General features: G+C 35.7%; 1 protein-coding gene and 1 long non-coding RNA gene across 2 annotated transcripts in view; one reads left to right on the top strand and one right to left on the bottom strand.

Annotated features, from left to right (window-relative positions):
* The first annotated feature begins 23,854 nt into the window (after nt 1–23,854).
* LOC129747178 (uncharacterized) lies at nt 23,855–34,780 on the top strand. The gene is made up of 2 exons (XM_055741226.1): nt 23,855–23,954; nt 34,303–34,780. Exons 1-2 carry the CDS (start codon nt 23,908–23,910, stop codon nt 34,754–34,756), a joined length of 501 nt encoding a protein of 166 aa, XP_055597201.1. The 5' UTR covers nt 23,855–23,907; the 3' UTR covers nt 34,757–34,780.
* Nucleotides 34,781–47,080: 12,300 nt separating this feature from the next.
* Nucleotides 47,081–72,089, bottom strand: part of LOC129747784 (uncharacterized) — a 25,689-nt gene continuing 680 nt past the window's right edge. Inside the window, exons 2-5 of the long non-coding RNA XR_008737579.1 lie at nt 60,024–60,360; nt 59,651–59,864; nt 59,326–59,548; nt 47,081–47,388 (exon numbers count right to left, since the gene is read on the bottom strand). This is a non-coding gene — a long non-coding RNA (uncharacterized LOC129747784). The remainder of the gene's footprint in view (nt 47,389–59,325; nt 59,549–59,650; nt 59,865–60,023; nt 60,361–72,089) is intronic.

Below are 72,089 nucleotides of genomic sequence, written 5' to 3' on the forward strand. Positions count from 1 at the left end.
CATGGATCGATAAAATTTACGGTAAAAAATTAGGTAACCATGAAATCGTGGCACAAATTTCTCAAGTGTAAACAAACATTTTATAATGTTCACTATAAGATTGGCATTGCAAAAATGAAAATAAAGCATAAATCTTCCCGGATATCAAATATTCATACGGTTATAAACGTGACTCAGAGTTTAGTGAATTTCCATCGAATGAATATTTCTGAATTTTGATTTTGGGTTGAGGCTTAGATCTCTTCGAATCCATTTAGTGGCAGCTTAAAACCTTCCAACGAACCCAGATTTATTGAATAACGAAGACCGTGGAAAATACCGCGATTCAAATATAATGTTTTCATTGTCATTTTAAATAATTTTAGCATTGAAAATCTTCTTATATATAAAAATGGAGGCGATTTCTTTGTAACACCATCACGTATGAATGGCAGTCGGATTTGAGTGAAATTTGGTATCCGAGGGTTTTTCGGGTCAGAGATGGTTTGTATAATAGTTTCAAGATCCTCACTTTTTATGGAAAGGGGGTCCCCACACAGAAATTTTTTTTGACTGTTACGTGTCACTGGCGCTGCAACCTTTAAAATAAATCAACCTAAAACTAATAAAACCTGTAATTTTAAACTGTTTTCCTTGAAAGTTAACGAAGATTCATTTATTATTACAGCAAATGTCCTGTGAAAAAGTTGTACACTGAAAATTAAATGTCACGTAATTTGTTTTTCGACCTGTAAAATTACGATAAATGTCCTGCTCCTTTTTGTTACAGGACATTTGCGTAACTTTACAGGAAATAATATTTGCTGTGCATGCAAAATTATCTCTTTTCCACATCTTATATATAATAATGGAGGCGTTTTCTTTGTAACACCATCACGTATGAATGGTTGGTCGGAATTCAGTAAAATTTGGTTTCCGAGGGTTTTTCGGCTCAGAAATGGTTTGAATAATAGTTTCGAGAGTTTGAGTTTGAGTCAATCTCTCGAAGGTGTCGCGTTTGTCGATTGTTCGTTTTGCTCTTCGAAAACTTAACTGGAATCCCGAAGTCAGGACTCCCTATGAACATTGATGCAACATGATTCATCTTGAAACGCTATCCCGAAGAAGGAAGTTTCTGCAGTGTTTATTCACATTCGACTTACTGAGCGGCAACATTGAAAACAACGATCTCCTGGATTGCATAAATTTATATGCTCCTACACGCCCGCTGCAGAATCAAATGCTTCTTTGGATTCCATCTCATCGAACCATGTATGGCTACTACAATCCAATAGACACATGTAACCGTTATTTCAATGAGTGTGCTAGAATTTTTGATTTTGGTATGTCTAAGCAGTCCTTTAAAAAATAGGTTCAGGCATCCCTTAGAACAATAAGTCCGTGCGAAACAATATTTTTTCGAAGACTGATAAATAAAAAAATAAATAAATAAATATAAGCGTAATTTTTTCAAAACTAAATTTCAATGATTTTTTTAACATATTCTCACAAGAGCCCTCAACGGACTTTCTTCTGGAAAGCGGACAGCTTCACACAGATATTATCTTCCCCAAAAGGTTTTCCTTGACTGCTTCGACATTCGAACAGTAAATGCTGTATCTTCCTAGATAAGGTAGCTTCCTTGAACAATACTCACACGATCTCTTAAATCCAGATTGTTCCAATTTTTCATTTCCTAAAAGAGAATTCGTAAGCCTTAAGAATATTGGTTGCGTCACTGTAACTATCTGGAAATAACTTACGGATCTTAACAATCTTAACAAACAAATCTTTAAATCAAACTGTTACGGTCCATTTCAGTCAAATTTTGGCTCTTTTATCAACAGGCCGATTGTCCCATTCGCCGAAACAGAAAAAATGATGTAGCGTTTCTGGATACCTGGATTAAAAAATGTCCAAAATAACAACCGGATTCACAAATTTTTCTTTTGTTGCAACCTTAACACTTACTTTGTTTATTATGAATTTTTAGAGATATTGGTGACCATAGAAACGGAAGGCTACCATGAACGAGAATCTTTTATTCGAATGCAGTGCTTCTCGTGGCGACATTGCCTAGCTTCTTAAGAGCTCTAAATGCTTTGCGTTGAATGAAAACCGAGTGTCCTGTCTATTTGTCTGTGATTAATCCATTAAGCGGGTCATAGACTACACAAATGGTTTGAGCAAATTCGATCATTCCACGACGATTGTTTGATCTATGTTCGCATACAAACGATACAAACGAATTTCGCACGAACACAAACGATGGCTGGCGAAAATAGCAACAGCAACCACAAAAAAAACACCTCCACCATGGCTGGGGCTGAGTAAATGGCCTGAGTTTGGTACAAGCAGCACAATACAAAATATTTCGATCCGGACCGATTTTACTCAAACCATTTGCGCGCTCATTCAAGCAGTACACGATGCGAATCGTGTTCACAGCGACAGAATGTCATTGAATTTCATCGCATTTGTACAAATGTTGTGTAGTCTGTGGCCCGCTTCAAAGCAGTAGGTACTTTTGATTTATAGCTGACTTTTGAATGGAGACTTAAATCACTTTTTAAAGTGGACAGTTGCAGGTTAAACCATATTACGAAATTTTCAATCTGTAATCTAGTTCCGTAAAAAAAAAACGATTTATTTTTATGAAATCCTGCTTTGCAAAATTGGTCAATTTGAATTTTGTTAGACTCCATATTAAAGCGCTGTACATTTTTTTCTCCCTCGCCAAAATCTTCCTCTGTTCAATTTCGGGAATGTATAATTTGGCAAAGCTTTTCCCAGTTTAGAGAGCTACGCGGACACCAAAGCAATTTCCATTTCGGAGCCGGCTGAAAGCGAATGATAAAGTTTCGACCACCGGGAAAACATAAAAACCATGCATCTGACATTTATAAATGGGTTTTTGTGGTGAATCTCAGTCAGGTTTTCTTTTTTCAGTTTTCCCCAAATTCTATTGTTTTCCGACTTAAAATGGGGGAAAGCAGGAATACTATAGGATGCCCGAGCCTTGTTCTAGAAAGTGGGTTGTTTTACGCACTCCGGCTGGAAGAGGAAGTCAACTGCCTAAAAATGATTCGCTCGTTTTTTTTTTTTTTTCAAATATAGCCGATTAAAATTGAAGTAGACAAGACCTACCTATATACCGATAAATATTAAATCAATTCGAAATCAAATTCAATCAATTCATGGTTGGTTTTAATATTTTCAAATTTTTATGACTGTGCCAAAAATGTTGGTTTGCAGCGGTTTTTCGACAACTACAACATCGATTCTAATATTTTTAAATAACATTCTACATCTAAATACCAAAATTTTGAATCCATTCACCTTTAAAATCTGTCTATGCAAGAAAAATTCAATACCGTTTATGTAACTTTTTCATTTTTAAACCTTGTTATTATTGACGAAAAATTTCCACATCAATTTAACGTGTTATCGCTGAGTTAACTGGTACATTTAGCAGGACTCACAGCGAACAAAAAACAGGCTAATTTTAATATTTCCAAATGCATAACAATCGTATTACATTTATTCCACCAGGAGCTTACTTTATCATTAGCGTCATTATCTTTTCGGCAAGCTGTGTGTACATAGAAAAATGGTACATTTGGAAAAGAAAAAGAGAACAGCTAAAGTACAAAATAAAATACCAAAAAGCACTCCCGGAGAGGATCTTTTTTCCAAGAGGGAAAGAATATACTACGTTCCAAAACAGATCTCAGCATGACTCGAGGGTTCTTCCAAGTGAGCAAACACACGAAGGCGGCGGACTGTTAGTTTGACCAAGAAGCAACCAGAGAACCATAATCATATGACGGGCTGGTGGATGCATTTTGAGCAGTTCGTTTTCAAAAAGGTTCTTTTGAAAAGAAAAATCATGCTTTGTGGTAATTTAAAAGAGAACATTTTTCAATTGATTGGTTAAATTTGACAAAAGCAAAGTTTGTCGTACATAGTTCGTTTTCAAAATTCATTCTTCAGTTACCATATTACTCTCGTTAAAAGGCACCTAACCTTTCATTGACCAGTGGAAATAAAATAGTTTTTTATGCAACAAGTTGCATTCATACAGCGAGGCTTGTCTTATTGGATAATTACTCCGGGGGATGGAATATATCGAGTTTTACAATCAGTTGCATACATAATTTTTTGCAATGCCTAAAAATTCCCTTATTTGGTTAGAAAAAAAGGTTTGCTGTTTTTTCTTCCAAATTAAAACAGTGTGTCGGGAAAGTGCACTTTTTGACACTCTTTTTCTTTTCTAAAAACTTTAAATCCGATTTGAAATTTTTGAAAATTCTTAAATTCCTGACTATTGATCTTGAGCCAAAAGAAACTGTTTTGTTCAAAATTGTTTATTTTAAGATATTTTTCCAATATGGACTAGAGTGCCCCAGATGATCCGACTTTTGAAAAAGTTATGCGCTGCAGGCTAAAATTGATCCTAGGCCTAGTATAAGATCTCATGCCAAATTTGGGCCAGATAGGATCACGGGAAGGGGTCGCTCAACGAGCCTGAAGTTTGTATGGGATTTTGAGACATTTTGTTTGGGATAAATATGAAAACCAGTTTTTCATCAATAACGTTAGTTCCTGTCGGCCGATTTCTTTAAAAAACGGTTTTTCTTAATGCCCAAATTATGAAAAATATTTCATCCCAAGACTGCATTTCGATAAGAGTTAAGATAAAAAAAGTTATTAGGCTACGAAAATGGGCTAACTCCCCCCCCCCCTCTCGGGTTTTTGGAAATTTAGAAGGGGGGAGGAGGGGGGAGAGTTGTAACAAAATATAAAATTGATATTTGTTTTAGCCTTATTATGAGACAAAATCCAAAAAATTGTTTACAATAGTATACTGCTTTCTGAATACCTTAATGGGGCATTAATAATGTTGAAAATAATTTTTTTTCCGTTTTCGAAAAAAGAAATTGTTACACGATTTTATAAAAAAAATGATAGAACAAAATTTAAACATCAATGAATGCAAGCTGGTGCGAGATGACCTGGGATTTCAATACTATGATCTATTTAATTATAAAAATATTACGAGTTTCAAGTAAATCAGTCAGTGATTTTTCGTTTTAATACTCATGAAAACCCAAAGAGGGATTGGAAATAATGCAAAGCATTCAATTGGTGAAGGGAGGAGAGGGGGCTTTTTGGGGGTTGAACTTGCGAGAAAATATCTGGAGAGCTTAGGATAGATTAATTCCAGATTTTGTGGTTTCAAATTCGTTTATAATCATAGAAAATCGGTGTCTGTGTATCGGATCCTGTATTTAGTTAGTTGTAAATGAATTTCAGTTTTGAACATCATTGGGAAAATCCTGTTTTGAATCTCGGTTTTGCATTCCAAACTTCTAAAGCGAGCAAATCAAGAATATTACCACCATGTATTTTGCTTGTTAAAATATGAATGATTGAAATTCATCAAAATTTTCTTCTACAACTTGTTTTAAATTGTGCACGGATGAATCAAACATAAGTTTTTTTGCGAAGCATTTGACGTTGTGAACAAAAAGTATGGAAAAAAGTGCAAAGTAAGAATAATATCATTTTCGTTTTTTTTTTTTTACAGAAATAAAGATTTTTTTCTCATAGTTAACTTTGTAAATGTTAATAATAATTCTTTTAAAAACTATTTGAATAGATCCCTGCATTTTGAGAGGTTTTCCAGCATTCCAAAGGTTTTAAAGAGGTTTTTAAGAGATGATCCCCTAGTACCGTAATCCGGGGTAATATAGATCAATTTTTTCAATATTTTTCGATTATTTTCTCTGTTAACGGGAATGTAGCATGTGTCATATTTTTAAAACCAGTACTGGGCTCCTATGAACGTAAAACATGGTTGCAGAAATTTATTAGACTATTTGAAATATGATTTAAAAAATCGATTTCGTCTCTGTTTTGCATCTGATGCTTTGGGGTAACATTGGTCAGTCTCTATTTTCGACGGATTTTACGAGTTTCTTGAACATAAAGGATACAAAACACCTTTCTCATATTTACAAATCTATATATGTATGTATATAAAAATGAATTTCTGTCTGTCTGTCTGTCTTTCTGTCTGTCTGTCTTTCTGTCTGTCTGTCTATTCCCTATAAACTCGAAAACTACTAAACCGATTTGCTTGAAATTTGGCAGGTGGGGGTATTGGAGGCAGGGGAAAGTTTCTATTATGGTTTAAGACCCTTCCCTCTATCATGAAGGGGGGAAAGGGGCCTACAAAACAAAAAAAAACTTTTGCATAACTCGAGTACACATCAAGCAAATGATATCAAATTGGGCATGGGGAGGTATTTGGGAACAAGGAATATTTCTATGAATATTAGGGACCCCTCCCACCGAGGAGTAGGCGTTGGCTGAATCGAAGCGCACGTGTTTTTATTTCGTCCGTCGCGAAAAATTTCCAAATTTTAACTTGAAATCGTGAAAAGTGAAGATAAACGTGGATAAATTTCGATAAAATAGCTTCTATTTTCAACATGGAGTTTACACTGGATGTGCTTACCAGTTACAGTTTACAGCGTATTCAGAAACAGTGGAATTTCAGGCCAAGAATGTGGTGTCCGAAGAATGAAACCCCCTAATTTCGAATTGGTTTTAAGTTTTATTTTGCCTTACCGGTAAAGAATAACATAAAGTTTGAGGAAAAGTTAAAGGGATTTTAGATAAAGATACTTGGGATGAAATATGTGGCAAATCAGCAGTTGGGTAATGTCTGCGTTCGTGTGGAGAAAAGAGTTGTACGGCATTGATAAGCTCTTAAACAAGCTCGATAAACCAGGATTGGGTGAAATTAAATGTTCCCCCGCAGAAGAAGAGATTTTAAGTGTTGTACATTACATCGGATCATTTCGGAAAAATCTATGCAATTAGTTATCACAGCACAGCAATTATCATGGCGGTAAAGTGAATGTTTTCGCTAGTTATAAACAGACAAAATTCATTGTCATAACAACATGAAGTGCAGAATATTAGATCTCAACGCTTGCTCAAATGTGCAAAGCTCATCGGAATGGGTTCCGGTGTGAATTATGAGCAGACCGAAGTGTTAAAAGCATACCATTCTGTCCATGAAATGAAGTGAAAAAGAAAATTTGAATTAAGACAAACTCAAATGACGTCGGATAAAAGCAAAAGCGCAGAAAACTCAGGAAATCAAGGTGGAATATAAACTGGGTTTCAAAGAAAGTGCTTTAGGTCCATATGATAGTGAAATAACATGATTTCCACAATGTGATGTGGTTTTTCCTAATGTTATGTGATCACCGGATAATAGTAAAAATTGAGAAATCGTGGCTTTTGGATGTATGGTTCCAAATCAGCGAAGAATGTTTGCTGTCGACCTATTTGGTGAGATCCAACCTTATTGGAATTTTAATCTTCTGTGTTGTATGATTTTATATAGTTTTGGTATTTAAAGAATATGAATCGTTTGGGGTGAGCCCGTTCTATGACTACTGTATGCACAAGAAGATTGCATTATAATGTTTAAATTTCCGATATTTATAAGGCATACGGAGTACATTTCCAGGATTTTTTCTATTTTTTTTGTGCATATATCATGTAGAATAAATGTGAGGGGGAATATTTTTTATGGAAAAAGAAACTTTTCGAGCTCTAAACAGACCTCGAAAGGTTTCATGATCTACTGATATTTTCCGTTTCTCTTTTTTATTTTCAAGAGTGAGTAAAGGCGCTTTATCCTTGGTCGATGACCAGAAATGATTGTACACTGAAATCCTCAGCTGTTTAGCAATGAAAATAAAACTTAAGATGCTTTCACTTATAACATATATTCTTCAAAATTCTTTTAATCTAAGGCTTAGGATTTCTGTGTAAAAAATAAATCATTTCCAGCCCTTCCAGAATGGTCCTAGTGATCGGATGAGTTTCTTCACAATACGCATGGTTACTTCATCAAGGAGCATTTTTCTTAGCATGCTTCCAACGATATTGCCCATTTGAAACGTATGGTACTGGTGGTCCACGTTTCTTCCTGTTCCTGTGTTCCGGATGTCTCTGCGTTCTCTGCTCCATGGTAGGCCCAACCACTTTGTGTTTTTGATCATTTTAATGTTTTTATGTTAAAATAATTAAAGACATGAACAAAGACAAGAAGAATAATAAGACACTTTTATTATTCTTTGGGACTCAGACATAAGTTCTGGCTATGGAAGTACGATTAGTGATTAGTGATTAGTGAATATTAGGGACCCCTCCCACCTCTCAGTAGGGTGAAAGGAAGGGAGGAGAGGGGCTACCTTAAAATTTTTCATATAGCTCGAAAACCAATCAAGATATTGGAACCAGATTTGGCACGAGAAGGAAATTGGATACGAAAAGCATTTCAATGATTATTTTAGACCCCTCCCTTTTTCCAGTAGAAGAGGAGAGGGAGCCTCTTTCATATTTTTTTTCATAACCCAAAAACTAATAAAGCAAATTGAACCAAATTTGGCAAGGGAGGGTATATGGAAACGAAAAATATTTCTATGATTATTTGAGACCCATCCCTCTTTTCAGTAGGGAGAAAGGAAGAGGGGGGGAGTTTCATACAATTTTTACTGCATAACTCAAGAACTACAACAGCAAAAGGAACTAAACTTTGCATGGAACGATATTAGGGTACGAGAAATGCTTCTATAAATATTTGGTATCTTTCACTTTAACCCTCCAAAGCCGTTCGGGTCAATATGACCCGAAGCGCACATTTCAAACATCTTTATCATCACTCCAATATACTGATGAACTGGTAGTTTTGACAGACCAAGTATGTTCTATGAAAATAATGATCAAATTAACGCCAAAAAACTAAAATTTAAGTTTTTAAAATCGGTTCATTGAGAAATGAAATACAGCTAAGCAAAGCAAAAACTGGATGTCGTTTTTTTAAAGTAAGACTTTTTTCTACTGGAAGATCTGTCATAGCGGTAAAAACTTTCATTGGACCCCAACATATTTATACATTGTCGGATAGATGGATTCTTGACAATTTCAAACATCAATGAAATAATTAAATACAGAAAAGCTGTCAGAAGTTATGAGTATTTTAAAAATAAAATTGATTTTTCGGACTTTTAACTTTCTGAACCAGTTTCTGAAATCCTGGTAATACATATCGACTTTATTTTGAAATGTTGAGTAATAAGAATAAATTACCTACACAATGAATATAATGTCATCAAAATCGGTTAACATTTACAGCCAGGGGAACGAAATCAAATTACAACGCATATTTTCCCGAAACGGATATTTAGCGAACGGCTTTGGAAGGTTAACAAAGAGGTGGATGAAGGTCTCCCTTACAATTTTCAGTTTAACTGGAGAGTTAATCGTGCAAATTGAACCATATTTGGCATGTGAGGGTATTTGGATAAGAGAAATGTTTCTATTATAAATTGAAGCCCCGCCTTCTTTCAGCGGAAAGATATAAAGGGGGAAAGGGGGGCTTCCATACAATTTTTTGCATAACTCGAGAATTAATCGAGCAAATGAAACCAAATTTGGCATCAAAAAGTATTGGAGTACGAAAAATACTTTATCTATGTGAAACAATTCCTTTCTTGCAGTGAGATGGTAGAATTGGAAATATAGGAATGGAAGAGGAGGCTTTCATTAAACTTTTTTTCTACAAAATCCGAGAAGTAGACAAAACTTAACATGGAAAATCATTTTGGTATGATTCTATGATTATTTCACCTACCATTCTCCTTTCAGTGAGCAGGTGCATAGGAGGAGGGAGGTGAGCTCAAAACAATTTTGTGCATAGGTTCTCAATTTATGCTAACGAAGCCAACAAATGGAAACAAACATGGTATTGAAAGGTTCTTGGTTACGAGATATGTTTCTACGATTGTTATAGACCCTTACGCTTTACAGTGTAGAGACGAGAAGAAAGGAGATGGTTCCATATAAATTTTGTTGTAAAGCTTAAAAACTTATAAACCAACGGAATAATATTTGATACAAGAAGATTTTTGGGAATGAAAAAATGGGTATGATTACACTGAGTAACAAAAAAAGATTTTTTGAAAATAGTCCAGGGTTTTTCAACTGAATTAGACTAATATTGACGCCCTGAGTCCGAAAATGACCATGGTTTTGTTCAATCAGGATATTAGAATACTGTATCTCAAAAAGTTGACCTGATACATCAAAATCAATGTGATATTCTAACTCAGGACACAAAAATTAGTCTGAATCAGCTGAGAAACCCCAGACTATTTTTGGCTGTCACCCAGTGTTATTAAAGATCACGATCTCCATTCAGCAGGGGGGGGGAGGAAAGGACAGGGTGACAGTTTTTTTAGCATAAATCCAGTAAATATGATGCAAAACCAACCATATTTTATCAGTTTAATTGTTTGCGTACGAATAATTTGAGACCCTCCTTTTTTAGAGTGAAGCTTAAAGAAACAGATTAAAATTATCAGGTCTCTAACCCAAATTTATAGATGAAGATTCAGAATATTAGTTTAAGTTATTTTTGTGTTGCAATTCGAAACTCCAGCTGCAGCTCTCATTTTATAGCGGTTGCTTATGAATTATGTTATAATTTGATTTAAAATAATGCCAACAAAACAATAAAAATTTGAATAATTTTTGAAAATATCAATTGATTTTGAAAGGTGTAGCAAAGCACATCGAGTCAGCTAGTGATAGTTAATAAATTTTACCTTGCTTTTTAACGTTTTCTTTTAAAAACATTTATAATCGAAAAAAGAACTAATATGACGCATACATTTGGGGGCAAAAATTAAATTATTGCTAAATAGTTGGATTTACAAAATACAAATGAAATTATACCTAAACACATTCCTCTAGACCCTCCTTCTGTTTCTATTTTCATTTTTTTCTTCAAAGTTTACCATTTGATAGGGTTCCTACCCATTTTTCTAATACGGTCTTACTCTTGGAAAATGTCCTTATTATTAAATATAAAAAATTTATCACTAAATGACTATAAAAATTTCCCTATGAATACATATATACAAAGAAAAAAAGTTGTTCTTTCACTTTCAACAACCGGTTTGCATCTAAATGCTTTTAGGTATCATCAGGAGAACTGTTTGTTTCCGAGCTTTAGAAAACATAGATTCAAGAATTTGAATTTTTAATAATAGAAAAAAAAATTCAAATACAAACCAAGTATCGCCTATTTAATACTCAATAAATAGGCTTTCAAATTAGAGTGTCCTACCCAGGATTTCCCGGTCTGGAATTCCCGGGAATTAGAAAAATTCGGGAATTCCCGAATCCCGGGAATCGCTTAAAAAATCCTGGGAATTCCCGAACTCAGTGAAATGTTCTAATTACTACAAAATTTACACGATCTAAATTCCAAAAATGAGTCATATTGGGTAAGGAAAATGATAGTTCTACTACTGATTAACTGACTGGACACTCGATTTCGTTTGTTGGATAATTTTGATGGCTTAGTCACAAATTTTTTTTCTTAAATCTTGTTAACACAAGGAATTTGATAAAAACATGTTTTTTTCTATCAAAAACTTAGTTCAATAGTGAGAAATGCCAAAGAATCTATAAAACCAATAATGAAATGCTACAGTAGCCAAATCATCAGCATAGAAATGACATATTGTTAAACAAATGGATAGTTATCTGAAAATTTCTGATGTTCGATGGATTACAGTGTAGCTAACTAACTTCTATCGATAGTGAGAAATCTTTCTCAATTATTTCAAATTTTTGAAGCTAGAATCAGGCCAGTTTTTCTGTTAAAGTACTTTGTTTTTAGGTCTAAGTTTGATTATTGGATTTTTGACGCATTAAAAAAGTTTGAAATAATTTGCAATACTAGGTACTACCTTAAATTTAACAATACCATATTGCTAAGAATTCATACGCAGTAAAGGATTAAGATCTTCATGTTAAAATCTTTATTTTCAATTTTTCCCGGGATCCCGGGAATTCCTGGGAAAAGGATCTTCAGATTTCCCGATTCCAGGGAACGCTAAAATGGCCGGGAAATGGACACTCTATTTCAAATGTAGAAAACAGTTTTCGAAAATTCAAACTTTAGACTGAGTTTTTGATGATAATGTGCAAAAATGCATTGTTGGTCAATATTACCCCGGTGATCAAAGTTACCTCGTTTTACGGTACTGAGGAATTTGATATTTGAGCTGTAATACTTCACCAAACTGCTTACTTTCTTCATTCACTTGACGTGAAATGATGAAACAAACATTCTTGGTTAATTTTGTATCAGAAAAAACAGGTTGGAATTCCAAAACTATGGGACTTATTCTGCGACTCGAGTGACGTGACTCACGAAATTTTACTTCTTTGTGTTAACTCCAGAAAATGCTCCAGAAAAGATATTTGTGTATCAATGAGCTCTGAAGATTAATAACAGCTCATCCGAACGAAAATTTCGAGGCTAGAGAGGCTATTTAAGCCAGCAAAATAATTTGAAATTTCGTGAATCACGTCACTCGACTCGCAGAATAAGCACCTTTGATTTTTTTTTTTCAGTAAACCACATTTTTTTAGTTTCAAGTTGTAGATGGCAGCACTATCTTGCAGTTAACACCAAATTTAGTCTCAATATTTAATTTCCGGGTTAATTTAGGCACATATTTATCATTTCGAGGTAGTTTTCCGATCCAGTTGCTGCAGAAAGCTTTTCCGGAAAGGAACTTTAAATACCGTCAACTGGGGCAACATGCAACAATTTTTAACTTCAATGGCTTCTAAAATCTTAATGCTTACATACCTCTTGTACATCAAAAGTGTTAAGGTTGACGGGACACCAAACTGACGTAGTCAGAAAAATTATTGGTTTTATCAGATATTTTTAAATTTACAAAAACATGCGATTTTCACCCTACTAAGAAAAAGGGGTAAGTTGCAACAAACTCTGCAATTAATGAAAAATCTAACGAAAACGTTTGAAAATTCAAAGTTTTTGACACACTTGTGATGTCATAACGCCTAAAGCACCAATTGCCGTAATTTTTGGTTTGTTCGAATAAAATTTTACATTTTTTTATGTCACAAATGATTTTTAGAAAAAAGTGTAAACCTGCTGCATACATTTAGGGGTAAAAAATACTACAAAATATACTATTATCATAAATCATGTAAATAAATCTTAGGATAGATGAAATTTTAATATTAACAAACGCATAATAAAAAACAATCATATCCCAGCATATAGAAACGTGATTTAGGAGATTTAATTCTGATATGAATTTTGTTGCATTTTGCCCCAATCAGCTAAATGAATTATTAAAATATTTATTTAAAAATAATTGGTGATTGTCCGAAAAATATTTATACACCAACAGTGTTGGAATTGGATGATGAAAGCAATATTAAGTTTGTAGGTGATATCATTAAGCCAATTCGTCATACGAAGTAAAGTTTTTTACGGCATCGAAAAATGTTAAAATTTGTACATCTATTGCTCGATTTTTTAAATTTTTTATGAGAATCAAAAACTTTAAAAAACTCTTTCACGATGTTAAAAACTATGTCATCATAAATTTGTTATCATTCAATGATAACTGTACTACAGTATGTATATTGAAATGAAAATTGAATGAGTGTTGTGGTATACGAATGTTGCATCTAACCCTGCTTTTGCATGATGCCCCGTTTGACGGTATTGGTTTCGTCCTAATAATGAAAATTGAAGCTTTTTAAAACTTGAGAGTTTTGGAATTTGGAATAACACATTTTATGAAAATTTGGAACTGTCAAATTTCAAAAACATGACAATTTAGAATCTTTCTCACACGAGAACTTCGACGTTTAGACACAGTTGTCAAATTTCAGAAAATTTGGAACTTGGATTACTGGACTTGTTTGCGATACTGTTTTTTTTTACATATAGGTTGACCTTCTGTCTCAATGTCTGTTAATTGTGAAAAAAGTGATGATGATAATATTTATGAAGACCTATTCACCTCAGCTGTCATTCGGGTCCGAAAGGTTGCTGTTAAGGGTCCTTTGGCTCAATACCTGCTTGTAAAAATTGCTTTTTTACATAATTATTGAAGACAACAAAATACATTTTTATTTTCATGCATTTAAAAACTTTATCATATGGAAGCATCTGTAAAAACTTGGAGGATTCTACAGGCGTAGCTGTGTTAAGATTAGATCTGAGTAAAATTGTGGTAAGGAAAGGTATAAGGTAAGATTTGGGATCCTGGAAAAGGCAAAAATTTGTTTCAATTTATATGAAACTGTTGATACTTACGGTTTCGGATGCCTGCAGAAGAACCGCTTTTCCAGATCGGGCCGATCCATGATTATTTTACCGCGCGGCACAGAACCACATTTCTGCTGCGAGCAGAATCAAAACATAGTTTGATTTGGTTCGTCTTGCTATTTCGAATTCGCAATCGAGAACAATAGATCAATGATTGCTGATGACAGGTGATGATGATAAACGCGGTACAAATGTTTACATCATCATACGGTGAGGCGGGAATACTCGAGTTGGGTTTGTGGTGACACAACAGTGTTGCCAGATATTCTGGCTAAGAATATCAAAGTACTCATTGAGAAATGAGTACTTTCCCGGTTAGGGAATATAAGAAGTGGAAAGTGACAATTAGCTATCGGTAATTAATAAAGTTGTATTCTAAAGACCTAACAGACGAAACATGAATAAAGATAACTCTATTCCACCACTGAAACCTGCGTTTTCAATAGAAAATTATAAATAAATTAATCATTTGACATCTGGGCAGGTATCTAAACGAATGCGTAATGCCTGTCATAGATTCATAACACCAAAAATGTTATTATTTTAACGGTTGCGTAAGTGATTGACTTGTTCAACCAAATAACACATACATTTATACAAACTACACTACAAGCTCGAACAGTTTGAATGATACATGAACTCGTAGATGAACTAGAAGAATTTTCGTGAGACTAAAAAAATTGTGATATTTTTCAAGTTACAGGAGATTTGATCCTTAATTCAGGGTGGACTGACCTTCGGCAAAAATTTAGTTAAATCTGAATGTAACAGGTCCGTGGACTATTTTTTGCCATATTTGTTCTCATTTCACTGTTTGCTAGTATCAGACAAAGAGAATTCTGAAAGTTTTTCTACTATTCTAGTGTATTGCATACTTTTAGGCGCAATTTTCTAGTTTATAGATAAATACAGTATTTTTAAGTATTTCTATCAGATAATTACTGGATGAACATAAGTTATTGGACAGAAATTAGTAATTTTATGATAATCAATGATCACGATCCATTCAGAAGAAAAATATGTCTTTTTGGACTATTAGGATTATTTCTACCCATTATATACATTTTGGAAAACTTCTTCTTAAAAAAAAGAGAGTTTTCTATTGCTAATGGCATTTTGAAGTTCATGTTATACTCTATCGATTGACACTTTGGAATAAATATTTTTGATATAATGTTTTCATGTGAGAAACAATTTAAAAAGATAAAAAAAAGATCTTAAAATCACATATTGATAAAGTTTTCGAACAAAGTTCAACAACTCCAAATTTTTTTTTATATATGTTGTGATAACAGCATTGTTGTTTTGTTGTATTTAGCACATTATTCTAGAACATATGATATTTGTAAGACATTCTTGTTTCGAGATATGCCAAAGAATCAAGTATCACCAGGGATCAAGTATCCTAATTCTCCCCTATTGCTAGCCTAGGTAGGATTTTTTTGGTTTTTAGACTTTGATTCGCGGAAATCTGAAGGGTTGTAGTTAAACAATGTCTGAAAAAATATTTTTGAGTTACTTCACAAGGTTTCTAAAACTATAAATTGTACAAATCGATTGAAAAACAAGAGACATATGTACATCGCACAATGGGGAAAAAAGTGTACAAATCGCGAAGAAATTCAATATCTTTCGTCCTACATGACCCAAATCTATGAAATTATACTTTCCTTTTGTGAAAATTTCCGAATAATTTATTGCACATAGTTTCAAACGCCGCACAAGCTTACGAACGGAGATATAGTGCCTTTTTAACCCCTAATTCCCCTATATTTTGTAAACATTCCAGAAAAACACTGATTTAAACCGAAGAATTTTGAACAAAAACAAACCTATCGTGTGTAATTCTGAGAAATCAAATGAAGGTTGTGATGGCCACCGCACGCTTCAGAAAATGAAATTATGGCTGTTTTTACCCTCAATTCCCCTATATTTTTCGATTATTTCAGAAAAAAAAGCTTGTTCGGACTTGAAAATTTTGAACCAAATGGGTTGTTTTTTATGTAGTTTTTTCCAAGGAATCAAATTAAGGCTGTTTGAGCCGCCGCGCGTTTCGGAAAATGGAGTTATGGCTGTTTTTACCCTCAATTCCCCTACGTTTTTTGAATGATTTCAGAAAAAAGCATGTTTGGACTTGAAAATTTTGAACCAAATGAAACGTATCATGTGTGATTTTTTTCGAGGAATGCAACGAAGCCTATTTGAAATACCGCACGCATCGGAAATAGGAGTTATGGCTGTTTTACCCTCAATTCCCTTTCATTTTTCAAAAAGTTAAAAAAAACCATGGACTTGAAAGTTTTGAATCAAACGAGACTTATCTTATGCAATTTTTTCCGAGGCATTCAATGCAGGCTGTTTGAACCACCGCATGCTTTGAAATATGGAATTATGGCTGTTTTTACCCTTAATTCCCCTACATTTTTTTATGATTTCAGAAAAAAATGTAGGGGAATTTTCGATTCGTCGGAAAAAAAAAATCTACAAAATATAACCCATTTGGTTCAAAATTATCAAGTCCCAACATGCTTTTTCTGAGCTATTTGAAATATGTTGGGCAATTGAGGGTAAAACAGCCATAACTCCTGTTCTCAATCCGTGCGGTGGCTCAAACAGCCTTCGTTGGATTCCTCGGAAAAAACTGCATAGGATACAACCCATTTGGTTCAAAATTTTCAAGTCCGAACATGCTTTTTTTCTGAAATTATTGAAAAATGTAGGGGAATTGAGGGTAAAACCAGCAATAACTCTATTTTCCGAAACGTGCGGTGGCTCAAACAGCCTTCATTGAATTCCTCGGAAAAAATCACACAAGATACATCCCAAAAGATTCAAAATTTTCAAGTCCGAACATGCTTTTTCTTAACAATTTGGAAAATTGAGGGGAATTGAAGGTAAAACAGCCATAACTTCATTTTCCGAAGCGTGCGAGAGCTCAAACAGCCGTCATTCGATTCACCGAAAAAAACTCCACAAGATACAACCCACTTGGTTCCAAATTTTCAAGTCCGAACAAGCTTTTTTCTGAAATAATTGAAAAATATAGGGGAATTGAGGGTAAAAACAGCCATAATTCCATTTTCTTAAGCGTGCGGTGGCCAAACAACCGTCATTCGATTCCACAGAAAAAAAATACACACGATAGGTCTGTTTTTGTTCAAAATTCTTCGATTTAAATCAGTGTTTTTCTGGAATGTTTACAAAATATAGGGGAATTAGGGGTTAAAAAGGCACTATATCTCCGTTCGTAAGCTTGTGCGGCGTTTGAAACTATGTCCAATCGATTTTTCGCAAATTTTCACAAAAGAAAAGTATGATTTCATAGATTTGGGTCATGTAGAGCGAAAGATATTGAATTTCTTCGCGGTTTGTACACTTTTTTCCCCATTGTGCATCGGGTTTTAGTAAGGAGTGTCAAATTGACACTCCAGGAACTCTAACGGGTAATTTTTTATTTGGGACGGATGAGGGTTGAATGATTTAACTTAAAACACTTTATGTGTAATATCAAAGCCAAGTTATCGTATAAAACTTCCGTTTATTTCAGGGTTAACAGCAGAAAAGTCGTGGGAAAAAACAATCACTCGACTGCAATCAGCATAAAGGGATTCAGTGATGAGATTCTTTTATTTTTGCATCTTGCGTTCTGCCCTACTCCTAGTGTATTATTTTTTTGTTGCTGATTTGACTTTATGGGACTTGTTTTGAGCTCCAAACGACTCTAAGTGACTTTGGACAGCTGTGAGAATGTATGCCAATTATTGCATATTGCAATGTTCTGCTGGACGAGCTCCGAACTGCTGTTTTGCTCGAGGTTTTCCGCGCTTTAATGCTTTTATGGCCATGGAGGAGATGCAAGTGCATCTAATGATTCTGAGGTCTCCATTAGAGATTATTTTCATTTACTTCTGAAACAGACGGAAATTTAAAAGTTTATGTAGAGCATAAACAGTAATTGAATTTATCTCGCTTATGGTTTTTCCAGAATTATGAGGACTCATTCTGATTTTACGTTTCGTTTTAGCATAATTGCACCACTCATCCGAAGCAGCTTCCCGGTAGGAAGAAAAAAGCAAGAACAACTTCCCTTCGAGAGCATAAACATTGATCCTAATTAAGCTAAATAAAGCAAGTCATTTCGGTCTCAAATTGGTCACTTGTCAAGGAAGAACACGCCCCAATGGGTCCTTCCCGGGTCGCTTTTCTCGAGTGCTCAGCAAAAGTTTTCTTGTTTGACAAAAATTAGTCACAAACTTTCGGCAACAAATTAACTCGGAAGAAAAACCTTCGGACGACGAAAACGACGATGCTGCTGAAGATAAGCACCGAATCCACCTTCGGGGGCTCCAGAGAGAAGAGGACGTGCACAAAAAAACTTGAATAAAACATAACAGCATATCCGAAAACAAACTAGAGAACGTTCCCCCGAAAGTTGCCTTCAAACGAAATTATTTCCATAATCAGCTCCGGGCTGCCAAAAGCGAGAGATAGAGAGAGAAAGAGTCTGTGCAAGTGTCAATGAAATTCGCGCGAAACGGCTGAGAAAATATTTTTCCGAGCCCCGTGAATGATGGAATAATAAGAACAAATATTGTAAAAAAGTGGAATCCCTTCGGGCTATCTGGGAAATGCGGCCGCAATTTGTTCCGCGGAAGTGAGCGCTGCAGTGATGCCGGCTTCCGGCATTGGGAATATGTAGTGAAAAGAATTTTTTTACATTTGAAAGGGATGATCTAATATGGGTTTCTACTATGTATTAGTTTTAAATTGATTTGAAATCTGAGTTTCAGACTTTTCTTGATTAAATATCGGGCTAAGAAAACTTTTTGGGATTGTAACTTTCCCTCCATTAGAAGAAATGCTTGAATTATTGATGCAATTTACATTAGTCAAAAACATTAGCAAAGTTTTGTTATCTAGCAAAGTTTTCTGCCTGAGGATTTCCACCAAAGAATAACTGGTATTTCTAAAGATTTAGGATTCCCTATTTAGTTATCGGCCATATAATATTAGTTCGGATCAATACATAACACATTGGAAGCGCCAATGCTAATCAACAACTTGTTAACTTTAAGGAGCGTATGTAAGTGAGCCTTATAGACTGTTCCAGAAATTATATGCACACCTAATGAAAACGGTCATTTTAAAACAAATATTTTTTGCGAATTCTACTGGCTGCGTCTTTTTATAAACACATTTCTATACGTGATAACATCAAAAAACATTTAGTTTGTGGTAACATTTCAAAATGCTTGGTGCGGAGAAGAGAAAAAGTATCGTGCACAAGTGATGCACTGTGAGTGCAATCTCATTGAGAAAATTGACCAAATAAGAGGATGTGAGCATTGGAGCGGTACGGACAGCTATTAAAAATATGGTGAACATTGTACATTTGAAGATGAACTGAAGAGCGGTCGAAAATCTGGTCCTGTAAAACCTGCTATCGACGAAAAGGTCAGGGATACCTATAAACAGAAACCAACGGCTTCCGTTCGGGATGTGGCGAGAAAAGTCGGGACCTCGACGTCAAACGTGATGAGTGCTAAAGAGCGACTACACTTCCATTTGTACCGTTGAGCCGTCAACACGTACGCCTGAGCATCGTAACGTTGCTGTGTACCTGCAGGAACATTTTAAATTATTTATTTTATTCTTACCTGTTTTCAATCAGCACTTTTCAGTGCTACAATTATTATCATTTTCTTTTATTCATATTTTTCTCTTTTCTTTTCAGCATGGGGAAGTCATCGGCCGGTGTCAAAGTCCGAAGAAAGCGGATTACCGAACCTAATCCAGGCCCATCTGGCAAAAAAGTAGAAATTTCCAATTCATTCGATGTCCTTCATAACATCGATGATAGGGAAATATTCATATTTAATTCTGATAAGAGTTCTAAGAAACCTTCTTCTTCTTATACTCTAAAAAACGAAAAGTTTCCACCAATTACGGTCATGATTCCTTACTTTAATGCCTTTCGAAAAGAAATCGTCACTTCCGTCATGGATGGGAAGATTTTTTTTCAGATCGGCCGAAAAGGAACTGCTCGTATATTAGCCGAATCTTTTAATGATTTTCAAAAAAATTTAAATTATTTGAATTATAAAAAACACCAATTTTTACATACGACACTAAAAGTGATCGTCCATTCAAAGTTCTACTTCGTGATCTCACCGGCGATCAGACACTGGATGAAATCAGAACCGAACTGAATTCTATGTTAGGTTTTTCTCCGATTCAAGTAATTCAAGTTAGGAAAAGAACCAATACCAGTAGTGTTGGTTTTGCTTCTGAGCTTTATTTGATCCATTTTAAAAAGAATCAGGTTAATAATTTGCAAATTCTTGAAAAGGCTGGTCTTAAGTTCCATTGTCGAGTCAAATTTGAACCTTTTCGAAAATCTTCTACCAATTTTCTTCAAAATTTTTACGCAATGTCGTCGTTGTCATGCTTTTTGTCATGGCACTTAAAATTGTTGAATGAATGTAAGATGCATTCTTTGCGGCTTATTCAATCATGAAAAATATAAATGCGTTTTTTGGTGGTGATAAACCACAAACAGAATTCTACAAATGTGCGAATTGCGCAGGTAATCATTCCTCGAATTCCATAGACTGCCCCGTTAGGGCAAAAATTATTGCTTCTAGGAAAAATCCCAAAGTCGTCAGAAAAGTTTCTTCTTCCTCTCCTTCCTCTTTTTCGTCTTCACACGTCAGGGCGCCAAACAACCTGCCTGTTCGCGGTCAGCCTCGGCCTACATTAGAATCACGTCTTGGTAATGCTCGAAGTGATGTAAATGTTACCTGTGCTGATTCAGCGCCACAGACTCGTTGATTAACGTTCTCAGAGGTGGTTGAAAATGGGTTGCTTTCTGGTATAACTAATTTGGGTATAACCAAGTCTCATTGTACATGCGAAGGCTTGGTAAAATTCCCGAAATTCAAAAACCTGTTCTTCTTCTTTATTTTCTGATCCTGACAATTTTGTTGATTTGGGTGAAATTATTGAAGAAAAATTGAAATTTTTTCATCAAAATTAAATATAAATGATGCAACTTATGTTGAAAGCAAATACAATGTTTGAAGCTTTCCAAACTTTTTTTAATTATGCTAAAAAAATTATAATGACACTAGCTGATCCCATACGAACTCCGTTTCGCTTTCAACTTCGAATATGTCATGAACAATTTGTATGAAAGTAAATTGCCAAGCATTTTCCAGATTCATTGTTAAGTAATAATTGCAAAAATATTGGATGATCACATCGTCTGTCGTCTGCTAATGAATATGAAATCAGGAATCAAAAACCACGTGTATAAATTTCGACTAAACCATTGCAGAACAACGCAATTATTGCCAAAAAGCTAATCCCCTTTCGGGGGCTCTTATAAAAACTTTGATATCTGAAATCGATTGCCCTTCCCTGAAAACTCCCGTGTGCAAATTTTCAAAGCAATCCATTGTATGATAATGTCAATATTGCTAAAAAAGTGAAAAATTAATTTATATGGACCACCCCTTTCGTCGACCCTGGCAAAATATTTGACATCTGAGATCGATTGTCCGTCCCGGAAAACTACCGTGTGGAAATTTTCATGCCAATCCAATGTATAATAACGTCGATATTGCAAAAATATTGAAAGGTTTATATGGACGACCCCCTTTGCCGGCCCCATAAACTGAATTGATAACCTGAAATCCATTGCTCATCTCTCAAAACCCTTTTGTACCAATTTTCGTCTGAATCCGATGTATAATAACGACAATATTGCATCAACAGTGAATAATTAACATGGACGACCCCTTTGGCCGACCCCTGATTATAGTTCGGATAAGTGAAATCAGTTATTTGTCCCTAATAACTAATATGAGCAAATTTTCATCCCAATCCGATGTATAGAAACGACAATATCACTAAGATACTGAAAATTTAATATGGACGACCCCTTTTGCCGGCCCCTTACACTAAAGTGGATACCTTAAATCGATTGCACGTCACTCAAAACTATCGTGTACCAATTTTCATCTGGATACGATGTAAAATAACGTCAATATCGCAAAAACAGCGAACAGTTAATATGGACGACCCTTTTGGCTGTCTCTTTACACAAAATTTGACACCTGAAATCGATTGCTCGTCTTTCAAAACACTCATGTGCAAATTTTCAACACAATCCGACGAAAAATAACGTCAATATCGCGAAAACAATATTTGTCTTGTATGGACGACCCCCTTCAGAAGGGGTCATCCAAAAATCTGAAAACATTTTTCATCCTTCCTGGCCTAATGAGTATCAATGCCAAATTTCAGCTTTCTAGCTCTTAAGACGGCTGAGTCTATAGAGGACAAACCAAGAGACAAGAGATAGAGGATTTATAAAATCCGATGGGAAAAATATACAGTGCATAAACAACACAAAAATCTTTACCTAAAGTCTGCTTCATTTAATATTGGAACAAATTCTTTTGCTCATTGTGGCGCTCCTAGTGGACGGATTTGGAAACTTTTTTCACCCACGTGTCGGGAAATTCATTACCTTTCATCATCTATTTATGTCATAACACCAAACGATAGCATTTTGTAAACAACCGCCATGGAAGCCAAACGGAGAGATCAAATTGTGCACAGTTTTCTTGAAAATCCATTGTTGTCGGCATCGAAGCTAGCTAAACAGCTTAAAATGCCCAGAAATACCGTACAAGGAAACATTGACGACGGCTCGGAAGCCGCATTCGAAGCGTCGGAGTGGAACTGTCGACCGGAAACTGCGTGGGAAAGTCATCAAGGCCGTCAAGAGGAATCCCAATCTTTCAGACCGCGATTTGTCCAATAAGTTCCAGGCCGCTCACAGTACGGTGCGACGAATTCGTCTCCGGGAAGGAATAAGGTCATTCCGAACCAGCAAACAGCCAAATCGGACGCTGAAGCAGAACAATGTGGCCAGAATCCGTGCTCGAAAGCTGTACGACCAAGTGCTGACCAAGTTCGACGGATGTATAGTCTGCTTCATTTAATATTGGAACACAAACAATTGCGTGTAGTTCAGTCATTTATTAACGAATTCATAATTTGTTTTTCATACAAATGTAGCATTTTCTTTACTCTTTCATAAAAAAAAATTAAAAAAATTATTCATTGCTGTTTCGAAGAAATTCTCGTACTCGTACTCGTAAGAAAACTGTGCACAATTTGATTTCTCCGTTCGGCTTCCATGGCGGTTGTTTACAAAATGCTATCGTTTGGTGTTATGACATAAATACATGGTGAAAGGTAATGAATTTCCCGACACGTGGGTGGAAAAAGTTTCCAAATCCGTCCACTAGGAGCGCCACAATGAGCAAAAGAATTTGTTCCAATATTAAATGAAGCAGACTTTATTTACAAAAAGGCAAAGTGCAAAACGAGTGAAAAAGCAAAGTGCAAAACGAGTGAAAAATTATAACAATATAAAGGATGGAAGATTAGTAAAACCCGATGGGAAAAATATACAGTGTTAAACAACACAAAAATCTTTACCTACAAAAAGGCAAAGTGCAAAACGAGTGAAAAAGCAAAGTGCTAAACGAGTGAAAAACTATAACAATATAAAGGATGGAAGATTAGTAAAACCCGATGGAAAAAATATACAGCGCATAACAACATACTGAACTTTCAGCCCAATCGGTCGTGCCATGATCATGATCAAAAACCTGTACTGCACGCTACAAATGCTTATCATGTAAGTAACAAAGTTCCTGTTGCTAGAGATAAAAAAGTTATCTAAAACCAAAAGTATAATAAAAATATAAAAATTCAAACCCATGCTAATCGTAGCAGAGCGAATATCTGCGGCAGAAGCGATTAGAACTTTAAATCAAAATTAATCACTAAATTATTCAAAAATAATAACAATTTAACCACGGTTAATCGCAGCAGAGCGAATATCTGCGGCACGAGCGATTAACAAAAGTATAACGAATTCAATATAATATTATTAATAATAATTTTGAATAAAAGACAAAACCATAGTTAATCGCAGCAGAGCGAATATCTGCGGCATGAGCGATTAACAAATAAAATAAATGCAATAAAAAATTATTAATACTAATTTTGAATAACCATAACTAATCACAACGGAAAGAATATCTCCAGAAAAGTGATAAAACAGAATTCCTACTGATCATAGCAGAGCGAATATCTGCGGCAAGAGTGATCAGTTTAAAGTTTACTCAGCAACAGTTGATTAAATAACAGTGATTTTATTATCGAAAAAAAAAAATAAAATAAAATAAAATAAAATAAAAATATTCATGAATTACACATACAATCTTAGAAGCAACAAAAACCAAAACATGAACACCCAAGTAGAAGAAATTCCAAACGGTCAAGAACTATTCGATATTCCTCCCACTCCTGAAGAAGTGGAGGAAACAAACAAAATGTTCCAACAAGCGGAAAAAATTATGAAATCATTACAAACTCCACAGGCATTCAACACTATTCAACCGTTTGACGGCAACCCTATTAAATTACACAGCTTTTTGAGATCAGTAGAAGGTTTTATGCCATTTTTAGATGGCCTAAAAAATACACCGTTCGAAAAAATTTGGCTACAGGCCATTAGGTCAAAAATAATTAATGAAGCGGACCAAGTCCTGGAAACATATGGCACAGCCCTTAACTGGCCACAAATCAGGGAAAATCTTATCGCTTATTACAGCGATAAAAGAGACTCAGTGACACTCACGAGACAACTCTTTCAAACTAAACAAACAAAATCCATTGAAAATTTTTACGGAGAAGTACAACAATCGTTGTCACTTCTCATAAATAATGTCTATATCCTGGAACAAAATGAAAATATAAAAAATGATAGAATTCAAACTCACCAAGCTAACGCACTTCAAGTATTCTTAGCTGGCCTTCTCGAGCCAATTGGTGGAAATTTCAGAGCCAGACAACCAAAAACGCTCAAAGAAGCATTCGACGCAGCTATAGAAGAAAGGAATTTCCAAAACAAAACTGGTTTTCAACAAATAGATTTTAACCGTTTCCCAAGAAATTTAAATGACACCCAGTTTCCTCCGAGATTCTGGAGACCCGAAGTTCCTACTTACCGGCGAAATTTCAGATTTCCACCATCACCTAGAACATTCACACCAAATAGAACCGCCCCATATCCACCAATTGCAGCCCCAAAACCATTCCCCCCCTCGAGTCCATTCAACTTCGACAGATCAGTTCAATCAAGGCGATCCAACTACTCACATGGAACGCAAAATAGCTTCAAGACTTCAGCCTCACCGCAAAGCAATTTTAGAACTTCTCATCCTCCATCTTCGCAATTCCGAAAATCGGGTATGTCAAGAAACTCTTATAATCAACCAAGATTCCAATCGGAAGAAATCCAAAACTCGGAACAATGTTTTAATGACTACGAACCAAACAACTTTTTCAATACCTATCCACATCCTTATTATCATCAAAACCCATACGATCAGCCAATGTATCGCCTTCACCCTATTACTAACGCAGAAATTGACCAAGAAGAAAACACAATTCCCAAGTTAAATCAAACCCCAGAACAAAGAAATGTGACTTCAAATGATCAAGATCAGCTAAATTTTCAGCTGGTAACATCAGAAAGGGACCCGGTATGAACCCCCAAAATTTTATCCCATATATAAAAATCCCAACAGCCCAAAATTTTGACTTAAAACTTTTGATTGACACAGGGGCAAACAAGAATTATCTGTCCCCTAAGCTTGTGAAAAACTCAATCCCTCTCTCTACCCCAACGATAGTTTCAAATATTTCTGGCAAACACAAAATAACAACTTATGTAGAATTTAACCCTTTCCCGACAATATCTTCAAAAACATACAAATTCCACGTATTCGATTTTCACAAGTATTTTCACGGTCTGATTGGCTATGAAACATTGCAAGAATTAAAGGCAAAAATCGACACCACAGACAACACCCTAGACATAATGGGTACAAAAATAAAAATGTTTCGGAAATACCCAGAATTACTTTCAAAAGTTATATCCCAAAACTCTCTTATGAACATCGAGATACCTGTTTCCGAGCAAAATGGAGACTTTTTGATAGAAACTGATATAGAAATACAAGAAAAACTACTACTCTGCGCAGGTCTTTACAATGCCAACGATGGCAAAGCCACCGTTGTTGTAAAAAATACCAGCCAAGAAAATCTTACTTTTATACTTAACTCTCCCCTGGAAGTTAACATTAATAATTTCGAATGCCTTCAAGAAACAGAACTTAACCACATGGAAACCAAAATTCAAGTAGAGAGATATAAAAATCTCATTAGCCAGTTACGTTTATCTCATCTTACAAAAGGAGAAAAAACTGAGCTGCTATATGTTATCAATGAGTACCAATCTATATTCCATATTGAAGGAGAGCCCCTTTCAACAACGGACACAGTTAAACACAAAATTCCTACGGACAACGAGATACCAGTATACCAAAAAAGTTACAGGTATCCTCATTGCCACAAGGAAGAAGTTTGTAAACAAGTAGAAAAAATGCTCAAAGATAACATTATCAGACCTTCAACTTCTCCCTGGAACTCCCCAATATGGGTGGTTCCCAAAAAACTAGACTCAGCTGGCATCCAAAAATGGAGAATTGTCGTTGATTATCGCAAACTAAACGCGAAAACGACCGACGACAAATTTCCCATTCCAAACATCAGCGACATTTTGGACAAATTGGGTAGAAGTCAATATTTCTCTACCCTAAACCTTGCTTCCGGTTTCCACCAAATTATGATGGACGAAGAAGACATTAAAAAGACAGCTTTTTCAACAGAAGACGGTCACTGGGAGTATCTCAGAATGCCGTTTGGCTTAAAGAATGCCCCGGCAACTTTCCAGAGAACTATAAATTATGCTCTTATAGGCCTTACTGGGAAAATCTGTCTTGTATACATGGACGATATAATTGTCTTCAGTAAAAGCCTGCAAGAGCACTGCATAAATCTAAAAAAGGTTTTCGAAGCACTCAGAAAAGCAAACCTAAAAATCCAGCTCGACAAAAGCGAGTTCTTGAAAACCGAAGTCTCTTTTCTCGGACATATTGTAAACGAACAAGGAGTCAAACCCAACCCAGAGAAAATCGAGACAATTAAAAATTGGCCTGTTCCCAAAACTGAAAGAGATATTAAATCCTTTTTAGGAACGTTAGGTTACTACCGTAAATTTATACGAGACTTTAGTCTAATAACCAAACCCCTCACCCAATGTCTTAGAAAGGACGAGAAGGTGACACACTCTCCAGAATTTCTCAAAGCATTCAACAAATGTAAAGAAATTTTAAGTAGTAGCGCTATCCTGATACACCCAGACTTCAAAAAACCTTTTGTCCTCACAACTGACGCATCGAAATATGCAATAGGAGCCGTCCTGTCACAAGGCCCCATTGGCAAAGACAGACCAGTAGGTTTTGCGTCTCGAACCCTCAATAAAAGCGAAGAGAAATACTCCACAATAGAAAAGGAGTTATTAGCAATCTACTGGGCAACAAAGCATTTCAGGCCTTATCTATTTGAGCATAAATTCATACTTTACACAGATCATAAACCACTGACATGTGCAGTCAACTTGAAAGATCCTTCAAGTAAAATTGCTCGTTGGATGATCGCTCTTCTTGATTACTCGTACGATATCCAATATCGAGCGGGAAAACAGAACGTTGTAGCAGACGGGCTTTCAAGAATCCCACAGGAAATTAACGCTACCGAAGAAGAAGAACAATCCTCCTCAGATGCGGCCACACAACATTCGGCAGACACAGATGTTTCAGAATTCATACCATGTACAGAGAAACCAATAAATTTTTTTTCAAACCAGATCATCCTAAACATAGGTTCCGACGAATGCGAATCAACAGGGGAACAGATATTTCCCAAAGTATTCAGACACACCTTTACAAAGATTAACTACGGTGTTCCTCTCCTACTTAGAATTTTCAAAAATTTCATGGACCCGAAACGTATAAACTGCATTTATTGTCCAGAAAGCCTTATAAACTCTCTACAGATAGTTTACAAAAATTACTTTTCGCGTATCAAAACATTCAAAATAGTTATTTCCCAAAAACTTCTGACCGACCTAACCTCCGAAGATTTGCAAAACGAAATTATGCACAGCACCCACGATAAAGCCCATAGAGGAATTGAAGAAAATTTAGCAGTAATCAGCAGAAACTACTTCTTTCCAAATATGAAAAGGAAAGTACGAACTCATGTATTACTATGTGAAACTTGTAAAACAGCTAAATACGAGCGTCATCCATACAAAGTGCGTCTCGCAGAAACACCCATTCCAGAAAAACCATTAGATATTGTACATATTGACTTTCTTATATGTGCCCCTTGTATCTTCTTATCAGCCGTAGACAAACTATCTAAATTTGGGATATTGATACCCATAAAATCCAGATCCATTCCTGATATCAGATCTGGACTCACTAAACTTATTTCCTGCTATGGCATACCCAAATTAGTCGTGAGTGACAATGAACCAGCCTTGAAATCGATAGAAATTCGTGGAATGTGGGAAGAGCTCAACGTCGAAACGTACTTTACACCTTCTAACAAGAGTGAAGTAAATGGAATAGTCGAACGTTTCCATTCAACAATTTGCGAAATATATCGTTGCATTAAAGGGAAATACGGAGAAATGAACAAAAAGGACTTATTTAGAATAAGCGTAGGCCTTTACAATGATACAATTCACTCTTCCACAAAACTCCGTCCAAAAGAAATATTTTTCGGAATAAAGGAAGGTGACACCAGATCTTCAGACATTGCGGACATTATTCAAAAAAGAGATCAGGTTTACGACGAAGCCATTCTGGCTTTAAAAAATAAACAAAAGAAAGATTTATATTTTCATAACAGAAACAAAGAAGAGGACCCATCATTCCAAGAAGGCGACGCCGCATACATTTCCGGACAAGGAATCAAAAGCAAGACGAAGGACAAGTTTAAGGCCTACCGCGTAAGCAGAAACTTCCGGAAAACACTCATGGACCATACCGGGAGAAAAATCCACAAAACAAAAGTCAGACGTAAACGAGATTAACCAGATTTATTTCCACAGCAAAATAATATATAATCCGAACCAGAATACACTTATAGTCTTCTACTTTCAGGCTTTCCTTACAGAGCATGGCAAACATAGCAATCACAGACCTAACGAGACACGAAGGAATACTCGCACTTAAGGAGAGAGAAGCAAAACTCATCAAAACATACCACCTTCATCTACACAACATAAACCTTGAGAAATTTCAAAGTTGTTTCGAAAATCTAAACTATACTTTGAAATTTCTCGCCCAACAGGAAGTATCACAGGAATTCAAAAACATCCTTCAAATAAAATTTGACAAGATGCTGGACGATTTTTCGAAAATAAAACTTATAAGACGATCAAAACGAGGACTTTTCAACCCCCTTGGATCCTTTATAAAGTCTATTTCGGGGAACTTGGACAACACCGACCTCGACAACATAGAAAAAGCCATAAATTCCAAAGACAAAAAGCTGAACTCTCTAATCATTAACAACGAAAAACAAATCACTATCAATACTGACATTGAAAATAAACTAAATGAACTCATCAAACAATTCAATGAAAACCAAGTCCACATCTTAAAAACACTTTCCAATCAAAGAAACCAAGCAAGCCGAACAGACGTTACAGTCAAACAAACAATACACAACACCCTTTTCAATATTGAATTGATTGATAACTTTCTCAGGGACATATTCGAAACCATACAACTATCAAGGACAGGTGTATTATCCAAAAACATACTTTCTACGAAAGAAACAGAACTAATTCTACAAATGCTAGAACGACAAAATCTTAAAATCAACTACGTCGATCAGCTTTACGAATATCTCAACATCCAAGCTTTTCACCGTGGACCTAATATTGTTCTTGCTATTAAAATACCTATCTTCTTCAAAGAAAATTTCACGTTTCTAATAATAGAGTCACTCTCTAGAAATCATACTACAATAGACTTATCTTACAACTATGGTATCATAAACCAACAATCAACCTTAGTTACAAAAACGCCTTGTAGACTTTTAGACAGCTATAGGATCTGCCAACACCAACAGATGATCAACGTCACCAGAGATGGATGCCTCCACAATGGACTAAGAGGACACACTGCACAATGTTCATACATCGAATACTCCGAGCCCACCGAGATCAAACCACTTGGACCAGATCTACTTATAATAAAGAATGCAGTCAACCCAATCATATTAAATTCAAACTGCAACATACAAAACAGATCGCTGACCGGGACCATGATGATCCACTTTCCTCATTGCAAAATCTCAATAGACGGAACAGATTACGATGGTACAAAAACCTTAGGGGAAAACTTCATCCAGATTATTCCCACTATAGGAGTTACATTCGAAGAAAAACAACTCTTAAAACCTACCACCAGTCTTCACGGTACAACTTGAGTTCGAAGTGCACGCAAGTTTTTGCACTTACTTGCACACAACTTTCGAGGCGCAAGTTCAACACGCACCCATTTAAACTCACCGCACTCAAAGTGCAGGGTACAAGTTCGAGCTCGTGTTCGAACCCGGGTGCGAACCCGTGTGCGCGCATCCATGTTCAGAATTAAGGAAAAGGAATATAATGCAGAAAGTGTAAGCGCTTGACCATCTTTCTTAGGTAACTTTTTTGTTTCAATTCCAATCATGATGCTGTCTTCGGGTAAAATATTTGTCTTGATTTAGGCTTTGAGAAAATTATTTAAAAAAATCAATCGGCTAGTGGGGAAAAAAGTTATTAATGAAAAATTTGTATTTTGTGCATCTTCCGAGCAAAATATTTTTTAACCTCATTCACGCTTGAGGCTCAATCTCAACCCCTTCCGATGGTTAGATTTTGCTTAGTTCAAAATAGTGACCTTCTGGTAAGCCAATGATTAATTTAAGTTCGAAGCGGGTTAGATTTACCATGTTTTATTCTTCCTATACTAAGATTAGTAACTCTATTTTGCGCTGTGGTTTGTTAAATCATTTGAAAATGCTAATATTATTATTATCGTAAAGTAATGTTTGAATACCATTTTGTAATGTTGTAATACGATTTTCACTGAAAAAATGTCCTATATGCTTATTTTTACAATAAATATCGAAAATGTTAACTTTACAACATTTTCACGAATTTGAATCAGAATCCCAAAGTAAATATGGTTTGTTTTTTTTTTTTTTTGGAAAGGCATACCAAATTTCAAAAATCTGTGAATACTGTATTCTATAACACAGGATCTGTGACGAAAATATGCTCGAAATGCTCTGAAATTATAAATTATTCTGTGATTTCGGCTACCTTGGCCATAACTTCTACAATTTTCAACCGATTATGATAAATGATCAGTTGAAATCTTTGTTTTATATCAACATTCGAGTTCCGTATAAAACAAACAATTTTATAATTTTACCATCCAAATCTAAAATCATCAATAAAATTTCTGTCGATGAAATAAAGTCCGATTTTTATCGTTTTTTCGTTCATAAATTCATCATTATCATCAACCCGTTCCAAATAAAAAATTTACAAAAAAAAATCAACACCTACTGTTAATCATACGCTAACATGATGTTCAGATGATCAGTACAAGTTTGTTCACCTTCAACGTACAAAACAGAGGTTCAAAACTAATGTTTTGCAGTCCGAAATTTTTAAAAATTTGATTACAAATAAATCGTTTTTTTATTTTCAAAACTCGCTTTTCAATTCGCTGTTTGTTGTATCTCAAAATTTAACAAAATGAAAATAGTTTCAATCGTTCATTTGAAAAATGATTATAAAATTGTATAGTTTCTATGTTTATTTCAATAATTTTCTTTCAACTTCCAAATAACTGATCAACACATTGAAATGATTGATTTCATTTTTATGTGAATTAGTTAAAAATAAATGGAATCATGATCAATTATTAATAAAACGATTAAAAACTTAAACAACGTTTTAAAGACGAACGAAAAAAACATTTTTTCATGTACGACTAATCCAGTGTACAAACACTCGAATTATCTATTACGGCCTGTTATGAGCTTTTGAGTATGATGAACATATTTTTTCTATAAAGAAATTGTGTAAAACATCAATAAAATAAATAAATGATGCGAAATACAACTGTAAAACCAATTTATAAAAATTGTATCAAAAGGGCCTGTAAAGTTCATATAACAAATTAATTAAAGAACAAATAAAAATAATATATGTAATTCTCAATTTGGTAGGTATTCAATAAAATGAGGTATTTCAATTTTCTAACATCTTATCAGTGGAAGTTAGCACAATTAAATCCATCCAACGAATCTTCTAAATAATTATGAGTTTTATTTATTTTCCTATTTTGTCAGTTTCATAGTGAAAATATTTGATGTCATTTTTAACCCTCCAAAGTTGTTCGGGTCAATATGAACATCATGCCAATATACTGAAAAACTGGGATTATTGAAAGACCAACTATGTTCTATCAAAATGATAATCAAATTAACGACAAAAAACTAAAATTTAATTTATCTAAATCGGTTCATTAAAAATGAAATACAGCTAATCAAAGCCAAAATTGGATGTCGTTTTTTAAAGTAAGACCTTTTCAAGCGGAAGATACTAAATGGCGGTCAAAACATTCATTGCATCCCAACTTATCTGAACATCGTCGGATAGATGTACACTCTTGACAAGTCCAAATATCAATTAAACATTCAAATACAGAAAAGCTGCCACAAGTTATGAGTATTTTAAAAATATATTTTTATTTAATTTTTTCTTTCTGAACCAGTTTCCTCAAAGCTTGTAATACATATCGCCTTAATTTTGAAATGTTGAGTAGCTTGAATAAATAACCTATACACAATGAATATAATATCATAAAAATCGGATAACATTTACGGCCGGGGGAACGTCATCAAACTGCAACTCAAATTTCCCAGAAACGGATGTTTTGCGAACAGCTTTGGAAGGTTAATATTTTGCTCATTTATGCCATTTTTGATATTTTTGCCATTTTTGAATTTTCATCTTTTTTTGTCAATTTAGCTATTTTTGATAATGATTGTTTGGTCGTTTTTCCATTTGTGTCATTTTGATATTTTTTTCATTTTTTTTTCATTCAAATTTTTCAAAATTTTTCATGTTTTCTACTCGCCATGCGATGATTTATCCATTTTATGATTGCTTTTTTTAATGCCTCCGAAATATAAACATTGTTTTATGAGATTTGCGGAGCGAGAGTTGCAATGGCAATTTCAAAACATTTTATCAAATCACCGGTTTTCTGAAAAACAACCTAGTTCCAGAAAAACAAATTTTCGGTAAAATTTTTTTCTTCTTTTTTTTTGGCCGACAGACAAAAAAATTTCATAACAATTTTTAAGAACCAATCATATATATTTGAATCGGTTTTACCACCCCATACATAACTCCAAAAATGTTCAAAAAACAGCATTGAAATTGATTTACATACGCACAAACGATAGAAAAACTAACTAAAGAAAATAATGCATACCACATTCAACACCCAGGCATACACAGGCAGACACATTCAATCTCAGTTCAGCCAGCCACTGTGAGTACAAAACTCGGTACGAACCCGAAGCGAACCAGAGTACGAACATCGGGGAGCGCACTCGGGTACAAAAAATGTGCTCGAGTTTAGGTTCGAACTAAACCCAAGTACAAGCTTGTGTGCAAGTTCAGAGAAAACTTGCGCCTGGATTTCCGCACTCAAGTTGAACTCGGTACATGTTTTCGTGAAGACTGCCTACCACTCTTACCAAACTAGAGAAACTGAACCTCCAAAATCTCGCCCACATCTCAAAACTCCAAGCATCGCAAAAAACCAACACACGAATCACGTTTAGCGTATCAATCATCTTCGTCATCGCAGTTATTTGCTTTATATTCTTCTCATGGGCACAGCATCGACAAAGAAGCAAACCCAAAATAGAGGTAAATTGTAATGCACCATACATTCCGACAAATCTTTCCCTCTCTACAGAAGAAAACACCGAACGAGTAGGAAGAAACAAGATTCGGGACGAATCTTTCCGTGGGAAGGACGAGTTAACAAACCATCTATCCCCTCGACCCGAGAAGTCACGCCACGCGGCCCATCAATCCACAGAACCACGAGTTATCGAAAGGTTTACGTTCCCACCAGCGAAGAGACATTGCATCAGCACATAATCCACCTCGGAGGGACACACGCGCCAGGGACACACGAGCGTCAACCCGATCGCACAGGTCTACGACGAACAAACATCCGGCCAAGTGCAACATCATCAATTCACGCACTTGGCTACCACTTCATCGATCCAGACCAGGTTAATTGCATGATCATCATTCTCGCACCTGAGAACCCAACTCAACGAGCCCGAGGCCCGAAGGCACCCAGAAACAGCAAGCGAAGCATTCCACCCAACCAGCGGACGTGTTGGCAGACTAGTATGTAAAAGTGTTAGTGTAGGTTAGAATCAATCAAGGTGTTCTCCAAAGTTAGGCATAATTAAACGATCAGTTCTGTTCTTCAGTTTAAGCAAACAAGTTGTACCTTTTTTAAAAAGCCGAAACGAAGCCCTGTCTGTTAATTTATATATATATATATATATATATATATATATATATATATATATATATATATATATATATATATATATATATATATATATATATATATATATATATATATATATATATATATATATATATATATATATATATATATATATATATATATATATATATATATATATATATATATATATATATATATATATATATATATATATATATATATATATATATATATATATATATATATATATATATATATATATATAAATATATATACATTACGATTCCCTCATGGATCCAAATAGATGTTTAAATATTGTGAATTTTAATAAAAATTTTAGAAACGTCGCTGGTGAACTGGCAGCAGTTTTTCGGAAGTCGGAAAACCTTAATATTATGAATTGGAACGCTAGATCTTTGCTGGCTAACCAAGATGAATTCATTTTATTTTTGAAAACTCAAAACATACATATTGCTGCCATCACTGAAACTTTTTTAAAGCCAAACAATAACTTGAAAAGCATTGCTTTTTTAAAAATTTTGCGAAATGATCGACAAGGTGGATGTGTAGCTATTGTCATCAATAGTCGTCTCAAATTTAAACTTCTTCCTTCTTTCAATACAAAAGTCTTAGAAATAATTGAAATTGAATTAGAAATGTCTATGGGGGAAATTATAATTATTGCCGCATATTTGCCTTTTCAATGTGTTCGATATCAGTTCTCCCAAACTGCTCAGTCGAACAAGAACCCCCCCCCCCTCTCAAGCCTCAGGGTCGGCAACACTCGAAATTCGAAGTCCCCCCCCCCCCCCCCCTCAAGAGTTGTTGATTGTCCTACCTTAGGGTTATGCGAGATGACCGAGGCATATACGACGTGAAGCAGGCTTGGTCCGGAGATGGTACGTTGGTCCACGAGGCGAGGGTCAGATCCGGATGTCTCGTGAGTTGTGGTCTACTTCCGACCGGCGGCGCTCTTATCTGGCCTCCAGAACACCGAAAACCGTGCCCCGGCAGGATAACAATAACTGGACTTGGTTCTAGATTAGGCGGCAACGTTGCACCCCGCGTACCTGGTCCCACCTTGGGTGCTGAACCAGGTACGAAGATAAGTATCTCGACTTCGTAGGGGATCGTCGGTCTGCAGCCCTTACGAGTTGTGAAGTCTGCGGCGGGGTAGCACTTACGTTGGTCGGCTCCGGATCAGGTGGCTTACTCCCCTGACTAGCACTAGCTATCTCATCAGCTCGGCAACCGGCGTACCTGGTCCCACCTTGGGTGCTGAACCAGGCACGAAGGTGAATCTATCGACGTTGTAGGAATTCGTCAGTATAAAAATCTCACGCGTGGATAATGCCCGGTCGTAAGGCACTTGTTAGGCGGGAATTGGAATAAACGGCACCGCTCGTCGGTTGGGCCGGATCGTTGAGCACAGCACCGCAGGTTAGGTTTTCCTAACTAGGAATTCGGGGTCCTGTAGGGACATGATGGGAGAAATATTTGCCATTTTAATGTGTTGCCTGGTATGGGGTTCAAAATGGATATTACCTGGTAGTTCGATTGCTTTATCAGTTGAACTAAAGCAAGGCTGTGGTCGGCTCAAGATATCCATGCAAAGTGAGGCCGTTTCAGAGCAAGATCATTGACCCCATGCACAAGCTAGCGGCTTTGTATTTGCCTTTCCGTTCTTCCCACTATGCCCTATTGTATTTGTTATTGCGTTGCTAGTGCGTTTCCGATGCGCACGACTACTAGCGCCATCTCTTGCCATATTTCGGTGAGTTGACCTAAGTGTTTGGCTACCTCTGTTCACGGGAATTTTAGTGTGGTCCTTCTTTCTTACTCACTAAGGCACTTCCTGCGCTTCAGGACGATAAAACATTAATGAAAGGGTGCATTGATTGTATTATACATGCAGTAAAAAAGCAAAATATGAGCGCTAATAACCATATCAGCATTGTCTACTAGCGACACTTCGCATACGTCGCGACGTTGAAAATCATATCAACGCATCGCAGTTTCCTAGGAGACTTAAAGCATGCGAAAGATGTCCTAAGGAAAATGAACAGTAAATAATGTAAACAATGTGTGTGTTCTTCATTGAAATCGCCTACTGGACTGAAAAAAGAGTAACAAATCCAGGAATGTAACGAATGACAGGAATCTCGCTAGTAAAAAGTGTCGCTAGTAAAACTGTCGCTATTCGGTTTGGTGCTCTACATATAGGTAATAATTTATGAAATTACATGAAGCATTGTATGTCGTGGGTGAATGGCGACTTCAACGTCGAGACGCTCATGAACGTTTGTGATGTAATAATCAAAACATTGAAAAAACTGATTCTCACACTCGTACAAGGGTACTATTGTCCCTACCTATAGATAAATCACAAAGCGATGACTTCACCGTCCTATGTGGTTTATTTATAGGTGGGGACAAGACTACTCTTGCATGAGTGTGAGAATCACTTTTTTTCAATGTTTCGATTGCTACGTAACAAACGTTCATGACTGACCGTGTGCTGTGACAGGCGCGAGTCTAGGATAAGCTGCTCTCGATTCGGCACACGGTGGGCAAAAAGCCAAGGGTTGCCAGCCAAAAGGAAGGAGGAAGTCCGGACCACGGTTGAAGTAGAATGCCCTTTCGGTGGGGGGCATTCGAGTAGTGTGCATCCGATCCTAGCAGTAAAGTATACAAAGATAAGAGGCGTAGGGGTACATAGTACTTTCTGCGTATGCCGAGCTGTTAGGTACGTCGTGAACGTTGTGCCCCACCGCCGCGGAATATCTGAGTAGAACGCGCTCCCTTCGAGAGAAGCTGCGGTGATAAGACTTGACCTTCTTCGCAGATGGAATCGTAGGGGGTAGAGTATTTACGCCGCGGTTTACTCTCGGGTAGAGTGACTTCACGTCTTCGGCGGATGAGTCACTCCAATCGGTGTAGGATGACGAATTCGCCGTAATCATCCGAGTAGTTTTCGTAAAGCCCCGGACGTGTGCTGTGACAGGCGCGTGTCCAGGATAAGCTGCTTTCGATTCGGCACACAGACGGGCAAAGAGGAGGGGGCCTCGAGCCAAACCAAGCGGAGCCAAGATCTCGAGTCGTTAGAGGTGAGGTCATTGGTCTTTTGCAGTGGTCTCGAACAGAGGAGGAGCGCACGATAGTCGTGCAAACGAAGCGAGCCTCGAGTTACGAGTAAAGGCCGGACCTCGAGTCGTCAGAGGAGAGATCCTTAGTCTTCAATCGTAACAAGAGGCAGGGTATATATGTTGGGGTTTTGACTTTAAATTGAGTAAGGCGATAAGCGCATAAGCGCGGACTTGGTCTGCCATCTCTTTTTCGGGCTTTGGCCAAAGCAAACCTACTGAAATACATAAAACCAGCTGATGACATCGGAAAATTTAAGAAGGGTTGGCTAAAAGTGGTGAAAATGGTAGGTAACGCAACTGTGCAGAAGTTTATCATCCATGTTTGAGGAAAAGTGCGAAGTCTGGCTGTGATTGAAAATTTTCATCAAATAAGAGTACAGTGTTGTATAGGACACATATAATGATACAATGTGCCAAATAAAATGTAATAAAACAATTTTTTTTAATTATTTGAAAGTGTGCTTATAGTTTCTACAGTCTATATCTTTTTTTTTGTAATTAAAAGATGGAAACAGCAACAAGTATTTACTTTTGAGTCATCACGTTCGCTCTGTCGCTACCTTATTAATAAAAAATTTAAAACTTCTGTAATGTTTAAACAAACGACGCAGTGCCGGAGGTAATTTTTTAAAGTCATTGTGAAAGTTTGGGGTTTGTGTTGTAAAAGAGTATTAACTGAACAAAAAGAAGAACAGAAAACAGAATAAAAACCGGTCAGACGAGTTCCACTTGTTGTTTTACAGAAAAACGATTTATTGAGAAAAAAAAGGCAAAAATTTTCTAACGAAACATGCAAATCGTCAGTCTGGCACCCTTCGAAAGAAATTGAGTTAGCTTGTCATCAGCGAGCTGAAGCAGCAGCAAACTAAACTGCTGGTGTTGTACACCATAAGTATGATAGCAAATCCAATCTGGCAATTCCGGCACCACCAAAGCAAAGTGCTGAAAATGTTTCCCAAAACAACATGATTGACTCAGTTCCAAACGGCAGAGATAGGTAGCTAGAAAGAAAAAGCATCTCACAACGAACGGCGCAAATGCCTTTTCCCAGTGGCAAAAAACAACAGATCGGCTGAGACATTTCTGCCAGACGCCTGCACTAAACTTTTATTTGCAAGTTGTTTTTACCCCACCGCAACCCAACTTCTCTGGCCATCTCTTTTTTTTTCTTGTGCCGCTGCAATTTTCGCACAACAAAACATGCCTACAGGAAAAATTTCCCAAACCCCAAAGTTCCGTTCCGGTGATGAAAAGTCCCAAACTTTGTCATAATCCGGTGGCCAGTAGCAGAACACAAGGGCAGCAGCAGAAAGTTTTTTATTCCAATTTTTTTCCTCTTGGCTCCATTTTTCTGATCATTTCTCTTCGACATCATCAGCAATAGAAAGCGAGGAATGTTGTTGCCAGGCAGGGGAGGCTGGAATGAAGAGTCATAATTCAATTTTCCATACTGTTGCAATTAAGATAATTTGTGAGTTGAGCAAAAGTATGGGGAATGAGGGTGGCAGACGTGGCAGTAAGTATAAGAAAAAAATTAAAACTACACTCAACAAATCATCCCCTGGGATCGTGCCATGGGTTAAGAAAGTTTTGTTGAGTAAAGTATCCATGGATTATCACGAGCTTTGGGTTGTGGTGGAGGTGAGGGTGTTCAATATAAATTATGTTTGCAGATAGTTAGCGAATCTATTGATACTATTGATTTGATGAAAACATATTCGGTAGCGAAAAGTTTCTTAATTTCTTCAAAAGTTTTAAAAGCGTAGATTCTAAAAGTGAGAGTTGAGTTTTATTCTTTTCTATCGTGATCGTTTCATTGCCACCGCGACACTATGTTGAGCCATAATAATGACCAATTTCCAAGTGTTTTCAATGAAATTTATGAAGTTCTATGTTATATTCTAATTCGTTATACTAGAGACGTACCGAATTTACAGCAGGCCAAAAGTCACTCAAACTTAGAAGTGGCTATATATTCGGCAATAAAGGCTGGAAATGAACTGTGTTCAAAAAAAATGCATCACTTTCATTAAGGGATACTTATACCGGTAATATCGAAAACGAAAACCGCTGATACCGGGTTATTTTTTGAATGACATTCAATGTTTGATTAGAGAGTTTTTTTCCTGGGCTTTAAGGGTACGTCCCTAAAAAATAATAATGCAAATTAAAGAATTCAAGAATTTATTGATGGTCCCCGAAGAAATTGTTTTATATGGATGCACCCAAATAATATTATAAGCCACCAAAGTTCTAAAAGGTTCATTTTGACACTCTAGAACGGATTAGGGTTAAACAACTCTCTATTTCTTATTCGAAAAAAGAATAAAACCGCTGTATATTCTCTTAACCGATATCTTTGAAATGTACCGTAAACTGGGGGTCACTTTTTTAATCCTTTTTGAATATTTTGGAAGGGGTCGCTTTTTTGTAACACTTAAAAGTTTTAAAATACTGACTGAGGTAAGGAGTATAAAGCATGATCATTGATAGCAGAATATTCAAACAACATTAGTGGCTATAACTAAATGTTTGTTACAAAACCAGATTTCATATTTCGTGGTAACTTTGATCACTAAGGTTTTAACGTATCTCAACATCAAATTATTCAAATTATTGGTTTAATGCCAATTAGCACAAAAGGCTTAAAACATCATTAACAGTAATTTTTGTTTGGACTCAATTGATTTTTTCAACGTTTTTTTTTCAAAAACAAATATTCTCAAAAGATGTACAATGGTACTGCATACATTAAGGGGCAAAAACTATAAACATGTGTCAATGGCCCTTATTCTGCGCCGCGAGTGACGTGACGATAGTCGACTTACCCAGGTCATTCTATTCCAGTAGTCGGTTTAGGTGAGGAACGTCACTTTGGATGAATTTTTTGAGTTCTTACCCTATTCTGGTAGTCACCGTGGATGAGAATCGTCGCATTCGGGTGACGATATTAGGTGACGATTTTAGGTGACAATTGTTGGTACCTTTTCAGGTGGCAACGAGAACGGAAAATTGATACAAAATGGAATATTTTGGTTCTAAGTATTTATTTACAATGAAGTTTGTTAATTTTGAATACAATCAGATTGCTGCTCATGCAGTTTTTCTGGGATTACAAAAACTTCAATAAAATTAAGGTCATCCATCGATTTTCGGGCAAAGCGGAAATTCCAACAACTTGCAGCACAAGACGAAAATAACTTTACTTACTTGTTAAAATATTGGAATTTCGCATTTAATCCGCTCCTCATATACTGATTGGTTCGGGCGACAGTCATCGACTTCCACATTCGATGCAACTCGATGCAGGTTCCGGACTCAACCTTGGTAATAAAATATCCATTTGGACCACACAATTTGCCCGTTTTTTTCTCTAGCAGCTTGCTGTTTCCGTACAATCCGTTTGCGGCCTTTTCAAACCCGGAATTTTTGCTTGTTTTCTTAAAACTTGATTCGCAAAATCCGAAGTGCGATCAAAATCAAAACAAAGCAGAACAAATTCGACCATTTTGACAGACGTGTTCATTCAGTCACTCACCTAGAATGAAATTCTGTCACTTGACCCATATCGACTCCGGGAATAAGGTGACAAAAGTCACGGTGACTCCGAGGTGAGGTGACAATCATCACGTCACGCGCGGCGCAGAATAAGGGCCAATATTTTTTGGTCTCAAAACCAAATGAAATTTTACCTTCATGCAATTTCCTTGGTCCTTCCACTGTTCCTATGTTTTTTTTTTATTCAAACTGAACCATTTGATAGGGTTTTCAGCCATTTTTCCTATACAAGCTTTGTTGCAGAAAATATCCGTTTTTTTTAAATATCCAAAAGTTATCATAGAATGACCCTAAAAATAACTTCAAAACTAAATTTCATGTATACAAAGGAAAAAGTTAAGCTTTCAAATGAAGCAACCCATTTGCTTCTTAATGCTATCAATTTATCAGAAGTGGTGTTTGTTTGTGAGTCTAAAAAAAATAGATATTTTGAAACATTAAAACTTCATTTTAAGTAATATTAAAAATCTCCAACTAAAAACTAAATTTAGCCTATTTGAAACTCAGTTTTTAGACTTTCAAACATAGAAAACATTTTTTAGATATTTTAGTTTCAGACTTAGTTGATGATGATTATCTGCAAAAAATTCATGTTGATCAAAGTTACCCCAGTTTACAGTACACAGCAAAAAAATGCGTTACGATATTATATCAAAAAGATGTAATGAATCAACAAAATAATGCTATTTATCATGATGATTGAAATAAATCAAGTATGTATGGTACAGGCATATTTGCTCAGATTTTCTGAGATTCATAGTTCTTTCCAGCAAAACAAATCCTCTGGAATTCCACAATCCGTTTTTTAGATTTTGATATTGTTAAAAATTTTAATGTCAATTGAAAATAACACTGACTAAGGTCAAACGGGGCATCATGCAAAATGCAACATCTGTATATCACAGCACGACCATTATCGACGTATAACTTAATGATCACAAAATGTTGATGACATAGTTTCTAACATCTTAAGTTAGGTTTTAGATGTTTTGATTCTCATAGGAAATTTTGCAATTGAGCGAAAAATGTACGAATTCAAACATGCTGTAATATACTTTACCCATAGTTATAAATTGGCTGAATGATATCAGCTACAAACTTCATGTTGGAGTTAATATTCTAAACCAACACTTAAACAAATATTTTTAAAAGACCTCATAAATCTCGTTCCCATATGCTGGAATATAATTGTTTTGCATTTCGCGTTTGTTAATATTAAAATTTCAAAAACTTACACATTATATTGCTTTAATTATCCTTTTCCAACACTATGGTGTACACATTTTTTTTGGACGATCACCAAAAAGCAATAAAAATTTTGAAAGCGTTCCATCCAGTCATGAATTATCGTAAGGACTGCTTATTTGCTAGGGAAGGAAGACTGAAATTCGCTGTATCGTTTTCTGTATCGTTTTTTTAATGTTTTGCAAAAAGATTTGTAATCGTTCAAATTTGATAGATGATAAGTTTTGTGTAGCGAGTCAAGTAACTCAGTTGTTTAGGCGCTAAATTTAAGTCTTCTTAGTTAATTGCACCAAATTCAAAAGTAAACATCGAAATCGATTACACCAGCTAGATTTTCCAATGCCAGTCTGTCAACTCTGTCGTAAATATAAATTTTGAACTAAATAAATATGTTGTTCGATCTATGGGAACTACCAAAAATCTAATTCTGTTATTTAAGCTATTTTTAGAACAATGATTAATCAAACAATTACTGTTCAACAGCTTCAAAAACTTCAACGAAATTTGAGCGAATGAATACGCCTGAACCCGCAAAAATTTGCAAGAACAAAGCAAAACCTATTGAAATACTTGTATAATGCAAAATAAAGGCTTTCCAGCATCAAAAAAGTTTTATTGAGAATCACTAAATAAGATAGTAAATTTTGAACCTTCGCAATGGTCAGTAGATTGATTTGAAAAATTTGACGGTTGAACGATTTTTTTTCTTTTTGATTCAGTCTTCCTGCCCCAGATTATTATTTGAAAGCTGTTTAACCGTAGAATGAGAATAGCCAGGGATTTTTTTATTTATATCACCGTTGCAAAATCATTTCAAAATCATTTTAAATACTTTTCTATGGATTTCGTTTTTTTAAATTTTGAAATGGTTATAACTTTTATCATGATATCCTTATCTGCTTGTCATGTTAGCAAATAATGAAACTTAAGAATAGTTAAAACCAAAAATCAAAGACCAACTTCATTTCATGTTTAATTGAATTTTCTGGATAGGTTTAATGTGCAAAAATTTCTTCTGCCATACAAATTTCCATACAAAGTTGAAACGCGTTGCGCTAACTCAGGAATCAATCAAAGCATCTTAATTTTTCTTCGAATGTTTGAATTAGTTTGAATGAATATGTTCCATAAATAATACCCAACAATCATTTTGTGCTGAAAATTAACAGAAAATATCGTGATTTGAATTTTAATGAGCAACCTGCAGGCAGAAAGAAGGCCACCAAAATTCACTTAGAAGCTTATCTTCAGACCTTTGTCATCTAGATTTGGAGAAATTATTCAGCGAATTTTATCATAGGACGCCAATTGACGGATCAAACTTTGAACCTGTGGCCATTTAGTAAGAACATTTCAAGATTATGAAATTTTAACTACGGATAGAAAGTAAGATTAAATGAAAGATGGTGAAACTGAGCGAGAAAAAATTGCTGATCAATAAGGCTGGAACAAATATCAATTTCTTCTTTTGTCACCCCCCCCCCCCCCCCCGCCTCCCTTCCCTTCGAAATTTCTAAAATTCCCGAAAGGGGAAATAAATAAAGTTTGAAGTATTTTATGGAAATTTCGAAATAGAATTCAAATATCCGAAAGATTATTTGACCTAAATTCAAATATTTAAAGGTGAGAGTTATTTCACCTTTTATATTTCTGATTTTATTCAACTTTTTTTGATAAAAAATTACTTGATTTATAGGTTTTGTGCAATGATATTGTATGCAATTTTGTTTCATGCAACCTTTCGTGCATTTTATTCCAATTTATTTGTTTTTCGTTCTATTTTTTATTATCCCCCCCTCGCGATGCTCCAGCTCCGAGTGACAAATGAAGCTTTTGAAATTTGTTCCGGCCTAATTTGCTACACGCAGAAAAATAAATTTTAAAAGAAATAAGATTTTGCCCAAACATAATAAAAAATTCGGTTGGGAAAAGGCAAAAATATATGACTAAAAAATAACGAATAAATCTAAAATTATCGTTTGATTGGATATAAAATACACCCCCTTTTCAAAGTGTTGGTGGTCCAATTCAGCCAAATTTCTGTGGTACAAAATTTCAAAAATTATGGATTTAAAATCAATTGGTATATAATTTCAAAATTCAATATACAAATTATTGATTTCAGATTAGGCTGGAACAAATATCAATTTCTTCTTTTGTCTCCCCCCCCTTCTAAATTTCCAAAAACCCGAAGGGGAGAAAAAATAAAGTTTTAAGTATTTCATGGAAATTTTGATAAAAAATTCAAGTATCCGAAAGATTACAAGACCAAAAAAGAAATTTTTGGAAGATGGAAGTAATTTTACCATGCGTATTCTTGATTTTATTGAATTTTTCAATAAAAAGTTACATTATTTTATAGGTTTTGTGCAATGATATAGCATGCAATTTTTTGCATGCAAGATTTTGTGCAATTTATTCCAATTTATTTGTTTTTCGCATTATTTTTTATTGTCCCCCCCCTCGCGATGTTCCAACTCTGAGTGACAAAAGAAGGATTTGAAATTTGTTCCGGCCTTATTATTTGAATTTTTCAAATAGAATAAACATGCACAATTAAATCATGAATTTCATTATAAATTTTCTTTTTTTCTGGGATTTTCATATTAAAAATTTACTTTAAACTCTCCACTTACAGCATACAATCATACACATTCCTCTTCAGCAAAGCAGCTAGAACCTGGAACACTAAACACCACCATCTCTGACGGGCACAAAATATAGTTCTGCATGGCCGTGAGTAGCCGGGATCATGACTTATAAGGGCCCTCGATGTACTTATTCGAGTTCCCGATGCATGATCCGCAAGCAGGATCTCACGGTACTGTTTTGGTTATATTTGCCATAAGTTCACTACTCAAAAGACACGATGGTTGATACAAATCCAACAAAGTCCAGATCGTACCGAAGGAGAGGAAACCGCTAAATTGTCCTCAAGCAAGACCGATTGAAGCGTATAATAAAGAACTTAAAAGGGGAAAAAATTATATTTTCTCCCAAATTGTGTTTATACTGTTCATTTTAATCGTGCTTAGACTCAATGGGACACCCTATAGCAGCGGTCGAGAAACCGGGGTAAATTTCCCCAAATGGGGTAAAAGTGATATTCTTGGGGGTAACAGTGAATATTTTGTGAGTGAAAAGTGTATATTTTCATTTTGCAATTTTATGAATTTGTTGGTTTTATTTCGAAAGTAAAGAATTTAGCGGCATATGCAGAAGTGAATATTTCTCCCTGAGGCATCCAAATAACACGTTTTGAGAGCTCGCTCAGGGTTTACGGATACGATTTTTTCACTCTTCGTCATGGGGTAATATCAACATACATAGAAATGTTTTAGGGTAATGATTCAAAAAGTTCCCCGACCCCTGCCCTATAGGTATCTTTTTCCAAGAATTTGTTACAATTGTGATACAGCTCATTCGGCAAGTCAGCTACTCCTAAGACGATGTCCCTGTGTTCGAGCCCAAGAGTTGTACCGGATAAGTTTTTAATAACTGTCCACCTACTGCAACGTGAATACAATGTCGCGAATGTCATAATGCTAGTTAAACGACTATAATAGAAACGAAACAAAAATTTTGGCTACAATTGATAGCTGATAGATTCTCAATACACCACACGCGCTCCAAATCCTTTCTATATCTAGGGCTCGATAAAATGGGCCAAAACCTGGAAAAGTGTGAAACACTTACCTGATGATTTACTTCCTGAGCCCAATCGATTGCCGTTCGTTCCACTTTGCCAAGCTGCTATTGCTTTTGGGCCGTCGTGGATATAGCGCCGTTTGATTACAGAATGTCATAAAATAGGCCCCAAGTAGCTCCAGGAGATAAATATATTTTCTCGAACCTGAATTTATGACCCTGATGAATCTATCCTTGGGAACGCACCGGGGCAAACAGATTGTGCCATCTTAGGTTGCTCTTTTTCGGGCGAACCTGGCCGTTTTCTTGGTTTCTCCCATTCAAACGAAGACGAAAAGGGAAGCTCTGGCAAATTTGATATCACTTGGATAGCATCTTTTTTATGTTGTTCTTATTTCGGTTCTGGTGTATTATTTTGCGCTATCTTGACGCGGGGATTTTCCTCCACTGGATTTGGCCATAATCTGGCCCAAGTGTTGGGGTTTATATGAGATCTGTTTTTGTGACTAGGCTTCTATGCTTTCAGGTGTTGGGGGACTGTTAAAGTTCTAGGGAAATTGAAAGTGAGAAATCGGAAACTAATTCATGGCACTCGAGAGAACATTTTTTCAGACGTTTTATTGCTACATAGCGTTGAAACAGGTTTATTTGTGCTAGCATTCTTACATTTTATCAGAAGCAAAAAGTCAATACTGTATTTTGAGCACTAGGAAAGAATTTATTTTTTCTAGAAAAAGAAGGCACGCAAAACTCCAATATTAAACACTATCTGACGATAACGATGATACAATTGACTTTTCTATAACACTTCGTCATACGAAGCTTATGTATTATTTCTTGCAGGCTCTTCAATTAAGGGAAATGTTTGCTGAAATCAACTTTCGAGTCCATTCAAGTCATTCTTGCTCATATCCTGAAATAAAAAAAATCGAATATTTATTTCGAATCGTTACAATGAATTAAATAGTTCATATTTATTGTTTACTAGCTGACACGATATGCTTTGCTACACATTCTTAAAATAAATGAAATTGGTAGAAATTGTCAAAAAAAAATTTGTAGGTGTATTTTTGAATCAAAAAAGATTTCATCTAAGTGAAAGTTGATCTTTAATTTTTGTCTTTCAAAATCTGAAATTTTTAATAAGTTTTTGTAAATTTCATGAAATTTTTAATTTTGCCAAAATGTATGTTTTATTCGTATAGATTGTCCACTCTCTCCATCTTCCGAAGTGAGGAGGCTTACGAATTTTCATAAAAATATTGTTGGTATCTTTATATCGACACATGTCATATTTGGCTCCATCTTTTTTTATGAATTTTCAAGTTAGGCTAAATAAAATATGAAAAAAAATCTCTCCTTTCTATCGCCACCCTGAAAAAAGATGGTCTCAAATTATTCGTACGCAAACAACCTATTTTATAACAGATGGTCCTTTTTGATTGATAAGTGCTCGATTTCTGCCAAAAAAGCTGTATAAGAGAAACCGCTATCCCTTTCCAATCCACACCATCCATCCTGAGGAGGTAGGAGTTTCTAATAACTATACCCGGGTTTTTGTACCCAAAAGCCCTTTCATAAAAAATTGTTGTTTCATTGGTCAATGAACTCTTGACAATACAACAAAAGGAACCCCTTCCTCCCCCCCCCCTCTCCTTCCTGCAAGGCCGGAAAGTTTATAGAAATTTTATTAACTTATATTGATTTCAAATATCTTCCCATGTGAAATTTGGTTCCATTCTTTGATTCATTCTCAAGTTATGTTAACAAAATTGTATAAGGGCCCTTCCCTCTTACTGTAAACTAATTGGAAGAAGAGTGGTGTCTCAAAAAATAATAGAATTATTTCTCGTGCTCTAATCCTTTTCCATGTGAAGTTTGGAATGGGAGCCTCTCTACTCCCTGCTTATATCCCAAATAGAATAACAGAGGGGTTTCAAATAGTCTTGTAGACATGTCTCACAGCATATGCTCTCCCATACCAACTTGCATTTATCGGCGTTTACATCCATCCCATGCGAGTAGTCAATTGATGTCTTCTTGAAGCGCCGTACAGTCCACTCTCGATTCAATGATCTTGTAGATTTTCAAATCATCTGCGAACAGTAGTTTTAGCGATTGAAGGAAAGTTGCTAGGTCGATAATGAAAATCACAAAGATAAGCGGTCCTAGGTGACTTCCCTGTGGAACACCAGACGGCATAAACTAGTAGAATGAATTCCACGAATATTTATAAAGCCATGACGATGTAACAAGTTTGGTTGCCCATTCTGGGAATCCGTAGCGTTTAAGTTTCTCCATCACGACCATATGCGGCACTTTATCGAAGGTTTTGGCAAAGTCGACATATATTGAGTCCACCTGCAGATTTTTATCAGTTGCAGCATACAATTCACTGGCAGAGCACATCAAGTTGGTCAACGTCGATCTTTTCCGGATAAACCCGTGCTGGACTTCGGCAAGTAACGGTGTAGCTGTTGAATAGACTCTTTCGTACATCAAAACTTCAAGCACTTTTGAAAAACAGCAGAGGATTGAAATTGGCCCGTAGTTCTCCACACGATAAGCATTTCCAGACTTATAAATTGGAGAAATTGAAGCGATTTTCTAATGACTAGGAAAAACTCCTTCTGAGATGGATCGGTTAAAAATTAGACAAAGCGGTGTTGCAAGCGAAACAGCTATTCTCGAAACCAACGACGATGAAATTCCATCTGGACCTGAACCTTTCGATGGATCGAGCGTACTGAGAACATTAAGCAACTCTTGATCATTAAATAGAGGTTGCTGTAGTTTGACGTCATAGTTCGGCAGATTTCCAAAGTAGGTATCAGCACAGTCAGGAGTTGAGGTGCTATATAACAAATCAGCTGATTCTCTGATACTGCACACATGAAACGATACAGAAGATGGACTCGTTTAACGTTGCGTTCGATATTTGATATGTATCGTTTAAAGGCAGTATTTCGCAGGGCTAAACGAGATAAGATCGATTTTTTTTTATCAGATTTCTCCTTAAAGTAACGTTTCCGGGCATTGCGAACCGAATTGCAGCTCCTTCGTTGTTCAGACTTCCACCAAGAGAGCTTGAACGGTTTATGTCGGTTTAGTCGTCTAGGAGGGGTATACTCCAAAGTTGGTCATAAAAGGTGGAAACTGCACTACCGATATACAGATTGGCAAACGCTGAGTGCCAATTTTTTTCGGCTAGCAAATCTATCACACGATCGATATCACAGTGCGTAAAATCTAAGCTGCAAGTATCGGCGTTGGCGTTGACGTTCAAAGATATTTAACCGAAGTGTCCATAAAACACAAATTTTAAACAATATGATTATCGTTTATTCCAGATAAATACAAAAAAAGCTTACCAATTGAGCTGCAATCAAGAACAATGAATAGATGAGTTAACTACCCTTTCAGATGTATATCAACGACAATCAGCTAGAATTCAAAGGAATTTTGTGTATATTTGGATGGCTATAACCTATGTGGTTTATCTATAGGTGGGGACAAGACCCCCCCATTCATCGACGACATGCAACGTTTATGTTATTTAAAAAATCACAATCAAAGCACCCTTTTATTTAAGCTTTTTCTTCCTGACGCTCAGTATGGCGACGCTATGAGTTCTAAATAATAAACAACTTTATTTGCGTCCCAAACATTCCTCCTAATAAGTATCCATGGCTACATTTGGACGCCTTATACTTGACTCCGTGATGGCGTCGCGTTACGTCACAATTGTTCATAAGCAACTGTATGGATACAACGAACTAATACTACTCCCCACCTTTAGATAAACCACATAGGGCTATAACAACCTGTAGGAAAGCAATGGATTTTCCTATAATTTCTAATTCATTTATCATTAGCTCCTATCACACACTGCATTTTGGAATTCAATAAAATGACCTTTTTACATTTTATTTTAAGGTTTGGTTCAGTGTACCTACTAGACGTTGGTCGGGATGGATAGATATTGACTGAAATTTATGAAATTCACCAGCCTTGGCAAGGACATATTTTAACTGCATTTCAGGCTAGTAACCAATCATATTTGTCGAAGGACTTTTGAAGGTACACATTACAGGAAGACTACAATCATGGGCAATCCAGTCAACCATGCCTTAGAGGCCAAGGTCAGGTACATTTTTCATACCATGTTTTTCATATTTCTGTTTCATAGAAGGTAAAGCTATCTCGAGTGTCATCATGTATACATTGAGGTTTTTTTACGCGGATTTTTGAATTAGCGTGGTTTTTTTACGCGGATTTTCGTATTAACACGTTTTTTACACGGATTTCGCGAACTAACAAGGTTTTTGAGAGAAAATATTCTAAGACTTTTCAGAGGAAAAAACTTCGAATCTTTTTGTAGTTGGGAAAATCTTAGCTCTGAGACTAACAACGTGATACATGAGACCTGACACCTGACACCTCAAACCTGAGACCTGAGACATGAGACCTGAGACATGAGACATGAGACATGAGACATGAGACATGAGATATGAGACATGAGACATGACAATTCGAGGCTGTGTGGCAGCGGCCTAAAGAATACTGCCACTGGGATGGTCCATGTCGTACGAGGCGACTTATCCAGTACCTCCCAGATACGTTTATCTCATATTTCTGTCTATTGGAAATCAATGAGATTGTATCTGGGAGGGGGAGAAAATGGGTGAAGGTCAATTATAACATGCAGATTTCAGAATTGTTTTCAGTTCGGAATTGTGTAAGCCAATTTTTGAATCTAAATCGGTTTTGAATTCTTGCTGATATTTTTGAACTTTTTGACCTATTTTCTCTCGGGGAGGATATGCCAATGGTGCGTATTGCCAAACATGCATTTGCACAAGCTGTATTCTTCCATATTTATTTTCTTGTTTTGCCAATTTGGAAAATGATCTATTATTTAAGAAATATCTTTGCTTTCTTGGTAATTCTTTTAATAAAATCTCTACACATGTGATTCTTAAATGTAAATCTCTTTTATGTACACATCGCTTGCAGCCCAATTGAGGATTTCTTTATTTTTTGGCAATCTGTTAAGATTGGCTAAGTTGAAAACTTATAAAAATTGGATCTACCTACATAAATTACATCGGTAATATTTGTGACATCAAATAAATTCTTCATATTTGTCCTTGTTTTAACACTAGTGTCCAGTGTCTTCTATCTTCAGTTTGATAACACCCTCTTGTGGAAGTAAATGGCCTTTTAGAAATAGATATTTAATTTAAAAATAACCGACCTGGTACTTCAATCATGCGAGCCGTACAAATGTCGTTTTCAAGTAACAAATGTTCAAAAAAAAAAATTTTTTTTTTCGCTTAGGTAGCCGAAAAGCTTTTAAATTTATGGTTGTATCTAGTTGGAAGTCAAAACTAATATCGCATATCGACAGTTATTCCTGTTTCACCAAATATGTGTAACTTCTTTTGTATTGACACATGTGACAAGTTCAATTTAGCTTCAGAATGGTTAAATGTATGGCATAGAAGAGTTGAATCTCCTCTCGTTTCATTTTCTGATGTTTCGTTATCATACGCCAGTCCTGGTTCTGGAATTTACTGCACTAGTTTCGTGCATGTGCTTTCGTAAATATCGCTTAAATTAAAAATAATGTTGAAAACTACTCGTTACTGTACAGATAGCCAAAGGGCTTTAAAATCGCTTCCCACGTCCAGTTTATAAATAGATCACAAGTTAATAAAAAAGCCTTGCTGTCACATCGGATTGCTATGTATCAAAATTCACCTACTTATGCACTCTTCAAAGCTGCATTTTAAATTTCACTTTAAAGAAACTCATAGTAGCTATCTGACCAGAGCACTAACTGGTCTGTAAAAAATACAAACTTTGTATAATTAATCTCCTGTTTGGTTTAACTATGATTCTGAGGTAGTAGGTACTACCTATATTTTCCTTCCACCTAGTGTGTGATTGCCCTTTTTTGACCGACTACATTTCATTGGTATGTCTGACTTTAAGTTAGAAAGTTATAAAGAAGAAAAAAAATCATTTCAAATGTAATTTTATGAAGTGCAAATGCTTGAAATCACTATGTGGATAGGCTAAATGCCAACTTAAATCATTTAAAATCATTTAAATTTATAAGTCCTCACTGTAGCATCCTGGTCGGAGCATTCTCTGATCAGTGTAAAATCAAATCTCCTCAAATAATTTATGATTCTTAAGATTCTTTCCAACATACACATAACTGTCTCTCGTTCGCTTTATAACTTTTCTGACTCTGCCTATCATGTAATAATTGAATCTAATTCTAAGAATTTAAACTAAAGTAACATTTTGTCACTCTTTACCTCATAAGAGCTTTAACGCTTAAAAATACCTATGTGGATAGGCTTTATGCCTTACTTTGTCAAGAATTCCCATGTGGATAGGCCACATGCCATGTTTAATACATTGAATTTATTTTCTTATCCTTTTTATAGGTTTTCAGATTTCTCAGGTATATGATGAAATCTGTAAAAAAAAGGCTAGGCACAATTTTCCCGTTTGTTTGGATAACGTGCCGCTTTTAAGCCTAACCCTTTTCTGATACCTGATACCTGAACAACGTGATACATGAGACCTGACACCTGACACCTCAGACCTGAGACCTGAGACATGAGACCTGAGACATCCTGAGACATGAGACATGAGTTATGAGACATGAGGCATGAGGCATGAGACATGAGACATGAGACATGAGACATGAGACATGAGACATGAGACATGAGACATGAGACATGAGACATGAGACATGAGACATGAGACATGAGACATGAGACATGAGACATGAGACATGAGACATGAGACATGAGACATGAGACATGAGACATGAGACATGAGACATGAGACATGAGACATGAGACATGAGACATGAGACATGAGACATGAGACATGAGACATGAGACATGAGACATGAGACATGAGACATGAGACATGAGACATGAGACATGAGACATGAGACATGAGACATGAGACATGAGACATGAGACATGAGACATGAGACATGAGACATGAGACATGAGACATGAGACATGAGACATGAGACATGAGACATGAGACATGAGACATGAGACATGAGACATGAGACATGAGACATGAGACATGAGACATGAGACATGAGGCATGAGACATGAGACCTGAGACATGATACCTGAGACATGAGAGCTGAGACTTGACCGTTAAGGCGATGGACGTATAACGTTAACCATAAGCAAACATATTATAATCAACATTGGTAACTCTCAGCATGCTTCATATACTCTAGCAAGGACATCATGGAGCATAGCACCACCCCATGGAGAAAGTTCTTACTAAAAGAGTCAAGTTGGCGTGTTTCTTCGAGAATTTCTTTATTTGTTTATTTTTTCATCAGTAAATCTATGTTGTCAATAAAATTTGTATCGTCTTAAATTCAATGGAATACCGGTGAATACAAAATCTTCCATTTCAAGGAGATTTTCATTATCAATATTTGCATTTCAGATTACCGATTACCCAGACTGCAATGCCGAATAAAATTCGAGAGAAATAGAAATCTTTGCTTAGACTTCGAACGCAGTAAAATTACCAACGATGGCTGAACATCGATCGCCTCCAGATGCTTTCTAACTTAGAAAAGTGAGATGCAAGCTATTTGTGACCGTAGGATGCTTGTTGTCAAAGCAATTTTGCAAATAAAGAATTACGAGAACTGGGCCAGCAGGCGAAAGGTAGTCTGTCATAATGCTACTCCATGAGCTAAAGTTTTAAGGTGAACATCGTGGAGGATTACACACATTGAGAGGAGATGAAATGCCTTTCGCTTTTCGTTTATGCGGTTGGGCTAGGCTTTTTGTTTCGTTTGATTGCTAGCATAAGCCCTGTGGAAGTTCATGCTTCAAGATAGATTCAAAGGATAAGGAGCGAAAAACGTGGTTCCAGAGAATAAATGAAGCTGGAAGAAAAAGTTGTTACCATTTGCATTCTTATAATCAAACAACTGCATGCGTTAAGCAGCTTATTAAGAACTACGTCATATGAATCTGAAGAAATTATAATCGTGGCTCCAGAGAGATAATTTTCGATATTTTTTTTTACTAATCGTTTGAATAGGAAACAAAACTGTTCAATAAAACCAATCGAAAATTTATTGACATCTCAAAACATATCAGTTTCAGAATAATTGAACGGAAATAAATCATTTGAAAAGGTTGCATAGGAGATCCGAAAAGAAACAAAATCTTTAAATTTGATTTTTCGTTATGTACCCTTAAGAAGTTTGAGTCTGTTTTATTGATGTTATAATTATTTAATTAGGAATAGTTTGAAATATTTCGAATACGAAATAAATAAGAAATATCACATGAGAATATAAGATCATAAGTTTATTGTGAATTGTGTTGAAAAAAAAATTAACTGATGTTCAACTTCATGCGCTTTGAGGAAACTTTTGATGTTTTTTCGCCTTTCGTTTATTCTGTTCGTTGCATCTGTAATCCATGTTCAAGATCTGGAGCTTTGCTTTGATCAGCATATTGATATATTTATTGGCAACCAATCTTGCGCAGGATGTGCAAAGAATATCGGCAACTGAATAAGGCCACATTAAAGATTCGATAATTCTCCTTTTAATTCCGACAGTTGATTCTTCTAGACACCCCTGCGACTTGTTGTCTTCATTTACCAAATCTGTGCCCCGGAAATGAGCAGAACAAATCTGACTGTATTTTGTCAGTGACGGGTTCCGACAAAAATCTCTCCACTTTTCGGAAGCTCTATAAAAAATCATAATATTTTGTTGGTAAGATCATGGATAGATGATAAAAGTTATAACCATCTTACCTATTTTTTGCAAATGTGTTGTAAAAAGAAACTGATGTGAATGCGGTTTTTACATTGGGACAGTCTAGAACTGCACATCGTCTCCCCATTCTTGCAAACTATTTTCTTTTTTCACAACTATCCCTTGTTTTGATTCGCCTAACGTCGTATTTACTTTCTTTTTTTTCAAAGTATGGTTACTGAGATATAAGCCCTTATTCTGGTTTACGGCGTATCTGACTTTCGTTCGAACGGATACTTTCGATCGAATTCGAAAAAGCTATTCTTGTTTTCGTTCGAACGCGATACGTTTTAAGTTGGTGTTACCAGATCATGTTCGAAAAATCGAAGCACCCGGATTGGACAAACTGACGTTTCTCGTCAGAAAATATATTGTAAACAACTGTTTTGGTTATTGTAAAATTTTATCGATCTTAGTCGGTCGTAACAGAAAACAGAATTTTCGTGTGTTTTTTTAGTAATTTTCCTATGTGCGCGGTTTTTTTTATGTCGAGATCCACGAGTGTCCGGGTGGAAGGTGTCAGAAAAGAGGAGGCGATGTAGCTGATTCGTTTTCGTCATCGTTTAGCAGCAGCAAACTGGACCCTTAAACATTTCAATCTCTAGGTACAGTGGGCAACAAACAATGCTATTTTCTAGATGCCCCCCCAGGAGCTGGTTGATTCTGGACGCGAGAAGCTGTTCGAAATACCAGCCGGTGATGGTTGTGATAATGCTGCTGCGGTTTGAAATCTCACCCGCAACTTTCAAATAAAAGTGTGCTTTAGACTTTTTAATAAAAAAATAATTATTCACTTTAAAAAAACAACTTTTTCGAACCACATCAATTCCATAACCGTCCAACTTCACAGACTTTTCCCTCAAAAGCCCAGGATTAGCAGCATCAGATTCGCATTTGGCAGTCCAGTGAAAGAATGAAAACCAAGGATTTAGATTGAAAAGAAATTTAAAACTTGGAATAAAAATTTCTTTGGTCTTTAAAATTTTGTAATTTTGAAGAACATTCAGTTTCATGGTTTAAAGTCGCAATAGTTTCGTTATTATGAACACCCCAATCGGAAATAAATTTCATTGATCGCTTTAAACGGACATGATTCGCAGTATCAGACTCGCGTTTGTTGGCCCATAGAAGAAATACGTTCGAACGAAAACGGGAATGCAAAGTTTTGTTCGTTCGAACGATGTTCGAAAGATCGAACTGTTCTCATTCGTTCGAACGAAAACAAGAATACAAAATTGCAATACTTTCGAACGTATGTCATTCGATTGAAAACTAGAATAAGGGTGATATTGTGTTTTCTATGTTGTGAAATATTTTTGTTTCAGGCAACTTTGGTTATTTTCGTTTATATTTCTACGTTTAGTAAGAACTTTGATCACATGGAGGCGTGCATGTCATGTCTCCCATTTTTTTGGGAGTAAGGTATATTGATTATTATTATATTTGCCATAAGTGTATTGTCAACCAATATTAAATATTCACTGAGGTTTTTTTACGCGGATTTTCGAATTAACGCGGTTTTTTTACACGGATTTTCGAATTAACACGGTTTTTTTTACTCGGATTTTCAAATTAACGCGGTTTTTTGACCCAGATTTTTAAAAAACCGTAAAAAAAACTCAGTGTATATTGAATATTGGTTGACAATACACTTATGATTATCGTTATACGACCATCGCATTAACGGTCTTCCCGAATAAAGGCATGATTTCACTGTGCGGTCTAAAATGTTTGCTATAACGACTAAAATATTTGACAGTTAAATTTTATGTTCCATGGCTCTTTGCTAGTGCGTATTAAGGCTATGAACATTTAGGATCCGGGCAGTTCCAAACGTGTGTATTTTAAAAACTATTCATTTGATCGAAAAACTTTCTATGGAGGAAATGAAGGTGTTATTATGACATTTAATGTGAAAGTATAAAAAAAATCATCAATAATTTCAAGAAATAATCTTACTTTTTCATAAAATCTTTTTTTTTATCTTTGCACACTTTTTTCAGTCTTGTATTGATTTATATTGATTTTTTACTACAGAAGCAAAACCTTTTTTTTGAAAATCAGATATTTTACACAAACTAACCTGGAAAAAGCAATTGGAATCTGATTGGGACCTTTTCTTGAGTAGACATCTCGAAGAATTTGATCTCTTAAATCCGGTTTTAACATATATTTTTTTGTTCATCAGAACACATCTGTTATATTGCGTGAAAATCAGATGCACAGATTAAGATCTTTGGAACTGATCATTATTAGTTATTTACTTGGTGTCTACTAGTCAGGCAACACTTTTTGCCTGTCGGAAATGGATTTTTTGCATTATTTAAGGAGTCTTCATTCAGTTATCCCCAATAACCATAGACTTTTCACCAAATTTAAGATTAAGCGTTGCACTCAGATGGCTGGTTTGAACTTCGTGTGGATCCTAGAGTGACTCCTTATACTTCTTAACCATTTGGTCCGAAAAAAAATAGAAAAAATCAACAGCTCATGAGCTTTCAATTTGTGCAAAATTATTTTTAACGGGTCATTTTGCATCGTAAATATTTCAAATACACGTTAACTTAAAAATCTATCAAAAATAGACAAGATAGTCCTTTTCATAACCAACACAACGCTACTAAAGTTTTTCTTATCCGAGCTCTAGTAATTTAGCTATCACCGAAATAATGTGCCCGGATACTAAATGATCATAGCCTTATTCGAGTCTACTTGTATCAAGTTTCATCCAAAAAACCTGGATACCAAGAAAAATTGTTTGTATTCGTTTGTTAAAGGATTTTATCATCAACTTTTTTCTACCTTTTAAACCAAATAAAATTTTCAACTAAATTAGAAAGAAAAACCACCACAAACATTTTTCTAAGAGAGGCTGTACACATTATTTTTAAAGTACAATGTAATAAATTAAAATTTTGCAAAACTTTGTTTGAATTTTTTTTAATATTTTGGACTTTGTATTTCTTAAAAATATGTTCATGCCATGTGATCAAATCGTATTTCCCTCAAATTGGACGATAAAATAGGTTTCTTTATTATCCATTCCATCAATCAGCGGTTTGCGCATAAATATCACCCGCTATGCGCATTAGACTGAGTCGATTTGGGGTCATTTTTGAATTTCTCAAACCCTGGGGTCTAAAAAGCTTCGTCTTAGTCCAAAACTCATGCATGATTTTTTGCAAAATTTTTAACTAACGTTTACATGAGTAAATTTGAACTTTTAGTTTTGTATGGGAAAATTGAATATTTTGTACTGAAAAATCAACATCATTTTTGTTTCATCTGTGGAACCGAGCCAGCTGATGGTTTTTGTGCCAATTTATGAAATTCCTTAAGGAAATTTTTCGCTTAACAACTTTGTCCAAGACCGTAACTTCGTATCTTATTATACAAAATAGTTATTATCTGTTGAATAGGGATGTGTCTTTTCACACTGATAAACAATAAATTCAATTGACATCACTGCAGGGTGTCTAGCGAGGTATTGCGTGACTACTATTCATGCAATACCTCGCGAGGCTGAAGCAGTGATGTTAATTGAATTTATTGTTAATCAATGCGAAAAGACAAACCCCTGTTAAACCGCTAATAACTTTTTTTCCTAATCAGATACGAAGATACGGCCCTCGACAAAGTTGTTCAGCGGAAAATTTCCTTGAAGGAATTTTATAAATTGGCACAAAAACCATCAACTGGCTCGGTTACACAGAAGAAACAAAAATGATGTTGATTTTTCAGTACAAAATATTCAATTTTCTCATACAAAACTAAAAGTTCAAATATACTCATGTAAACGTAACTTTAAAATTCTGCAAAAAATCATGGATGAGTTTTGGACCAAAACGAAGCTTTTTAGACCCCAGGGTTTGAGAAATTCAAAACTGACTCCAAATCGACTCAGTCTAATGCGCATATAGGTACACTTCCCCTTAACAGAACCGATACAGTACCTGTTTATCCGTACAATAATCATCTATTAAACTAAAGGCATGATTCAAATTTTACCTTTCAAACATTTCATTAATGTTACAATCTTCTTCTAACAGCACGGAGAACACTGATTGCCGTAATCCACCTGATAGGTTGATCGATAAGTTGGGCAATCTGGTCGTGGCTGGAAGCGGCTTCGTGCATGCGGACAGATCCAAACGTCATCGTACATGGCCTGGGTCGTAGTGCGTGGGATGTAATGCTTGGTGGTGTACCCAAAGGTGCGATATGTCGCCCTCTATAATATAAAAACAGAGATAGTTTAACATGAAAAGTAAAGTTTCTCATAGGTATAAATCAATAAGGAGTAAGCATGCCGAAGAAAGAAGAACCTACTTACCCCAACAGAACAATGGGGACAATCTCGGGGAAACTGCTGAACTCGCTCATCCCAGCCGGAAATCTTCACCCGAACGTCACTGTAGCGGGAGATAATCGCATGATCCATCATCGTGACGCCGAAATTGCCAAAATTGCTTGCAGCAGAGTATTTATTGTCAAAGTTAAAAAGCTATGCCGCACTCAATACGTTTGTTTCCCGACACACAAACGATCTACCAGAAAATCAAGAATCGAAAAGAGGGGATAAAAATTCGTTAATTTATGTAGCTGTCGGTTGGCAAAATTGGCTTTGGATTTTTTTTGTGCTCATTTCACCCTGTAACTATGATCCAAACATTTGACCAAAGCGTTCGGGTGATTACCACACTTACTATTGTTTTCACCGCTCGCTGCCTCGGAAAGCTGGAAGGGATTTTCCGTTTGGTTTCACCGAAACCCTTGCACTTTAACCACGAACCAATGGCCACAGGAAAAATCCAATTGCATCCGGACTCAGATGCCGAGGGGGTGCGATTTTCGATATGTCCAAATCGTGACAATAAAATGGCACACCGGAAGTGAGACTTTAATTTATGCTCCGGACCGCTCCTCGGGTTCGGGTGGATTATTGTTCTCTTATTGGCGGTTCCGCTTTGCTGTCGGGCGATGCTGATGATGCTGGTTGTTCTTGGTTTGTTGGCTTACTTTTTTTGCTTCCAAAATCTGTAACTGAAAAGTGCCACCGAATTTAACGAAGCAATAAAACAATGTATTCTAGCATGGAGAAGAGTGATTCTCAAAACTTTTGACAAATGATATTACTACTTAAAACGAACCTACTTAAAACGCTCAGAATTTTTTTTATTCGATTTGTGAAAAAATATGTAGGTTGTCAAATCTTGTATGCTAAAAAATATAAATCCAGCTACAGAGGCTAGAGAAGAAAAATTTAAATTCGGTTATTACCGCTAAAGTTGTCTTTTAGAAAAAGAATTTGTCCATAAGGGTGGCCCTAAAATAGGAATTTGTTTTGGAATCAAAACTATTGATCCATCAAAACTGTAAAATCCACTTTTCTGGCTTCAACTTGTATGCATATGCATCGATTGGATAATTTTGACATTTGCTTTGAAAATCGTCAGATGATTAGAGTTAGTATCAAAAAGTTATTAAGGGTTGAAGACAGGTATTTGACATGAGACTGAGTCGATTGGGGGTCATTTTTGAGTTTCTCAAACCCTGGGGTCTAAAAAGCTTTATTTACAATGATTTACAATGATTTTTTGAAAAAAATTTAAGTAACGTTCTCATGAGTAACTTGGTACTTTGAGCTTTGTATGGGAATATGAAAATTTTTTAAGGAACAATGAACATAATTTTTGTTTTTTCTATGGAACCGAGCCTGATGGTGGTTTTTGTGTTAACTTATAAGTTCACAAAAGAATATTTTCTGCGGAACAACTTTGTCCAAGACCCTAATTTCGTATCTTCTTAGGCAAAAAAGTTATAAAGTGTTGAATGGGGATATGTCTTTTTGCATAGAAACACAATAAATTCAATTTACATCACTGCTGGGCAGCGTCTCCAATTTTCACATTCATTACAGAAAAATATTTCAAATGAAAGGCCAAAGCATGCTACTGTAAGTTTGCTTGCGATGATTTCAGTTGAAGTTCCTCGGTGTTTCGAATGATGATGACGTTAATGATTTTCAAAGTGCACCTGATGATTTTCAAATGAAAATCGAGATCTTCAATTTCAAACGAAAATGAAAATTGTTATTTTTATGTAATTTTTTGTTCAATCTTGTTTTTTTATTATAAACTATTTTAAAGAGAACCAAGCCAAGAGCTCTAAATTCATTTAATATTTATATTAATTAATTATTTAAGTAAGAGGAATCGATTTGAAAGCAACAAAAAATTTCTAATATTAAAAAAATATTACTTTTTTTGCAATTTTGATAGCTTGATTCTGTAAAAAACGTCCTATTATTTTTATTTTTAGACTAATAATCTTCTTATTTGAAGATTTTCAGCAAGGCATGAAAATAAAAACGATGATTTTCAATCGAAAAATTTTTCTTTCATTTGACTGTTATGCGGACCGGTCTGAATGTTTTGTTTACTGACTTTCATAGTAACCTGAAACTTAAAAGTTTTCATTTGGCGGCAAAACAAGTTATTCGATTGTGAACTTCCAAAGCAGTCTAGATTCAAATGATTGAATGAAAATTGGAGACCATGCTGCTGGGTGCAAGGTATTTCATGATCACTTTTCATGCAATACTTCGCGTCAATAAGTCAAATTACTAAAGGGTTAAACACGTACCTCCACAGTCCGAATTTCACTGAACAAAGGTTCCAAAAGGGAATTGAGAAACAAAATTTCTCGAATACGAACATGCACAAATCTTCTATAAATAGCTTTTTTTATAACATGTCAATCTCATCCACTCAGTATAATAGTTACAAATAGATCTCAAATAGCCTTCTATGGACATGAAGTGAATAAAAAATTGTCCTGAAATAGCCTTTTTTGTGTCATATCAACTGCATCCGCCATTTCAGGAGTATGAAATGTGAATAATCATCGCAAAAGGGCAATGTGGCACCGAAGTAAGAAATAAGAGGAAAGATTTTTTTTAATGTTACTTTGATTTATCGGCCTAGCGGTGAAAAGTGATGTCCTTTTTAGTAGGGACATCTAAAGATTATGAAATTTTTTTTTTATATAGATGGATAGAAGGTTAGAAGAAATGAAAGATGGTGAAAATGAGCGGGTAGAATTTGTCTAGAAGCATTACCATCACATACCAAATTTTTGTTCCTCATATGAGGAACAAAAATTTGGTATGTGATGGTAATGCTTCTAGACAAATTCTACCCGCTCATTTTCACCATCTTTCATTTCTTCTAACCTTCTATCCATCTATATAAAAAAAAATTTCATAATCTTTAGATGTCCCTACTAAAAAGGACATCACTTTTCACCGCTAGGCCGATAAATCAAAGTAACAAACAAAAATTACGGTGGTTAATCTCTTCATAAAATTAAATAACTTCGGCCAAAAAGAAATAGAAAACACGACATCATAGCATCGGTGGTTGGTCACTATCAGACTATCGACCGTACCGTTTCGCATGCAAACCCCGCATGTAACGAATGCGAAGATAACAAACTGAGAAGACTTAAACATCGATAGATGCGTTTCTGAGTTAAAGGGAGCTTATCTGAGCGATCACATACCATCTTTTTGTTCGTCCGCACTACAAGTTCTCGCTTGTGGGGCGGACCACGCTAAGCCTACTAATGTGTGGTGGTAGATGCAACTCTATCTGTATCTACCACTTCATAGTAGTAGGCTCGTGAGGAACAAAAATTTGGTATGTGATGGTAATGCTTCTAGACAAATTCTACCCGCTCATTTTCACCATCTTTCATTTCTTCTAACCTTCTATCCATCTATATAAAAAAAAAAAAAATTCATAATCTTTAGATGTCCCTACTAAAAAGGACATCACTTTTCACCGCTAGGCCGATAAATCAAAGTAACAAACAAAAATTACGGTGGTTAATCTCTTCATAAATTTTTTTTTAATTTTTGCTCATTTCGGGGCAGGTGTTCCTGGATGAGGCTGGGTCATTCGGCCGAAAGTCATGAGGCCGAAAGCCATTCGGCCGAAGGTCATTCAGCCGATGGACGTTAGGCCGAATGGGCTATCTGGCCGAACAGGCCACTAGGCCGAATGGGTTATTCGGCCGACGGTTATCCAGCCGAATGCTGTTAGGCCGAAAGGACGCAAGGCCGAAAGGATAATCGGCCGAATGATCCCTAGGCCGAAAGGTCATAAAGCCGAATGGTCATTAGGCCGAATGGTCACTAGGCCGAATGGTCATTAGGCCGAATGGTCGTAAGGCCGAATGGTCGTAAGGCCGAATGGTCGTAAGGCCGAATGGTTACTAGGCCAAATGGTCAACAGGCCGAGTGGTCATTAGGCCGAATGGTCGCAAGGCCGAATGGTCGCAAGGCCGAATGGTCGAAAGGCCGAATGATCGCAAAGCCTAATGGTCGTAAGGCCGAAAGGTCGTAAGGTCGTAAGGCCGAATGGTCGTAAGACCGAATGGCCATAAGGCTGAATGATCGTCATGAATGGTTGCTAGGTCAATAAGAAATCTTTTACACATGTCGGCATGCTAGTCCGAAAAGTCATAAGGCCGAATGGCTGTTAGGCCGAATGGTCGTTTGGCCGAATGGTTGTTAGGCCGAATATTCATAAGGCCGAATGGTCATTAGGTCCAATGATCATTAGATCGAATGATCACAAGGCAATCCATTAGGCCTGATGACCATTCGGCTTGATGACTATTGGGCCTAACGACCATTTGACCTAACTACTGATCGGCCTAACTACTGAGCGGCCCGACATGCAAGAATACGATAATATGTCTTATAGGCCTAGCATAAATTCGGTCCAACGACCATTCAGCCTAACAACTATTCAGCCTAGAGGCTATTCATTCGGCCTAATGACCATTCGGCCTAACGATCTTTCGCCTTAACGACCATTCGGCCTTGTGACCATTCGGCCTAGTGACCATTCGGCCTAGTGACCATTCGGCCTAATGACCATTCGGCCTAATGACCATTCGGCCTAACGACCATTCGGCCAAATGACCATTCGGCCGAATGACCATTCGGCTTAGTGACCTTTCGGCCGAATGACCATTCGGTCTAACGACCATTCGGCCTAGTGACCATTCGGCCTAATGAGCATTCGGCCTATCGCCCATTCGGCCTGATGACCATTCGGCCAAATAATATTCGGCCAAATAACCTTCGGCCTAATGTCGCATTCGGCCTATTGTCCTATTCGGCCGAACATCCGTCGGCCTTTCAACCCATTCGGCCTAGCGACCATCGGCCTAACATCTTTCGGCCTATCGGCCTTCGGCCGAATGTCCGGCCCCCTTCCTGGATGTGCCTAGCGGGTTAAATACGCCTACAGCCGAAAAAAAATTGCTGACAAAACAACATATCTAGTCAATGCATTTTGAAAGTGATACGCTTTGAACATAAGGTATAAAACAATTTGATGATGCTTGCTTATGCTTATGCTTATGATACATACACAGCCAGATCTTGTCAGCATCCCGGTGAGTAGTAAAAATACATTTACTACTCATCTTAACTCGGCCGGGCCCACTGTGCAATATTGTTTACGATTTTTGATCACCGCCAGTTGTTGTTATCTTTTTAAGTTGATATTTTTCGGTGATTGTTGAGTCAAAATAATAACAATTTCTTTACGTTTCGGCCTACTGGACAATTTCAGCCATCTTCAGAAAACTGTATTCAGGTAAAAATATACAAAATTTAAAAAATTAACACACTTAATTCACACAATATGTCTTAAAATTACTTCACTTTTCTCCACTTACAAATTGTATCGCCGTATGCTTCCGTTACGGCTGTCTTATTTAATTTTATTCCAAAATTTTAACCGCTTCTAACAGCTGGTGTCCAGCATTCTCGGCGTCGGTGTCGGCGTCGTCGTGATGTCAGCTGGAATCCTCGTGCTTGAGGTCGTCGTGTTTGAGTTTGTCGCTTTCGTTTTGAATTGAGGCGTCTCTCTAAGTTTTTTTTATAATTGAGCTATATATTTTCGAAATTTCAATGGAATCTTGTTTGATGTTTACTGCATTTCCTTTCTTCAGTTTTATGTGCAATGTTTCAGCTGTTTTCCTTTTCCCTTCTTTCTAAAATATACGCTCTCTCGAAGTTAAATTTGTGATTTTGTTCACGGACATGTTGTGTTAATCCTGTGGCTCCGGCGCTTTGTTTGAGGCTTGTTTTATGGTTTTTAATCCGTTTTTCCAGAGTTTGTGATGTTTGGCCACAGTATTCTTTGCCGCATTCACATGGGATTGAGTGAACAAAATCACAAATTTAACTTCGAGAGAGCGTATATTTTAGAAAGAGTAAATGAAGAAGGGAAAAGGAAAACAGCTGAAACATTGCACATAAAACTGAAGAAAGGAAATGCAGTAAACATCAATTATAAAAAAAACTTAGAGAGACGCCTCAATTCAAAACGAAAGCGACAAATTCAAACACGACGACCCCAAACACGAGGATTCCAGCTGACATCACGACGACGCCGACACCGACGCCGAGAATGCTGGACACCAGCTGTTAGAAGCGGTTAAAATTTTGGATTCAAATTAAATAAGACAGCCGTAACGGAAGCACACGGCGATACAATTTGTAAGTGGAGAAAAGTGAAGTAATTTTAAGACATATTGTGTGAATTAAGTGTGTTAATTTTTTAAATTTTGTATATTTTTACCTGAATAGGGGAGATGGGGGCATAATGGCCACCTTAAGGAAAACGGTTATTTAACCATAGAAAATATCTATAATATGGAGGTTACATTATTGTTTCGTGTTCAGACACTTGAAAAGCCTATTCCCTAACGGGCTGAAACGTGAAAAACTAGATGAAAACGTAAAAAATGCATTTTAAAAATTTTTCGCCAAAAGCTGAAAACCAGCCACTGTGGAGGCATAATGAGAACCCCCCCCCCCCCCCCCCCCCCCCCCCCGAGGCAGTATGAGCACCATTAATCAGAGCAAGATATGCGTTTTTGCCGGGGAATCTAGCAGCGAATTCAATTCGATAAAGTCAGGTGAGTCGTAGATTCATCAAACAAAGCAATAACTAAATAATCTAGGTCTGTTTGTAGAATACAAACAATTCACGCACGCTCATACATTAAGTGCTTTGTTCGGAGGATGATGCTACTAGCCGTATAATGTAACAATAAAAAAATCACCTCGAACAGAAATCTAACTCTAGTCTTTTGATTACCTCTCCGACACCTTACCAATAGGCTAAATGTCGGATGAAAACTAGTCAAGGTGTGGCGCTATAAATCAATTTTAATTCGCTGCTAGATTCTACGGCAGAAAATGCTCATTATGCCTCGATAATATGGTGCTCTATATGCCCCTAGTCAACAAATTTAAGTAAAAACGTGTTTTAAAATTGATAAAAGTGAAAAATCAAAAATTTTATGATGGTAAAAATTGAGAAACAATGTGTACATCATGTTGCAGTGCGTACATTATAGATCAAGGTTATTTTAAGATCATAAGAGCTTATTTCGTGGTGCTCAAAAATTATAATATTTTCGTAACTTGAGAACCAAGCTAGTTTTTTTTAAATATCTCTGTAAAGATGATAAGGAGATTCCTTTTTTTGTGAAAAATTAATACTACAGGAAGTACGAAACAAATCCTAATGAAAATTTATTTAAGAAAATACGCACTTTCGTAGAAAAGCGTAGTTCTCATTATGCCTCGGGTGCTCGTTATGCCCTCATCTCCCCTACAGTTTTTCTGAAGATGGCTGAAATTGTCCAGTAGGCCGAAACGTAAAGAAATTGTTATTATTTTGACTCAACAATCATCGAAAAATATCAACTTAAAAAGATAACACTGTGCAGTATTGAACGCAGAGACAACTGGAACACAGGGAGGAAGAAACGTGGACAACAGCACCATAGGTTTCCATGATTATAAAATGTTTGAAATATTCACGTTGGAAGCACATTTGCTGAAATTTACTGTGCTCCTTCATGGTGGCCCATGTGAATTTGTCCTTCTATGAATTGAAATGAGGTTTCTCTGCACAGAAATCCAAAACATTGCAGCATAAATTGAATCAGTTAATAAATTTCAAATTTAAAATTACTTTACTGAATGTTTAATCAAACTACATGTTCCAGATTATTGTGCACCATCATCTCTGGTCATCGACCTTCGGTATAGCGCCTTTACTCGCTCTTGAAAATAAATATTGTAAGGGTAGAGAAAAAAATAGTAACACCATAAAATCTTTTGGAATCAGCCCTTTCAAAAGATTTTGCGAAATAATTGTGAAAGTACACATTCATGACTGACTAGGTATCTAAACAAGTACAATGTGTCGTCATAGATATGAATCAAAACGAATAAAATTACATCATTAAATAACTTACCGCCTATTGAACTTTAGCAGTGAAAACTTTGGTAAATATAGAAAATTTTAAACCTGGAATACGATTTATATAACGAGCACATAAACAAACTGTTGGGTTCCAAGACACAACATAATTGTAAGAACTCGCTTATTTTAAGTTGATTTCTGACGTATTTCTTATGCGTATCTTATCATTCATCAACCACTTGTTAAATCATGAAAGTAATTCTAACACAACTTTATAAACGAAACCCGGAAATGTTTCCAACATAGCACTTCTTAAATCGAAAAAGTAGGTTGAAAAAGAAAAACAAAATTGTCTGCACTCCCCGCAAATTTCGGGGGATCACCTCAAATCTTTTCATAAATTAATAAGCGGTATTTCAAAACTTTCAAATTCTGAAGGCTCACAGTTTACAACAAATTAATGACTAGGATAATGGAACGAACTCATCAATTGTTGAAGTAGCATGTGTGTTTCCTTTCGTAGCGAATCATTCAACGATGTTACGAGGTGAACGAATGCAACGGAGAATCGGGTCGGGCACAATAAATTAAACATGCAATTATTGATCACTATACATTATCCACTTTTTCCCAAAAAAATCACAATTTTACAATAAGAAACTAGTTAAACTTAAAAAAATTAATTTTCACCGCGACGGAACGAGAAAAACACCTAAGGTAAAAAAGAATTTGATGAATTTACAAACTAAAAAAAATTTAAAAATTCATACAAGGTTTTGATACCTTTTGATGTTATATTTTGACTTTTAAAAATTATGCGTATAAACCTTAAACGAAAACTTGGGAGGTTTTTAGTTCTTATTCAAATAAACTTTTAAAAATTAAACATATTTAAGCTTTACGAAGATTAAATAATGTTTCGAAAGTGGAATAAGAGAGTGTTTTTGTACGCACCGATCGTTTGTACAATGCCGGAAAAAACAAGTAAAATAGAATAGACTAATGATTTTTATAATGAAAACTTCGAATCTAAGCTCTAACCATCATTTTAAGAGAGAATTGAATTGAAATCTTAATAATAATTGAATATCTTAAAACAGATTTGATAAAGTGTTTTTTTTTTTTGAGTTTTATTTCATAAAATTTTATAAGCCATAGAATTTTTTTTAAACTTACAGCGTTATTGTATGTCAGTTATCAGTTTCAAGCACTTTCATTAAAATTATTTGAAAATATTATCAGAGAAACTGAAACTTTGGTCAAAACATAAATAGGTGCATTAAGTCCGCACGGTTGGGGTTCAGCAATTCAGACAATTTTCATATTAAAATCGATATCTCGAAAACTGAAGTAGATTTCAACATAAAAAAGCTCCAATGTAATTTTTAGATTTTTTGTATTGCTTATGCAAGTGCTTTTTGAAGCTAGTATGAAGTTGTTAAGCAATTTATGCGAACTTTGTTTAGTTTGTTTAGCAACTTTAAAATTGAGCTGTAAAGAAGTTGTATAACAATATATGGTTGAGCTGATCAAACCTGACAGGACAATGAAATCCGAACTTTCGGTTGCTTGGGTTCACCATCAGGGCTCATATTAGGAATTCTTAATAATAAATCGGATTGCATCATCACATTCAGGCCCTATAATTGAGCTGAAATTTTCATATTCTAATTTTAAAGTTCAATTCAGATTTGTAAGGGAAAACACCCACTTTGTAACGGAAAATTCAGAGTTCAAAATTTCAGGAGCACACATTCTGTTAACACAGAATTACCAGCATAGCCGACATACACATAAAATATTTAATGGTTTTTTTTTTTTGAAAATTCGAATTTACCTGTAATGTTAAATTTTCTGCTAGATGTTACTGAAGTTTGAATCAATTTTCATTCATTTGTGTCGTACACAATTCTAAAGAAATTGAAATGTTTGTACACTAGGAAGATTGAATTTCAACTCAATCAGGCTCGATTTAGAGATGCTTCCAAGCGCTCAAAGTTTCGGGTTTTCGACCCTTAAAAATCACCAAAAAGAGAACGACAAAAAAACGGGAAAATCGAAATATTATTTGTTTTTATGTCCAATGACTGACAAATGATTGAAACGTCGAGATCCGGTGTAATGTCGAAAAAAATAAATTTAAATTTGTACACCAGTTAACAACGTAGTACTGAAAAATGAGTTTGATTGCAATTTTCCTGGGAATCTAACTTGAATGCATAAAATTATTGTAAAAACTAAATGCAAGGCCCAGAAAGCAAGGAAAAAGTAAACGCGAATGATGTTTTTGGATTTCGTCAATGTATTATGTCTCCTACGATGATCAAGAGACTTGAGATACAGTACCGTTCATAATTGTATAGAAATTGGAAGAACGCACACCGTCACTTTGACTTTGAACTTCCATAACTTTTTACTCTGATGATATTTTTCGATCAAACTTTCTGCGTAAGATAGATCAACTATCACACTATTATATCACAAAATTTGAGCTTTCTAAAGATTATATGGCCAGAGATACAGTAATTCTACGAAAATCGGACTGTATGGACTTTTACCATTCAAACTGTAATATCTCAGAAAATACGCAACACTTCTTATTGAAATTTTGCAGGGTGATTGTTGAAGTATAAAATTAACATGTCTGAAGTTTTCTAAAAGTTCTATTGATGAGATCATAAGTTTCGCAATGTTCAATATTTCAGGCAAGAACCATAAAATGCAATTTCTATAAAATTTTGGACGAATGTTTCTATAGGAAATCATATTTTATGTATAAAAACCAGTAAGTCTGTTTCAATCCAAAACCTAAAACAATTTTGTGACATTCTGATTTCAAAACAAAAATGGATCATTTATTCAATTTTTTAATATTTCATTGCTTCTGTTAGACATTATTTGACTGATTTGTGGATGGAAAAAATATTGTTCTCATTAATCGTCCAAAATTCTATAGAAATCGTATTTTTAGGTTCATGTCTGAAATATTGTACATCGCGTAACTTTTGATCCCATCAATAAAACTTTTTAAAACCTTCAGATATCCTAACACTATATTTCAACAATCACTCTGTAAAATTTCAATAAAAATCGTTGCGTAGTTTCTGAGATATTGCAGTTTGAATTGTAAAAGTTCAAAAAGTCCAATTTTCGTAGAATCACTGTATCTCTGACCATAACATTCTTAGAAAGCTCAAATTTTGTGATAGTTGATCTATCTTACGCAGAAAGTTTAATCGGAAAATATCATCAGAGTAAAAAGTTATGGAAGTTCTAAGTCAAAGTGACAGTGTGCGTGCTTCCAATTTCTAAACAATTATGAACGGTACTGTATGTGATTGAGTTGTTTATAGTTCTAATCCTGACGCCTAGTGTAGATAGAGTAATATTGAAATCAGTCCATGTAGCAGGTTATTTGATTCAGGTATCGAAAATCAGGAAGGACTGACTTTTTGATGGGATGATATGTAATAATATGAGATGATATGTATGTAGATGTACATAATTGCAAGGCCAAATTATGATATCATTATTATTTGAAGTTTGAAATTTATGAACATAAAGCATAACTCAACAATACCTATTTATGTTATCTTACTATATTTTACATCAAGGCATATGCAGTTTCGTTCAAAAGAGAATGAACTCGCGTGAAGTTGCATACTCTCTCCTAACTTTGTCAAACTGCCTTTTCTCGCTCGGTTAGTATTTTTTCATCAAATTTGCACACAATTTGGATCAACTATCCAACATTTGCTTTAAAAAATTTGAAGACATTACAACGACTGGAAAATGAGATACAGCTCTTCACGTAAAAAAGGGGAAAATTATAATTGCTTTACCGAATTCGCTGTATCTTTGACAATTTACATTGAAAAATCCTGAAATTTGATCAAAAGATGTAAAAATATATAATCTAGAATCGGACAAAATTTCGTCAAAATCGGTAAATGTGATAAAAAATGGGGCCGGGTAGAAAATAAGGGTCATTATCGCCCAACAGACTATTTTTTTTTTTGACGGATGGGAGGCATCTTGCTGCAGCTAATGAACAATGTTGGGAAGAATTTTACAGACTAGTTTTGAAATAATTCAACAATTTCAAAAATTATGTTCTAACTTTAATGGGCCATTACTTTAATAAAATTCCATTTAATGGCTTCAAACCTGTCCAGTTATGTTTTTCGAATAAAAATGATATTATTTCACTTAATCAATTATTGCTGTACTCATTTAAAAACAAAATCATGTCTAAAAGGGATAATTTGTTGCTCCGCTATTAGGAAAATGTGATTTTTTTCTGTTAGCAACTTCTTGATTCAAATCTCTTGAATTTTCAAGCCTATATTTTAGTTTAACAAACTTAAAGGACCACACGTATAAAAGTAAGCTCCTTTCAATATCTTAAGTTAATTTATCTAAGAATCACTGAATCCCCCTTCAAAAGATGGAAAATAAATTGTTTGA

The sequence above is a fragment of the Uranotaenia lowii genome, chromosome 2 (assembly GCF_029784155.1).
Source record: "Uranotaenia lowii strain MFRU-FL chromosome 2, ASM2978415v1, whole genome shotgun sequence".
NCBI lineage: Eukaryota > Metazoa > Arthropoda > Insecta > Diptera > Culicidae > Uranotaenia > Uranotaenia lowii.

What these genes read in the sequence shown, in the direction of transcription:
- LOC129747178 (XM_055741226.1), top strand. Translation starts at nt 23,908, where the DNA reads ATGATCATGATCAAAAACCTGTACTGCACGCTACAAATGCTTATCAT. An exon ending in ACGCTACAAATGCTTATCAT is followed by an intron (nt 23,955 to 34,302) that starts GTAAGTAACAAA and finishes CCCTCTCTACAG; the next exon opens with AAGAAAACACCGAACGAGTA.